This window comes from Dermacentor variabilis, chromosome 8 (assembly GCF_050947875.1).
Source record: "Dermacentor variabilis isolate Ectoservices chromosome 8, ASM5094787v1, whole genome shotgun sequence".
In the NCBI taxonomy this organism is placed as follows: Eukaryota; Metazoa; Arthropoda; class Arachnida; order Ixodida; family Ixodidae; genus Dermacentor; species Dermacentor variabilis.
This window is the reverse complement of record NC_134575.1, coordinates 90,662,059-90,723,743: the sequence shown is the minus strand read 5'-3', so window position 1 is coordinate 90,723,743 and position 61,685 is coordinate 90,662,059. Positions and strand designations below refer to the sequence as shown.

Here is a 61,685-nt window from a genome sequence, read left to right as displayed (position 1 = left end):
CATCTGCAGAGTGATCATTGATGCCACATTTCGCACATGTTAGTCTTCCTCGGTAGCTCTAGGAGCTACCGAGGGCGGCTAACACAACGTCGCGGGTTTGGGATGTACGGTCGTACTCTGATTTTGGTATATCCAGTTTCTAATGTCTCCGGTAACGTGCTAGAGCCAAAGGTAACTTTCAGGTGCTTAGTTGGCAGCTCCTTGTCACGTCTGACCTTTATTCTTTCTACACTTATTATGTTTTCATCTTTCTATCCTTCCAGGAGTTCTTCGGACAAGTCCACCAAGTCAACGTCAGAAATTACGCTTTGGCCGTATTCAAGGTTCGGTTTGCCGCTACACTGACAGGGATGTCTCCAAGTTGCACAAGGTTTGTTAGCTTGTCGTGTTGTGCTTTGTCTTTCAGGTCTAGTAATAGGTCCCCCCTAGCCAGCTTGGTGATTTTATAGTCTACTCCAATGGTCTCTTTAAGATACTTAGCCACAAGGAATGGTGAAATCGTTCTTGGTTTCTTGTCAGGTTTATCACTGTGGACAACGTGACATTTCGGGAAAGTCTGAGCGTCTTTTAGAAAAAAACTTAAAAGTAGCATCGGTGCGTCCGTTTTAGAGGGCTGATTGGTTGAGAAGGGGTTGGAAATTCCCATGAAATATGTGGAGTATTCAGCGATGATGCCAGTTACCCACCACCGAGCCCAACAAGGGGCAAGGCAGGGTATGCGGTGAAGCAAGCCCTACCATGCCAACTGTACATTGCCGCTATAACCACATATATTATAACCAAGGTACGTCATAGCACACCAGGTTAACCCTCGCCGCCAGGAATGTTGGAAGTTATCAGAAGAAAAAAGAAGACAGGAAAGACAAAAAAGTGAGAGGGAAAGACGAAGCTGTGCGAAGAGAGAGACAGGAAAAGGCGACTGCCGATTTCCCCCGGGTGGGTGAGTCCGCGGGTGCCGTCTACTTGAAGCCTAGGCCAAAGAGGTGTGTTGCCTCCGCCGAGGGGCCGTAAAGGTCCAAACACCCGGCATCGGCTCAACCCCCAGGATCCCCTTTTCCCCGGACACGGCTAAGCCGCGCATGGCTACACGCGGGAGGGTCCAACTCTCGTGTGCTCGGGTACGTGGTGTCGCAACACACCAAACGCCTGGTGACGCAGACGCCCCTGCGGGGCAAACGCCAGAAGAAGAATGAGCGTGTGCGCACGCGGCAGGCACCATGTCACCGGGCACCAAGGCCAGGGTAGCGGAATGAAAGACATCACATAGTCAGTCGAATGGGCACAGGCTTTCGCCGAACACACTTTGGAATTTACAAAGTGTCCTTCAATTTTTCTTATATAGTTGCTCGCGGATAACATTTAGACTAACGCGGAATGACATTCTTACATGACAGGGTGAGTCATACAAGGGATGACAAGGCAGCGATGGGGGAGCGTTTTTGCAGTTTAGGATGAATAAGTATTCAACTCGAACGCCTCGACATGACAGCCCGGGCAAACTAAGGGCAAGTTTCATGTGCTACCTCAATTCCTTTTTGTAAAAACAATTTTTGTCAATACGTCATGGCATCCTCCCTGGTGTGACAATCGTTGTCACTGTACATGTAGATGTAGAACCTTAGAAATAGTAATTGCAGTCAGTCGTGTCCTTGCCGTTGTTGCTGCTGTCCCTGTGCTGCCGTCATATTTCTTGTCGATGTAGGACAAGCTTAGAGATGTTGTAGGGGCATTTGAGGCTTTTCTATACCGTGTTATAAATTTCCTGTACATTTCTTTTGGTACATTTATGGCAGTCACAAAAAAAATTTCGCATTAGAAAGAGGAACGAAAGAAACCTTCGTCATCATTGTAATGGGTGCGAGCCATAACAGGGGATCATCATCAGCAGCAGCAGCATCATCATCATATTGCGTAATGATTAAATGGTAAGTGCGTTGTTTAAAAGGCTACAACAACGACAAGTATATCAAATATCCATCCAATGGGAGTTTCCTTTCGCTCTGCGCTTTAGGCAAAGGAATATTCTTGAAGCACGTTTAGATCTACTGAGCGCCACAGGAGAAAATAGGTCATCAGTTATCTACTTTCTTTTAATATTATTTTTCTTCAGAGAAATACTTCTTTTATTTTTATTACTCTAATCTGACCGTATTTGATTACCCTGTACTTCTCATATTTCAGTAATATTTACATTTCAACGTATATTTCAGAAATTTCTTTCTGTAGCTTGACTCTTTCTACAGCCCAATTTATGCCTTTCCTCCAGAATTGGATACGCTGTTACACTGAGGGATAACAAACAAAGAAATACGCTCCTTATCCAGTTCCTGGAAACCACTAATTGTAAACATTACGATTTCACCAATTTCACATGCGACTGTGCTGCAAATCATATGGTATTGTGGTTATGGTGACGCGTTGCTGTGTCACGGTAAACTCTTCATGCGGGCTACTTTTAGACCAATGTCTCACAAGTCAATGACTCCAATATTGAAGTGTGCTGGTTCCCCAGGAGCCAAGGAAAACATTGACAGTAGAGTAGCCTGGGAGGCCTTGCTCCAGAGTGAGGCTAAAGACGACCAGCGTCGAGAAATCCGCCTGGCCGTTGAGGCCGTGAAGACTCACCGTCCTGAACGCGCGGGGACTGCTTCGTCCTCCCCCCTACCTGCGTGTAGGTTAAGAGGCGGGCACTCTAGCTCGGTGGATTAATAAAGTTTTCAATCAATCAATCAATCAATCAATCAATCAATCAATCAATCAATCAATCAATCAATCGGCGCTGCGGTGTAATTTCGGCACTGCTTACGTGAAATTAGTATGTGCTTATTTGTTATTCAGCCGTAATTGATGCGCCAAAGTGACACAAGGGGTGTATAGCCTTAAACGTGTCCGCTCAGTGCGCCGACAATTCATAGATGGCCATTGCAACGAAAGTGCAGCTATAGTGCAGCAGGGATAGTGGCGATTGCTACGGAGTTTTGACTGAAATGCTTTTAGTACAACAATACATGGCATGCCGTGCTATCATTTGGCATAGACGTTGAGAGAGAGATTACCACTTCTTTTGTATGGTGATCTGCTCATAAGGGTTGTTGAGTCACGTGTTCCATAGGTACATGGAGCGGGTTACACAAAAAGCTATGGCTGACATTGACTACTATTTTTGATGGTTTCTGCAATAATGTTGCTTTATCCTGCCGCAAATTTGCACGGCTGATATTTTTTGTAAAGTTCCATTTCCTCCACTTGGTCTCTCACTAGTTTCGCCATCTGTTTTCTCCGTGTGGGCGTCTTCATTAGGATACAGTGAGAGATGTGACTTTTTGGGCAAACTTCATCTTTTCTAGAGACACAAGATGATTTCCTTATTAAATTTTCACAGTAACATCTTGGTTGTACTTTTGTGAATTCTAATTATTTTATCTCAAAGCCAAACATAAATTTCTGGTTATTTCTACTTTCTTTCTCACCTACTCTGTAATAAGCCAAGTTAGTTCTTGGTTACAAAAGTATTAAAAATGCCTGTAAACCCCCTGCTTCTTGGCCAACCTTCCGTAGTGGGTATGAGCCATTCTTTGGTAACAAGAAGAACAAACCCTCGGCGAAGCCTCGTTCTACGTAAAGAAGACCAAGAAGAAGGCAGTCGGAACTGCAACCATGGGGACAACCTTCAAGCCAGTGACACACGTCCTTTTTGACCTGGACGGCGTAATTTTAGGTGAGGCGCATCGTTCTTTGGTATTCAGCTTCGGCGCTTGGACTTAGCTTAAACCGTTTCCTTTGATAGAATTTGGGGGCTTTGCATCCTACATCAGTGGACGCTGTAGGGATAATCGACAATTCGACCATTTTCTTCTGTATTGAGAAGGGGCTAGCTTCCTTTGTGTGCCCAGCATGCGGAAGGGAGTTTCATATCTCCAAGCGGGCCCACAATGTTGGGGTAAAGTGGAAGTGTCCTGATACAAGGTTGTCTGACGGCTTTGTTTAGTATTGAAAAGGTCGAAACCAGGGCCAGATTAGCATGGCTGCAAGTACGCACGAACTGCGAGCAGTAACAGGCATGAGCCTTTTTATGGTGATCATAATGATGGTGCCACTGAAGCCGTTTGCTAAGAAAGAATCTTCTAGCAAGGATAATTATTATTCTCAAAGCTCTTTTCCCAGAAAAAGCCGCAGGCTCTACTTTTACTTGCGTGTTGTAAAAATATATTTCAATAAAAGCGAGTTTTCATTGGTAAAGAAGCCTCCCAATGAAATTACGAAGCAATAATTTTATACTTCTTACCTTCGCATTAAATTATTTGTCTTATTCGAAGGCATTGCGACGTGTCTTACTCTCTGCGCGCAGCTTCCAAGCAGAAGTCAGCTACGGCAGCAATGGCTTTAATCCAATCAAATGTCAATTTCCTTACTCGGCTGCTTTTGGAGAAATTAATATTGTAAGGAGTAGTATCGGGCAAATATTTTTCGGCTACACACCTAACAATAATGTTACCATTTCATTTAATATTACTGTTCAACTGTATACAGCACACACACACAACTAACTCGATGCCATGACTTACAAGCCGTCCATTTTGCAAACGCGCGTTCCAAGAAAAAATTGAAGGCCATTCCCTCCTGCGAAGGTGGATGACCGGCGGAGCTGTAAACATCGTCGTAAGAATTGTTCGCAATCACCGATAGGTCGTTTTCAAACTACACTCGATCACACACATGACAACTGAAGCCATCCCACTAAGTCTCGGCGGAATCGCCCATCCGCACCACTGTCAGCATCAGAAGGATGGCTAGCTGGTAATGCATTATAAGCAAAACATAGAAAAGAAACACACACCACACGCATTTACTACGTCCTGTGTGTTTTTCTTATAATGGAAGTATCAGCCTTTGGAGCGTAGTACCTGCGTCGTTGCACGGCATTAAACGTTTCGCGATTTGGAGGCCATTCCGCTCAATCCCGCCGCGTACGGGCAGCTTCCTCGGCACGCTCCACGCTGGTGTTCGGGCCGCCCACTGCTCTCACTCACGCTGACGTCTGCGGTCCCGAAGTTGGGCCTGGTGAGCAGCTTGTTCATCGGCAGTACGCAATCACTACACGCGGCCTCCACAAAGCAGCCTCCCCACACAACAGAATAACTGCCATGTCGGTTCCTTTCGCAGGCGCAGAAATGCACCGAATGGCTTGTTAGCGACCACTTGTCACACCAAATGGTCGATGCGCGACACGCCCGTTAGCGCTGCCTCAGCTGGCTAAATAAGGAGCTGGGGTGGTTCTCAAAATCGCATTACGTTGACGCTTCGAGACATCTCGAACGTTACCAATCACCACCAAGTCGTTCTCTAACCACAGTCTGTCTCACACATCGCACAACTGAATCCGAAATGTCGGCCCAGAAAGTCCTTCTGAAGTTCCGCATACGCACCCTTGTGCTCGTCCAATTTACTGTCGTGGTACCTGCGTCGCTTCGTCGCATATTATGCTCGGCGGCAGTCGTTTTCCTGTCGAGCCTGCCGCTGTGAAGATCACGCCAGCCTCTCTGGCGTGATCTTCGCTGCTATTCACCGTCCATTTCCTAGCTTTTCTCTTGCTAGGCAAGCAGTCACCGCATGCCTTACTGGTTTGCTCCGCCTCCTCATAGAGGGCGGCGTTGTGTATTCATGGGTGGTTTCTTAGCTTTCCTCTTGCTACGCCAGGTGTCAACACAACCCTTACTGGTTTGCTTTGCCTCCTCATAGAGGGTGCGGAAGTTTTGAGGCGCGGACATTAAAAAATAAATGGGAGGGCATACATATACAGCTCCGCTGTAATACTTTCGCTCACATAAGGCGCTACCACCAATCGCTCGAAACCTCACAAAACAAACGAAGGATGTTGTCCGTTAGTCTAGTCACTTTTTCATCATTCCACAACAGGGTATCGCCTTGATTAACTGTAGTCAATTAGAAGGAAAGCTAGTGATTTCGCCCATACCTTTATTGTTTCTAAGTTAAGGCAACTGAGGCGGGCGGCTTTTTATACCCGTTGCGCCAAAATACCGCTTGGCTTCACCTACACACTATGTCCCACTGTGTACAATACAAGAACTAGTTGCATATTTCCAACTCAATAATTCCGCTTTGTGCAAATTAGGTCGACTATAGAGCAAACGCCTCGCACAGACGTATCCATGCATGCTAACATTCATCGCTCGAAAACGCAACATTGAATTCTCTCATCTCAACGATATATAGCTAACTTATTGTGTCCCTCGATTGCGCTTCACGCAGGCGCACTAGCTGAAGATTGCTGTTTACTTGCTCGCAGCCAAATTTACATAACTTCGAGCGCAGTTCGCTAGTACGTGGTCGCGTTCTCTCTTTTTTTTTCGCGCTTTTTTTTATAACGCAGAGCAAATTATTACACAGTGTGTAGGGAGTAACGGGCTGCTGAATGGAATGGTTTGTAAAATTTTCCACACCATTCTCATTAAATGTTGTTCTGCATGTTAACACTGGCGGAGTTAATGGTGCACCTAAACTAAATGCAAGAAATTGTTTTATTTGTGTACGCAACGACATTCTTTCAGTCGCGCCTTGCATTGCGTGCACGCATTATGTAAGCATTTTTATAAGCCTTGGAAAATGTTTTACGGGACACGCCAGCCACAACGGAAGAGAACGAACTCGCCCAAATTGAGTGCCTTGCAAGTCATTTGCGTTTTTCATTCGGAGTCTGAGGACTCCCAACGAAAAGGGCACGGGCAACTTATTCCATGTTTTACTGTTTTTGGCGAAACCTCGTCGAAAAGACGCAGACCGGCTATACACAGCCGCAGCGGAAGCGGTGGCCGAGCGCTACGGCAAGAAGTACACCTGGGAACTGAAGATGCGAGTGATGGGAACACCGGACACCGACGCGGCCCGCGTTGTCATTGACACCCTGAAGCTGCCGCTCAGCGTGGATCAGTACCTGGCGCAGCTGGACCGTTTGTATGTAGCTTCGTTGCCCAAAGCACAGCTCATGCCCGGTGAGTTATCACTGATTAGACGGCACAGAAAAGAGGGGTTATATTCGCGGACAACCTTCTGTGGCTATGAAGGGAAAGCTTCGGGGGCGGAGCTTCCGCACATGTGTTACTGCGCCAAGTAGTCCGACAGCGTTTCACAGTGCTTTTCGTTGCTCGGGACAGACGGTGAATCCACGCACCTTTGACGTGCGATGGTTTCGCCTTTGCCCAGAGGCGGATGGGAAAAGCCGCAAAATCAATAAACTTTTACATTCAGTGGTATGTTCGGTCATATTTAGCTGTTGCTGATAAGGTGTTTGCGTTTCCTTTTCCTCAGCTTGAACCAACGTGGATGAAAACGCGGGACACTTTTCAAAAGTACTCCCACTTGCGCACACTTTGCCACCGTATATTTCCCTTCACAGCCACAGAAAGCTGTCCGCGAGTATAGAAGACCGTGCAAGATGGGAAGTAGCACACGGAGGCGTGATACCTTGTCGCGTCTTCTAGTGCCCTTTTTCTGTAATCATGGACGATTTATGAGCGCTCCAGCAAATTCGTGCTAGAATAGAATCATCAGTCATGTCATGTGAACCAGCCACATTAAAGGTAGGCCGCAATAAATTCTGTCATTCTTGTACATTGACAGGACACCAGCCCGGAACGCAGATTTCCAGGGCCCTTTGTTGATCAGAGGTATTCTTGAAGTGTACGTCTCGAGTGGGACATGTTAGTTGTTCGGCCCCATCTGTACCTCTTCACTTGCTTAGAACGCTATGCTATAGACGGCAGGATGCGTATGGCTACTAATATTTCGGTAAGAAATGCCGGCATAAGTAACATACAAGGTGTCCCTGTTATCGTGAATCAACTTTAAAGGGAAGCAAAGCCTGCTTTTGGAAATATACCAAACGTATGCTGCTAGGAGCAACCTGATGAAGCCTCCAGTGTTTTTATTGTGACCGAAATTATATGCGCACACTAAACAAATTTCAGCCGTCGTCGTCACCGTCGGAGTCACCGTGAGGTTCCCTATATATTTCGTTATGTGTATGCTGTATGCCATCTTATACTATAAGACATGCAACATATGTGGGTTATATTGACACATCATACCGGGTCTTACATTCCTGACACAATTATTCCTCAAAATTTTGAGAATAGCAGCCCACAAACAAATGCCATGAACCAAAGCGCCGACAGCGCATGCCTTTTATCTTAAATCTTCTCAGACCTAATATTTAAAGTGCGAAACAATAACAGACCTCAAACATGGAAATGATGTAATTTATTGGCGCACTAGTGTGTACCTCCTGGATCAGCCCCAGGAAAGAGGTTTGAAAGATACACGATACGGAAAAGTGGTGTTAACGTCGCTAAGAGTTACGCTGGCTTTAATTAATAAACATAAATGAAGCTGTTCATTTCAAACTTCTGTTCATACTGCCACTACGGCTACGAGTCTTACACTTCGTGTAACTAACAGGTTGCTGTAGCATTCACTGCTTCGCTCTTATAGCGAAGCTGTGATTAAGGTTTGTCTTGATCTCAAGCAAATCAGTTTGTCATCACTAATTGATTACCATTCTAATTATTCTGGTTACGACGGATATGTTCAAGCTACGTTTCAGAAGATAGTAGTAAATCTAAATTTCGGTTGTTTGCTACGGCCTATATATTTCTTGGCTATTTTTCCCCAGATTAGTACAATGCCTGCGGCATAAAAAAAATCGACCTAGCTTTTTGCTTGTGCGCGGCAGGAATTCTGCCCTCAAACACGTATCGAACGAACTGACTCCATGGTTTTAATGCGTTCCTAATTATGCAAATCGTACTTAATTCGATATGGTCGCTAAATTCATTCGGATATTTAGGTTGGCCTGCAGCGCTGAATGCGTGGTGGTGATTTTTCTGGGTGGTGTTTTTTGATGACTTCGCTCTTTGCTGTCTTTTGGCTGCTCTCGCGAGTTCGTTCCCGCCTTGTAGTCCCCTTGCCATTCTGAGCTCGAGGTTGCAGGTTCGCTTCCAACAGCAGCGGCCGCACTTCAATATAAGCTTAACGCAAAAACACTGGTCTACATTGAGTTGAGTGCCTGTTACAAAACCCCAGCAGATCAAAATTGATCCGGAGTCCCCCACTGAGGCGTGCCTGATAACGTTATCATGGTCTTGGCATGTAAATGTGAAGAGTTCAATTAAATGGTCTTGCGCTCAGACGCGAGCTTCAATCTTGCAGGAATTACATGACAATGCCAAGTTAACCGTATTAACAGATAGGTGAAAGCATTTTGTTAAGCCGACAGCGCCTTTAGTTAACATGCAGTTTATTCTAAAACACCACGGCTGAGGCTCGCAGGCACACAGCCGGATCGCGTTACTGTTCGTTTCTTTTTCACGTATTTTGTTTTAGGCGTAAAAGAAAGAGCAACGCAAAACCTTGTGCGCTTAAAGCAACTAAAATTGTTGTTTTCACACGTATTTGAAAACCTAAAGCGCTCACATCTGCCCTGTGTATACTTATTGAAAACTTATTATTCACATCTTCATAATTTAAACATACCTAAAATTCTGGAAGCTTGTTCATGTTACAACACGAAGGCTCTTTTTTTCTACCACGAGGCTCGTAAGTTTCGATTTATTATCCTTTTCTTTGTTTATTTTTCTCGTTCCTTCTTTTCTTTCATCTTTGGCTTAACAAGTACACTTTGTATGGTGCCTGGTACTTGACGCATTTGCGCAATGTGGTAACCAGCTGTAGAGCCGTCGACGTGCAAAGTGCAGGACGCTAAATTACAATGGACGCGGTTTGTAAGTTGTCTGCAATTCAAGGCTAGCCCAGGATGTATGACGAAGCGGACTTGTAAGATTGCATTTACTCAAGACAACGGTTAATGCAATGCGTGAGGAGAGGGTTAACAAAATTTACTAACACTACTGAGTATTTAAAGGTATATGATCACAGCCACATATTGTGGTAGTTACCCTACCTCTTTTTTTAATACGGAAGACTATATAAAATTATGAATGCCTTCTGTATCATGAACAAATTATATATAGGCCATCATCATCGTCAGCCTGTTTGAGGTCCACTGCAGGACGAAGGCCTCTCCCTGCGATCTCCAACTACCCCTGTCCTGCGCCAACCGATTCCAACTAGCGCCCGCGAACTTCCTCATTTAATCGCTCAACATAGTCTTTTGTCGTCCTCGATTGCGTTTTTGTTCTCTTGGCACCAACTCTGTAACCCTAATGGCCCAACGGTTATCTAACCGGCGCATTACATTACCTGCTCAGCTCCATTTTCCCCCCTTGATACCAATTAAAATATCGTCTATACCCGTTTGCTCGCTGATCCAAACCGCTGTCTTTCTGTTCCATAACGTTATGCCTAGCAGTGTTTGTTCCATCGCTCTTTGCGCGGTCCTTAACTTGTTCTCAAGCTTCTTTGTCAGTCTCCAAGTCTCTGTCCCATATGCCAGCACTGTTAAAATGCACTGATTGTACACCTTCCTTTTCAATGATAATGGTAAGCTTCCAGTCAGGAGCTGGCAATGTCTGCCGTATGCGATCTAACCCATTTTTATTCTTCTGTTTAATTTCCTTCTCACGATTAGGGTTCCCTGCGATTAATTGACCTAGGTAAAGGTACTCCTCCACAGACTCTAGAGGCCGACTGGCGATCCTAAACCCTTGTTCCTTTGCCCGGCTATTACACTCCACTCTTACACTCTCTTTGTTAAGGTCCTCAATCATTTGTTGTAACTCGTCTGCATTGTTTCTGATAGAATGAGGTCATCGGAAAATCGAAGGTTTCTGAGATATTCACCGTCGATCTTTACTCCTAAGCCTTGCCAATTTAATATCTTCAATACTAATTCTAAGCACGCAATGAGTAGCATTGGAGAGATTGTGTCTCCCTGTCTGACCCCTTTCTTTATAGCTGTCTTCCTGCTTTTCTTGTGTATAATGGAGGTTACTGTAGAACCTCTGTCGATATTTTCCAAGGTATATACGTAGGCGTTCTGTACGTAGTGTCTCTATGACTGCTGGTATCTCTACTGACTCAAATGCCTTTTCGTAATCTATGAAAGCCATATAGAGAGGCTTATTGTACTCTGCGGTTTTCTCGATAACCTGATTGATGGCACGGATGTGACGCATTGTAGAGTATCCCTTCCTTAAACCAGCCTGTTCCCTTGGTTGACTAATGTCCAGTGTTGCCCTTATTCTATTGGAGATTATTTTGGTAAATATTTTATATAATAGTGGGAGTGAGCTAATGAGCCAATTATATTTCAATTCTCTAACGTCTTTGTTTTTGTGGATTAATATAATATTTGCATTTTTCCAGTTTTCCGGGACCCTTGCAGTCGATAGACACTTCGCATAACAGAACCGCCAGTTTTTTAAGCATTATGTCTCCTCCACCTTTGATTAAATCGAATGCTATTCCACCTTCTCCTGCCGCTCTTCCTCGTTTCATGTCTTGCAAGGTCCTCCTTACCTTACCGCTAGTTATAGGAGGAGTTCCTGTATCCTCTTCATTACTGTTTGTAATTGAGGTACCCTGACTCCTCTGGGTACGGTACAGATCATTATAGAATTCTTCCGCTGCTTTGACTATGTCTTCGAGGTTGCTGATGATATTACCCTGCTTATATCTCAGCGCTTGGTTTGTCCTATGTAAAGTTTCTTTCTCACCGATTTCAGGCTGTGTCCATTTTTTACGGTTTCTTCAGTCTTTCTCACGTTATAGTTTCGAATATCCCTTATTTTCACCTTGTTGATCAGTTCTGACAGTTCCGCAAATTCTATCCTATCTCTTGAGTTGGACACTTTCATTTTTTCATTTCTTTCATGTTTTTATTTTCATACACGGACCGATGCGGTAGGTGGGTGAATGTTCTTCACGCTTCGGAGCTTAAACAGGTGTCACGCATTAATATCTTACACTGTAAGATATTTCGCCTTTCAGCACCAGTCCTCGAGATTTCTCTATATTACTTGTTTCCAGGTGCCGAGCGATTAGTGCGACACTTGGAGGGGCACGGCATTCCAATAGCACTGACCTCCAGCTCCAAGCCGGTCTCATTCGGCATGAAGATGACGTGCCACGGCAGTCTTCTGTCCCTGTTCCATCACGTGTTCATTTCGGGTGGGGACCCCGAGGTCAGACGTGGCAAGCCACACCCGGACATCTTCCGCCTTGCAGCATCCAAGTTCGATGAAGATCCAGCACCCGGCAAGGTAGAAGCGCACTGAACTCTAAATTCAAGTGAACAATAAACACTACCAAGTTCTTTTGATCAGCTTCCAAAACGCAGTATCATTTCTATGTCTTCCTTAATTTATTTAGAAAGCACGCAGACGCTGCAGTAACCTTTAAATTTTCCCGCCATGAACAGGTCTGCATTTTCTCGCTTACTGATCACAACATTATTATTTAGTTAATAATTTATCTCCTTGTGCGTGCACCGTCTTCCGCGACCAGGTTCTGGTGTTCGAGGATACGCCAGCAGGTGTGACGGCAGCCCTGGAAGCCGGCATGCAGGTTGTGATGGTTCCGGACCCTCACATGGACCAAGAGAACCGGAGTCGGGCCACCCTGTGTATCGACTCGCTGCTGGACTTCAAGCCCGAGCTGTTCGGACTGCCACCCTTCGAGGAAGTGCCGAAGAGGAGTAAGAACAACCTTTTCTACGATTTCGTTAAGCCATAATTGTCTGGTAACAGTCGAATGATTATTGCTCTTGTGACTCACTAAAAAAAAAACAATAAGCGCCGTGCCTAATAGGGGTTCCACCAAGCGCGGCGGCTCAAGTAAGCTTCTTGTCAGTTACTGCATAAGAGATCCTGCAATGTCTCATATGACTCGTGGAACAACCATATATTATGGACATTTAGCATGTACTCACCAAGGTGGAACTCCTACGTACACGAAAGAGACTCTAAAGGCAAATATTATGTCAACTTACACTGTTTGCATACCATTCCGGAAATCATGAAGTAGTTGTTTCGTTCCATGAAAACATGGAATTAAAAAGAGGCTCGTGTCTGAATGGCCCGCATTCCTCTAATGCAATGCTCAATCGCCCGATTACGAGCAAGCAGTTGGGACATTGCATATAAGACATTACCACCCCTTGCTAACGTAGGTGAGTAAAACGACGCCCGAAAGCCGGCAGTGCTTAAGCTCCGTTAATTTACCCTGAATAAAACTAACGGTAGCGACATCTTTCGATCTGGCCACCCAAGCCGGGCGGCATCGCGATCAGACCCGCGATCACCGCGATCCAGGGCAAAATGGGAGTGTAAGCTGCGATTGAACGGGTCGAGGTAACTAGGAGAAGGAAAGGCCAGGAAAAGAGGAATGTCGCTATGTTTAGTTCATCCAGGGGACTTAGACGCACTACTGTATCTTTATTTTATTTCTTTTCATGCGTGAAACGCACAAACACAGCCAGAAACCTAGCGCGGCAGGGCTGACAGCACGCAGCTACATTCATCATCATAGTCATCATCATCATTGGCCTATTTTATGTAAACTGCAGAACGAAGGCTTCGCCCTGCGATCTCCTATCAGCTCTGTCTTGCGCCAACCGATTCCAACAAGCGCCTGCGAATTTCCTAATTTTATCGCTCCACCTAGTCTTCTGCCGTCCTCGACTGCGTTTCCCTTCTCTTGGCACCCATTTTGTAACCATAATGGTCCATCGGTCATCTAGCCTGCGCATTACATGGCCTGCCCAGCTCCGTTTTTTTTTTCTCGTAATGTTAATTACAATATCGGGTTATACCCGTTTGCTCTCTGATCCAAACAGCTCTATTTCTGTCTCTTAACGCTATGCCTAGCATTCTTCGCTATTAGTAGCCACGAAATTACGAGGACGCAGAATATATTCGACTGCTTGCACAAAATTTTATTAGTCGCACGGAATGCCGGGCGGAGCGCACGGTGGCCAACCCCTTTTCACATGATTACCGGACATCAGAGACCAGTGCGCGCCCTTCGACACTTGGTCTTCTCAGTGACGCCAAGAAGTAAGTGGTAAAATCAGCCGTCGCTTCGTCTCACTTGACGGAGTACAAAGCATCCGAGGTAGCGCAAAGGCCACATTCTTGGATCGTGGTTAAAACGTACGCCTCGATGCCGCGCATATGTATATAGTTGTTCCGCTGCTAAACGCGAGCAGTAAGTCAGGGTCCGTCTATCGTGTACATTAAGAGTGTTCTGAATCAGGGTAGTTGGTTCACGTTGAAGGCGTTAAGAACAGCGCGAAGGATAGGAATAAAGCAGACACGATGTACGCAGTGCTAAACATGTCTTCTCTGTTTTCATCCTGTCCTTCACGCTGTTTTTAGCCCCTTCATCGCGTACATTATTGCCAACAAATCTACGCGCACATTGAGTCCCAAGTTGCTCTCCTCGCTTTACTCCTTCGCTAGCTGTGGGCGCCAAATTGGCGTGCCCTGCCGCGTTTAAGTCGAGAAACCAACGTGTCAATCACCTATCAAAATGAGAAGTGACCAGATGGCGAACTTTCGCTGTAGTCGTTGCTTGGAACGATATAACAGTGCGGCGCCTTTTAAATGCGTAAGCATTTGCATGCCTACCCAACGAGGGAAGCCACCCGTCCGTCCGTTCGCTATCTTGGAAGATAATCGCTTTCGAGATAGGGCCCGAAGCAGCGAGCGAATCGCATTTGCGCTGCCTGTCTCTCCAGCGCGAACTAAGCGACGAGAGCCCAGCGCACACGAAGCTATCAGCACTTGGAGCCTTCAAACCCATCGCAGATCGCTTCCAAGATAGGGCATGCGCGGCCGCGCCAAACGCAGCCGCCGCCGCCGCCGGAGTCTGGCTGATGACGGCGGTTGATAATGGTTCGCATCGAGAGTAGGCAGCGTCATCGACCACGTCTTGGCACGAGGTGTACCAAACGTGGCACTGTCCAATTATATCACGCATCGCCCAGTGCCCATCTTCCCCGATTCAGCGGCATCATCTAAACGCACCATGACATAAAATGAGTTAACATTGCTTCTATTCATCTTTTCTTCGTCGTCTCATGCTGATCTCAGTTAACATTGCGGCGTTGCAACCGCGCTTCTCCGTTACACGGTTTCGTCACGGTGTTGCTCGCACTTACAGCAAGCACAGCAGCACACGACGACGAAGGAGCACGTGATTAAGTAGCAAATGCGTACGCATCATTTACATAACTTCCACGGGAGATTCTGTGAGCAATTTGTTAGATTGTGAAGTCAAATTCAGCATCAAGTAATGGGATAGAACTAATAGACAGAAGGAGATAGAATAGAATTAGAATTCTTGCGCAACCACCTTTGATGTGCAAGTGCCTGTCCTTATTGCTTGGTATGTGCATGCGTTACAAGAGGATATGCATGTCCAATTCTATCCTTCCATTAAGCAGTTGTCAGTAGCGGTTGTCTGCGACCGCCTCTCTTCTCTCTGTGGTGATTGTTGCGCTAAGTTGCGCTAGTTCAGTTATGGGAAACCAACTAACCCAACAATCAATTCTTCGAGAAGCCATTGCATGTGGCTGCTCAGTATCAGAATTCGTGCGGCTCGTTGCGTCCCGGATTATGGCGGAAGATCCTTGCAATGGCAGCCCAGCCCAATGATACGAAAGGTCAAACTGGCGTTTAATCCCCGCAATGGCGGCCGCGTTTCTATGGGGGTGAAATGCAAAAAACACCCGTGTACTTAGATTTAGTTGCACGTTAGAGAACCCCAGTTGGTGTAAATTTTGCAGACTCGCCGAGTACGGTGTGCCTCATAATCAGATCGTGGTTGCGGCACGTAAAACCCCCTAATTTATTTTTTTTAATTGACGTTTACGAAATGACCTTTCCTGTGCGCTTCTCATTTGATATTCCTTGAGCCAATCAACAAGCTGATATGGCGGCTATCTAGTACCGTAGCCCCATATTTAGGAAATGGCAGGTGCATTGAACGGTTCTGCACGCTATCGCTCAAGTTATTTTTCAAGCACTAACATCACAATACAACTGTCGAGGACCAGAAAAAGGTATTTTTTTTTTCGAAACGCCTGCACCACCGCGTCGAGTTTTGTCATCTTGATGAAAACGCAAGATTGCATCTTGCAAAATTTCCGCTTCTCGGAACAAAGTTTAAAACACGTGACCTCTCGACAGCCAATAAGAAAGTCAACATGGCAGGTAATGGCAGCCGTGAAGCCGCCATGTGTGTCGAGAATGGAGCCCTAGCTTGAACGCCTGGTCAGGCGAGTAGGTACAGCCCTGTTTATCTTACGCCCGTAGCGCGCACATGACTAGTTTACGTTTTTCACATCTCGTAAGCTATAGCGCCGTCATGAGCTGCACGTGACTCGCCTAAAGAAATTTCTTTTTTCATTTTTTTATTTATTTACATAAAGGCGACAGCAGTGACGTTTCCTTAGCTAAGGAGCAAGTGGCGGGCAGCGGTGGCTGCGAGAAGCTGACCTTATCGTGTGGCTGAATATTCAAGCGCTTTCGAGGCCACTTCGGCAGTGATAAATGACGGCCCTGAAATACTACACCAGTACGTAAGATATCGCAGCATGCCACGCTTCCTTGCTACCGTAACTAGCTGTTGGAATCAGGAATGACGCAAGACTTGGCAAACGTTGTAGCTCCTGCACTCTAGTCCTGCTCCCGTCGCCACTTTTGCATTGTTGCAGTCAACGACGCCTTCGGGGCTTCAAGTGAGGGAACAATATGCCCAAGTCTGTCCTGCTTATCCTGTCGCACGGAGCAACCGAGGTTGCGTTCGCAAAGACATGTTATGAAAGAAGCACGCTATGTGTATGTCAGAACGCCGCAGCAAATAAATGAAACTTCTTGTGGTAGAGCCCGCACGTCCTAGTAACTTTCTAGGAATGTGTTGCGCTAGCCCGCACGTCTTCCTTTCACCAGGATGGAGGAAGCGCAATTTGCGCACATGGTTGTAGACATTACGCAAGATATCTCTTATAAGTTCCACGAGCTAGGAAAACAAGGGCAGCAGCAGGCAACATGGAAACTACCGAGACTTTCGAGGGTGAGCGGTCCGGAGGCGAGCCAAAACAACCTTTTGACTCCTTGCCGCGTCGTTGTCAAGTGTAAGGTCAGACTTTCTTTCCTCTAAAATTTGAATGGTAGTAGACAAGCAGCATATTCTTCAGTATTTTTTAAAGCAATGGCACCATATTTTTAGTACGAGTAGTGGAGTGCAATTGAGACAATTATAATGAGCAGTTGCTACGTCGACGGCCTATAGTACTAGGATGTCTCGGTGGAGCCTCAAATTGTGTATTACATTTACTCCAATTTAACGATTACTAAAGCTCTGTTTTTGGTCATATTGACGCGTTAGATGTTCTGAAGCATTATTCTATTACTTTAGCTTTAATATCTGCCTTTAGCGTCCTTTCATGTAACTGAACAAGGCACTTTCAAACAACAATTGAACACGGCTGCAGAAACTACCGAAAGGTGGCTTCCCGAGCTTTTAGGGGCCGCCCTAAAAGCATTCATTTTTAACTCACCGTTCTTTCATTTCTCTTAACCACAAGTCGCAGTGTACAACGTTCCGTGAATGTTGTCACGGTTCCCCAGAGTTCTGCGTTGTGTTGATTGTCGTTTCACAGCGCAAGTAGTTATCGCTGTGAACTGGGTTTCTGAATACGTTGCAAGAACAAAATTTGTCGCCTTTCGACTTCGTTAGCGTCATTGTTGTGAACACTAGAGACAATGGGAGCCTAATGTTACGCAGCTCCTTTGGGCAGCGGAAATCAGTTTAAGCCAAGTGTTTTTATTGGCGTGTTTGCAGCGAACGCCGGTCTTCTTTATCAATAATTCACAGCCGTAGAGCACACAACGAAGTTGGGCGCGTTATCACCGGGAAACGCCTCACTCACCATGACCTTGTCAAACTTCAATATAGTGGAATACTAACCCGTGTCTGTCGCGCAGACAGCGCACAGAACCGGGTTTGTCCTAAAGAAAAGTAGTAGTTCCACCCAAAAGCGAAGCATTCATGGCGATAGCAAATTAGTGGACATCTACTCTAAGTAAGCATAGCAGCTTTATCGGCCGTATAGATATGTAAACATAGGCATACTAACTAAATTAACAATCGTGGTGTTCTGCGTGCAGAAGCAAACATGAACACATCTCACTCGATGACCACGGAAACTCGCTGTCAGAACCCCGGGGTGAGTAAGCGCGGCAGCAGCAACGAGCGAACTGACCTTTGCGCTGCCGCTCGCATCATCGAGAACTATACGCCAAAACGCTGTGCGCGGCGGACTCAGTACACATCCCAGATTACTTTCAAAGCACAGCGGCCTGGGCAGGCGGGTGTGGGCGCACGGGCCGCCCGAAGCAGAACGCGCCCTCCCCCCCCTCCCCCTCTCCATACCCTTCCTCCGGGGTCTTGCGCGGGACGGAAGATGACTCGCTTCCTCCCTTTCGTGCGCGAGATTGAGCCGCCCGCGATCTCCGGCTCACCCTCGCAAGCTTCCACTCGCACATACAGCATACGGCGCGCGGCGCCGAATTTATCGCCCTTGCACTTTATACGGAACATCACGACGACGCCGACTGTAGAAATAAGCTTAGAGTGTCCACATAATCGCAACAAAAACATTTTAACGTACTTCTTTTGCAGTTGTAAAAGTCGCCATCTAATTACACTGCTCACTCACCATGCGTGCGCTGGTCTTGGAAGTCATTCTTCGCTGCCCATACATCGACGCGGCTTTTCTGCAAGCAAGCTATTGCGTTATACACCACGCTTCCTGAGGCATCGAAAACGTTCATGTGTGCTTAGTGCTTATACCAGTTTACGCAATCTCCCGGACCGCTCCATCCTGCGATGCAGTAGCGAGGACAGCGAAATTTGCAGGAGGCAGGAAGAAGGCTTCTTTTAAAGCATTTTCTTTAAAACTGAGATGACCTACATCAAGTCATTCCATCACCTTCCGTGCCCTGCGACATCTAGCGATTACACCCATTATCACTTCATCTTACATTACGGGACATACAGTAATACGCAAGCACATTTCTCTCATTCAAGCAGTCCTTTCTTACAGCACGTAGACTGGGATTTGCCACCGCATTTCTTAACTTTTTTTAACGTCGCAATGCGATCCAAGTAGGCAGTTAGCGTAAAATCGCTCCAAGGTACTCACGCACTGCAGTTCAACAATCTGCTCGTATACTCTTCGCTTAACTCGGCAGGCTATGGATCTTTTTTTTGAGGCGTACCTCCCAGAGTGTGCACGGTGGTCACAGCTACAGGTATATGCGTATTAAATGAACACCGCATAAAGCAATTATAGTTTGTCACTAAGTACGACTGGTCTTCCAGGCATCTAGTACACAGAGGCGCCACTGAAGTTTCACGCGAATGTGCCTCTTTCATTCTGCAAATGAATCGCTCAGAAGCCCCAATTTAAGTGTCGTTATTTTCAGCGACGTTACGTAGATGTTGATACAATCTACGCAATACAGTGCGACTATCGCAACAAAAAGCCATACTTTATTAATTGAATTGAATTTTATTTCTCGTTCATTCAAACGAGGGTAGACTGAGACTAAAGGCATAAAGCCTGAGAAAGGTGTCAGCCCCCACGAACGACACCTTTGACAGCAGGTCACACACATATGCACAATTTTGTGCGTTACAACAGCGTTGGTCACTGCGAAAATTCATGATAGCAATGTCCATGGTCATTCGATTCTTCAAATGTATAGTACAATGTACAGCAATGGCTAAGTGCAAGTAAGCATTTGAGATGCTAATGGCATGCTAAAATTGTACACTTATACACGAAATAAACGTCAGCTAATTTATGGAGCAATATAGAGCAACAACATGCGCAAGAAACATCTTAATTGTGTGCCAAAAGTAATAAAACACTGGGAACAGTACGCGGACGCAAACATATCTGTATTGCGACAACTTTCGTAACAGCGAACATGTTTCAATATTTTCACGAGGTGCACATCAAGCATGACGTATTTGCAATGTTCAAAACAACTCAATACTAAGTGAAAGCCCGAAACTAATGCCTTAGGGCCAAACATTACTACCGTTATGCTTCCTTGTGCTATTTGCATTGCATATGCGCCGCAGTATGCGGCGGCTGCGCGTTTGCAAAGCCAGCTTGTACAACTAAGAATTACAAAGTGGCGTGTGGCACCAGTTTCCAGGCTTTGTGAAATGTGTGAGACAGCTGTACCTCCACGGACAGCTACTACTCAAACATAGACAGCCGTGCTTTCACCTGATTTGCCCTCTCAAGTGAATGACTTTCATTGGCAATATCAGTGGGGCATTCTGCCTACAAGAGACAGGCTTGAACGCTGGCATAAGGTAGCGAATGATAAATGCATTCATTGCGCATAAACAGAGACCAACGCGCATGTAGCAAAGGAGCGTGTCCTAGCCCGCACCTTCTGGAAGCTAGTTGCGGGAATGTTTGGAATATCCATCGTGCGGCCACCACAGCACCGAGATCGGTTTGTGAGTCCCGTCTACTACAGCGCTAGCTTAGTTCTGTGGTGCTTCCACAACACTGCAGAATGATCTCGGCAGTCAAATAGAGCAATGTGCCCCAGAATGCGGAAACTACGGGTGATGGTACGGGGTCATCTTGAAGAGCAGTTGCTCAAACTCGGTGAAGCCGAGTTTCTTCGCCGCTGGTCTACGCGTTACCTAACAGTCTCCCGAGGCAAAATCTTTGTACAGCCAGAATAATGCACAGTTCTGTTTGCCTGAGTTGAGAGTTTGTACTGGTATATGCCCCAAGTGTCTTTCATAAATTCGAGGCTGACAATAATGGTTTTGCGTGGACGCTGTAATGATGTTTTGTTGTTGCTGTTCTGTGTGGCAAAGCCAGTGTCAAGCAGACACCATTTATTATTTCATTTACTAATCTGTTTTGTTTACATCAAGTATGATATATTACATGTGCTGTACCTTATATTGTACTTTACATTCATACCACAGTTGTAAGTGTGCCTACGGGTGAATAAATTTCCTTGTCAACTTCAATAAGCACCAACTTTAGCCAATACTTTTGCTATATTCGCACACAGTGCTATTCCAGACCGTTTGCACAATGTTAGCCAATTCAGTCAGCACAACTTATGTAATGCGCACGCGCATATTTTAGCTTGTGTCATTTTATTCCCAAATGTAGAGCTGAGCCGTTCGGCAAGCACCTTTGGGCTGAAGACGACAACGTCCACGGCATCTACGTTCAAGCCAGTGTCCCATGTAATTTTCGATTTGGACGGCCTCCTTTTAGGTAAGTCAGGATTAGCGAGGTGACGTAAACATAAAACCAACTAGGCAGTACGTACAAAACGCTGTAGAAGCTGATGCCGCAGTCTTTACTTGCATCTTTTGAAGATGCCATTATTCATGGCGGCCACAGCAGGACTTTAGCTGTCGGATAAAGAAGACATCCGACTTGCCAGAGAAAACTGTCACTGCAAAAAAAAAAAAAGAACTGTCCATGTTGTCGTGTTGTGACGACACAACGACACATTCCACTACAAGAAACGATAACTGCGTCAGAACGTCCTGTCTACGCTACAGTATGTGCAAAACTGCGGAAACATTTTTCATTGCCAGTCTTGTCATTCGGTAGAGTTTGTAATTATCACTTCGTACGCATATTTAAGGCCGCACTTTCTACCCTATTTTTGTTTCTTGAACCTTCGAATTCTTAGCGTTAAAGATATGACACAATCCAAGATTCCGCTGCATAGTAAAAGTAAGGAGCACATTTGGGAAGATTGCAGGCAGGGCAGAATTTCATGTGTGACTTGGTGTCTAAGTATTAGTAACCTGCGCCATTCTAAAGAAACAACGATTGATATTGATCACAAGTCGTTAATAAAAAAAGCGATTTCCCTGATGTCGATTGAACTGCAGACGTTAACAAACAACCTAAATCGCCAAGTTACAAGTGGTACTAGGAGAGTCGCAATACAGTATGCAACTGGCATAGTTCATTTGGAGTACCACGCCAGCTGCAAGTGTGATTTAACAGCAGCACGTGGTTGTGTTGTTGCGCACTTCATTGAAAATTACTGCGCATTGACTTGAAGTTAACTGCAGACTTCTGCGCGATGTGTAAAGTGCATGCGTGACCTTCCTCTCGATGAGCTCGGTGATTTCTTTGGCGTTGCTTTAACATGTCCGTGAGTCAAAATTCGGCAGTCATAAGGCTTGTGAGGGATGACCACTTTAATCCAAGATTACGTTGCTGTTTTCTTTTTGTATTTGCGCGCACCGCTCTCGGCACCTGAAGACACGGAGAAGTTGTACACGGGGGCTGCAGAGACCGTGGCCTCGCGGTACGGCAAAAAATTTACCTGGGAGCTGAAGAAGCGGGTGATGGGTACGCCTGATGCCGATGCGGCGCGCACGATTGTCGAGAGCCTCGGACTGCCCCTGACGCCCGACGAATACATGGCAGCTGTGGACCAGATATACGAAGAGACCTTCCCCGACGCGCAGCTCATGCCCGGTGAGTGCGGATGCGCGCACTTACGCAGCGACGTTGTACTCGCAAAGTTGTCACTATTATGGAGGTACGACAAGTGCGCGAGCCACTGCTGTTTACGGAACACCAGTGGTGCAGGTGGGATCAGGCCATAAGCAAAACCTAATCAATCATCGTAAATTGGTTCTGCCGTAATTTTATCAGCTCGGCAAATAGCAAACTTCGCCCTCCTCTTGTTAGCATCAGTGAGTCTGCGCCTCAGAATGCCCACAGTTTAATAAATGGGAAGTTGAGGCTTGCGCGGCGCGTACACGCTGCATCGAATTACTTTGTGGAGTGTGAATATGAATCGTGCGCAATCGCCGTGAGTTGTATAATTACTAACCGATTCTCTAAATTCGCCTTACCATATATTCAAGTTGTAACTCTCTATTTTCGTCAAATTAATTCGTGTGTATAGCTACAGGTTTGTCTTGTGCCTTGAATTAGCAATGTGAAGGTGGAGTGTCAGGAAACGATAAAATGGGACGAGAAGCGGCCCACAGAAGCAAAGCAGCCTTCTTTCCTCCTCTTAAACTGGCGCACACGTTTCTTATCCAAATATATTTATTGCAAGATACCAGGTATTATCTCCAGGTTCAAGTAGAGTGCTTTCAATGAAACACTCAAACACAAATGAAGAATAAATAGACGCACGCTACTCAGCAAAGTGATCACACGCATGGTTGTCAAAAATTAGGAATGTTTCACTTCGTCAAAGCAGGTTATTCGCAAGCGTACGGCCGCCGCGAACGCGTACAGCGAGCATCGCAAAGTTGAACCCGGGCGCGAACGCGGTCGCGGACGCTGCATTGATCTCGACGGTGCGACGCCTGTTGCGCCACAGTGAAAGCGCTAGTGCCAGACATGCAAAGATGCGCCACGTGCAGTACATGCGTACCGAACATACTAACGTCGAAGCGCAAACAGAAAGTGCGCGAACGCGTTCGCTACATTGACCTCGACGGTGCAGCGACTGGTGCGCTAGAGGGACGCGCCATTGATACGCAAGCAAAATAGAGACGCCCCGAACATGCAGAGCGAGCACCGAGGCGTTTGAGCAAAACGCCTTGTACGAAGGCGAGCTTTTTCGGGGAAACGCATCATCTCGCGCGGGGCGATCTTTTGGTATTGTTTCACGCTTTTAATATTTATTTCTGACAAGATTTCACTTAAAAGGTATGCGCTGTCGGTGTTTTGTTTCATGACATTTGCTCATGGGCTGTCAGTCTCAAAATTCCAAGGGGGAAATTTCAAAGAACATAAGTCAAGATATGAGCGCTGTAGTGCCGTATAGAATACTTCAAAGCCTCACACAAACTTAGCCGATATGAAGAGCTGGCAAGTGTTTCTTTAGCGTAAAATATTCTGATGGTGCTTGGTAACTTGAATATATAAATTCTGAATATATAAATTATTCAGCAAATCTCCAAGCACCGACTAATGCGTCTAGTTCACCGTTGTTGACATCGAGCAACTTTAGATCGTAAACGCTCATAATGTCCAGGAGGTCAAGTAATCTTTATTATCGTTCAATGCAGAAAGTAACTCAAGTGAAACGTCTTTCTGCGGAAAGTGATCATTTGCACACCATTTTTTACCAGAATTTTAAACAGTACATCAAACAGTAAGAATTTAAAATAAAAAACCGAAACGTCTTTTCTCTACAATGCTTCAATTGTTAGTTTGCGTATTCCTTTGCGGATATCTAAACTGTGCACTTGGATCTAAGTTTAAGATGGGTAACTAGTGTGAGGCTACTCAGGAGAAGCCAACAAACAAAGACACCAAGGACAACATAGGGGAATTTCCTTGTACTTAGTCATTGAATTAAAAAAATTATAAATAGTGGCAATGAAAGTGGGTGAAAAAACAACTTGCCGAAGTTGAGGAACGATCCCACGTTTTTGCATTACGCGTGCGATGCTCTAACTAGTTGAGCTACCACGGCGCCGTTTTACCATCAACTGTCTTGGGTATTTATGTGTTGCTGCTAGATCTCAAATATGCTGAACCATAAGCAGGGTAATATCATCAGCAATCTTGAAGATATAGTGAAAGAAGCGGAAGAATTTTATGCTGACCTGTACAACACCCAGAGGAGTCAGGATACCTCGATTCGAAACGGTAATGAATAAGATACAGAAACTCCTCTATAACTAGCGATGAGGTCAGGAGCGCCTTGCAAGACATGAAACGAGGAATAGCGGCAGGAGAGGTTAGAATAACACTCGATTTAATCAAAGATGGAGAAGAGATAATGCTTGGAAAACTGGCGGCTCTTCATACGAAGTGTCTATTGACTGCAAAGGTCCCAGAAAAGTGGAAGAGTGCAAACATTATACTAATCCACAAAAAAGGAGACGTTAAAGAATTGAAAAATTATAGGCCCATTAGCTTACACCCAGTATTATATAAAATGTATACTAAAATAATCTCCAACGAAATAAGGGCAACACTGGACTTTAGTGTACCAAGGGAACAGGCTGGTTTAAGAAAGGGGTGCCCTACGATGGATCACATTCATGTCATTAATCAGGTTATCGAGAAATCCGCAGAGTACAATAAGCCTCTCTATATGGCTTTCATAGACTACGAAAATGCATTTGATTCAGTAGAGATACCATCAGTCATAGAGGTATTACGTAATCAAGAAGTAGAGAACGCTTACATAAATACCTTGGAATATATCTACACTGGTTCCGCAGCTACCTTAATTCTACACAAGAAAAGCAGAAAGTTACCTATCAAGGAAGGGATCAGACAGGGAAACACAATCTCTCCAATGCCACTGCGTGCTTGGAAGAAGTATTCAAGCTGTTGAAATGGGAAGGCTTAGGAGTAAGGATCGACGGTGAATATCTCTGCAACCTTCGGTTTGCCGATGACAGTGTTCTGTTCAGCAACAATGCAGATGATTACAATAAATGATTGAGGACCTTAACAGAAAGAATGTAAGAGTGGGGTTGAAGATTGATATGGAGAAGACAAAGATAATAATGACTAGCCGGGGAAAATAACAAGAGTTCTGGACCACCAGTCAGACTCTAGAGTCTGTGAAAGAGTACTTTTGCCTAGGCCAATTATTCACAGGCAACCCGGATCATGAAAAGGCAATTCATAGAAGAATAAAATTTGTTGAGTCGCATAGCGCAGATATTTTCAGCTCCTGACAGGAAGCTTACCGTTATCATTGAAACTGAAGGTGTACAGTCAGTGCATTTTACCAGTGCTGACATATGGGGCAGAGACTTGAAGGCTGACAAAGAAGCTTAAAACCAGTTAAGGACCGCGCAAAGAGCGATGGAACGAAGATTGCTAGGTATAACGTTATGAGGCAGAAAGAGAGCGGTTTGGATCAGAGAGCAAACGGGCCTAGACTATATTCTGATTGACATAAAGAGAAAATGGATCTGAGCTAGTCATGTGATGCGCCGGTTGGATAACCGTTGGACCATTAGGGTTACATAATGGGTACAAAGAGAAGGGAAACGCAGTCAAGGACGGCAGACGACTAGGTGCAGCGATTATATTAGGAAATTCGCGGGTGCTAGTTGCGATCGGTTGGCAGAGGACTGGGGTAATTGGAGATCACTGTGAGAGGCCTTCGTCCTGCAGTGGACATAAAACAGGCTTATTATGATGATAATGATGACTAGAACTAACCATGGGAATGTTAGCCAGCGCCACCACTCACAAACCTTGGCGGCGGATGTGGAACATCATTACTGCCGCAGGCGTCACGAGTACGTTATCTTTCTGGAGGAAGGCGACTGGTCAATAAACCCAGACATGCTACCTGAAGGCATAATTGTTGCCGGATTCGAGACTCTCGTTATGTAAGAATGAGACGAAAGGGGGTTAACCGAGGGGTCCCACTATTATTAATCGTATCATGAGAAGCCAACAAACAGAGACACCAAGGATAACATAGGGGAAATTACCTGTACTTACTGATTGAGTTACAGAAATTATAAATTAATGGCAATGAAAGTGGAGGAAAAAACAACTTGCCTCAGGTGGGGAACGATCGCGTGTCTCCACATTATGCATGCGATGCATGCAACCATCTGCAACCACCTTGTGAGATGAATCCCCTCTATAATACTTTTGCGGTCTTGATGGTATAATACATGTATATTAAAGGAAATAGCCCATGCACGAGCGAGAGGTGGCTTCACTGCACAAATGTTAGATTACAACATGGCCGACCTGTGCCCAACTCTGGCTCCCCGCGGGAGCCATATACAGTAACTCTGGCATGGCATAGCTGGTAGCAATATCTAGTGACGCTCCGTGCAGCTGCAACGCATATGAGGTATTCTTGCTTTGCCTGAGTACTCTTGTCGTCGGAAATGAATAAAAGGACTGCACAGTAAAGACAATGTCGTTTCAATCGCTGTACACCTGTACTTAGGTAGACTATCACAGGTCAGTGCAGTATTAACATTGTGTTCTGTTTACTTCAACTATGCGTCACAACATGTCACTGCCAGCGATGTTTCTATAGTACGCTTCTATGGTAACCCTGCATTCCACTAAGGCTAGTACTCTTGCGGACAAGCTGAAAGTACCTATAAGATGGGCAAGGTAAATCTTTTCGATAGATAGAGAATTGGGAACCAATCATTATCTAATAGAGTGTCGCAAAGCGTTCACAGGTGTGAGCAAGTCAGTGTCGCACGAAGTGAGATTTCATTTCTATATTTCCAAAAAGCGTTCGTTAAGGTCCCCCATGGCCTCTTAATAAAGTTATCCCGTCTTAACATTTATCCGTGTCTTCTAAGCTGGGTTCGAGGGTTTTAACTAACCGTCAGCAGTTCGTGCACGCTAACTCACATTCTTCATTCTTGAGCTTTAGATTTATTTCCTCAAAGTACTTGTCTTCTTCAAGGGACATCAAGGATTTCAAGGCCTTGAAGAAGACAAGTCCACTTGTCGAAACGTTGGCTCCTGCATTCACCTTGTTCACGTGTTGCTCATCTTCTTGAATTTCCATCTCAAGCATTCCCCGTCTTTACTCCTCATTCTTAACACTCGTGTTTCAGGCGTAAGTCAAGGTACCGTACTTGGTCCCCCGCTTAATGTACACCAATGACGTACCTTGTAATATTTCTTATATACGACTATTCACAGATGATTATGTGGTTTGCCGAGCAATTACAAACCCCATCGACCATTTTGCATTTACAAAATGACCTATTGCGCATACAAAACTGGTGTAAGACTTGGCTCATGTCATTATATGTATATAAAACCGTGATGTCTATTCATCGTCGTCGTTATTACGATATGCCTAATAGCACAAATAACATGCAGATTGCAACAACTTATTCATTCAAATATCTTGGTGTGTACATCTCGCGTGACTTGCTTCTGTCATGTTAACCACATAATTAAATCTTGCTAATCGTACTTCAGGTTATGGACGCCTGTGACCTTTTCCTAGCTACTCTCTATATTAAACAATTTGCTTTTCTGACATGCGCATGTCAGAAATACCTGGAGTATGCGCATGCTATTTTTGACTCCCTCTAGTCGGTTCCGAACCGCACGACACGAGTTATCCTGTCAAATTATTCGTACAATTCAAAAATCTCAGCCCTACAAGCCCAAATAAGCTTACTATCTTTAGCTTCACGCCGTAGAATAGCACGTCTTAACCTTTTTAATAAATTTTTTCCTTGTTTGCCTTTTGACAACCCGTACATAAGAAGAGCATATCTCATTTCCCAGCACCAGTCACTCTAACGCAGTATATCCCCCACAAGCCCATACCGTGACTTTTCAGCAATCATTCTTTCTGCACGCAACACGAGACTGGAATTGCCTGCCCACTGAAGTTGCCGCTATAATCGATCCATTTTTATTCTAGCGGCTCATCGAAAATATCCCATTGTATCATTTTGTATCTTTGTTTGTCATTAACCACCCACTCCCTCATGTATTGTATCAACAAGAGACCTTTGATGAAATAAATAAATAAATAAATAAATAAATAAATAAATAAATAAATAAATAAATAAATAGTTAAGTTATTCACATTTTCTTCTGCGTGTGTTTACAGAACATGTACTTTCAGCAATGTTGTTCAAGCGGTGGTAGCGTTTATTCCTGAAAGTATTACAGTTTGTGAGATCATATTAAGCGGAACTTTAAAATATTATGAAGTCGTAAAATTTCACTGCTGACTAAGGCATTATGAGAATAGAGCAAATATAAGCACTGGTTTTGTTTTCCATTAAGTAGTTCCCGAGTTGTGTGGAGACCACGACGGTAAGTGCAACATGCTGACACAATGTCCTTAGTGGGGTAATCGTACAAGGATTCGAATAAAATCTTGATATTTCATTTACCTCCACGTTTCTACATATTTCTGAGTGAAATCAAACTTGCCTCATCATCAAAGGGGTTCGTCAGGAGTGAAACATGGATGATAGGAATAAATTGCACTCTTAAACGGCAAACACTCTGCGACTGCAGGGCAACCGTATAAAGAAGATGCAACTCGCTTTCATGCGCAGGAAACCGTTGCAATTTTTAAACGACAGAACCGATATGACCACGCACTAAGCGATATGTATCAGTGGAAAATTAGTACATTTCGTGTAACAAAGCTGATATAAGATTCACTAAAACGAACATCCGGTTTTGCTTTTGCCATTAATTAACATCGCCAGATCGGTTGCACGACAAAGCCTCTAGCAAAGCTTGACGTAGTTTTGTCACCTGACGTGAGGCAGAGTTTCCAAGAGGGAAAGCTTAAAGCCATTGAGGAACCAATAGTAAGAAAGAAAAGAGTCTGGCGCCACTTATGGCTTGGGACTGGAAGAGAAGAATCGGTAGAAGGGGGAGCTCCCCATCCGTCGGTGGGCCTGGTGACATGTGCGTGATCGTGGCACTTCATGGCGGCTGTTTGAAGTGCAGGAGTTAGGGTGTGCAGTGACACGCCGTTCCATCCGGCACCAGGTACTGCGACTCATATGGAAGAACTATCCCTTATGCACAACACAACCACGTGCTACATTCAAGTCCCCTCTGGTTTAGTAGTCCCCATTTTCAAGCTCCTTGACCTCATTCAATCACGCGTTTCCGCATGCAAAACACTGAGTGAGTTCTCTGGTACAGTTGGTCTCCAAGAATCTAAAGGTTAATGTGTGAAGCAGTTTACTTTTGCGTGTCGTAGCACTGCTGTTCGTGCTGCGCGTAAAGCAAGCGTGTGTAAGTTATGAACCTATAGCATTTCCTTGAAATATGAGTGGCATATTGCAGTTTGGCAACCTTGCAATGGTGTTTTAATTCTTGAAGGGGTATGGATGCCTTCGGGTGTCCCTGTACTTAGGTGAACAATAAAGTGCTTAGAACGACAGAAAGCTGAGCTAGTTGGTAAGGATTCATTATGCAAAAAAGAGGTGAGGCGTGCTGTCCTGTAATTTTCTCGTTCTTGTTGAAAGCTCGTTGCCAGGCTAACAAGAGAAAATTTGTCTTGTTATCAACGTAGCGATCTCTTACCGATTATTTTTAGGTGCTGACAGACTTGTGCGCCACCTCTACGCGCACGGCATCCCCATGGCCATCGCGACCAGCTCCAAGCCGGCCTCATTCGACCTGAAAATGATGCGGCACCGCGACTTTCTGGCGCTCTTCCACCACGTGGTCTGCTCGGGCGGGGACCCGGAAGTTACGCGGGGCAAGCCGCATCCAGACATATTCCTCGTCACCGCTTCCAAATTCGACAAAAAGCCAGCGTCGCAAAAGGTAGCAAAGACATGTGAATATAAGAAACAGAAATCTTCCGGGAGCAGTGACGGGCAGTATCGAAGATACATGTATCTTAGATACTATCTTTGATACTCTTTGGGTATTATGTGTCCCAGTCATGATACGTCGGGCAAGACGGGTGTTAGTGCCTGTATTTCGGATGCATGAAAGGATGTATTGTGTATTTTACTGGGGGGGGGGGGCTATCACAACATGTCCGTGCGAAGCTATAAAGGTTGGCTTCACTAGACTTCTCAACCTGATACTGCTGCCACTGAGCCACGCGATTACAACCAAAGGCGCCGACATTCATTTATCTTTCCCCGAGAGTCCTCCAGCAAGAGCACGCGGAAGAACTCCCAAAAGTAACACTCCACAAGTGGTATCTGCGATATCATGCAGAGCTTCCTTCTTGACGTTCTTGTAGTTAGATGGCAACCCGGTAGTTGGTCAGCAAGCAGAGTACTGACTCCCATCAATCAAAAAAGCGACGAGCAAAAGCCGCTGACAGGGCAGCGTATAAATAGCTTTCATCTTAAGCAGCTAAAGCAACCCTAGTAAATTGTTTCGGCATGAAAATATTATGCTTTTCAGAAAGAAAGGCAGGAATTTCGACATACTAACACAGATTTCATTTGAATGAAACAGTGTTGGTCGGTGCTACAAATTTCCAAGCAATAATTTTTCTGCTTACGCGTTTGCTGCTACATTATATGGATCTATAAAAAGAGATCTGCGAATGTATCGAAGTATCTTAAGATACAAATGGAAGGTATCGTATCGGATACAATATTTGCCTTAGTATCATGTATCTCAGTCTGAAATAGTTTTTGCCCGAGAATCTTGTATCCTATCATGATACAATTGCAAGGTATCTTCGCCAGGCCTGTGCGGGAGTAACATACTTCGCCTTACTTTATGAATCTCCGAAGGCATAGACATACTTGACCAGTGGACTGACTGATCGTAACATAGCGGTTCGTGCAAGAAAACGTCGGGTTGGATGAGTCTCATCCTACAGACAACGGAACGCCCCGAGGCACAACGATATCGAGTTTGACGCGTGCTGTGGCAAGAAGTTTCTTGTGGCGAAAGTTTTCCTCGAAGTGCACGTTAACTTCCTACTGTGGATAGCTATAGAAACATTGAGATTTCGGAAGCAGCTTGAAGCACAGAAATGACTGTTTTAGGAAATATATAAGCACTTCAGCGGTGGCTCTCAAGCCATAGTTTGTGTAGTCCGTTTTCAATTCTGCAACACAGCGTCTCTCCGAAGTCCTTAGGAATATATCTCATTTGTCAGTTTCTTTTTCTTAGACACTGCGGCAATATTCAGGGAAGAATTTGTAAAATTACTTCTTCCTTCGACAAGAGCAAACCGTACCGGCAATTGCAGATAACTTTCCGATAACGCAATCAATATTTGCAATATTTAGCAGCGTGGTAACCGTTGGGCGTACGTTTCCGACTTCGGAAACAAGTCGTCGTGTCATCGTGCCGCCTTGTCACTAAGAAATTTTGTAATTTTTCCGAGCATTACGTTCGAGCTCAATACCTCAGCTCTCTCGCGAAGTGTGGTAGAGAAAAGCGGAACCGAATAGAAATCTGGCCTTTTACATGCTAAAACGACATTATGATAATGCACGCCTCACATCCAGACTCGAGTCCAATTTTGACCTCTTGGCCTCTTTTACAAAGCCTCTATTTCTGTGTACACAAGTGTTTACTCTTTTTGATCCCCCCGAAATGCGGCAGCCACAGCCGCACTCGAACCGGTGAACTGGAACTTTGTCGCCCAACGCCATAACCACAAAACTACCGCGACGAGTTATCACAGAAAGACCTATACAACGCGATTATTCACTAAGCCATTCTGCAGCGATCCGTGGGACTGATACTGCAAGGGATGCAAGAGCGACTTGATTTATGATATGTGAACAATGTTAGGTGTGGCACCAAACCACTCACGACATTTCCAGACCTCATGAATTCACAGTAGGGTCACTCGTGTGTCACCATGCTAACGCTATTGTTCTATCGCACTGAGGTCAAGTGTTGATAGAGTGATCGACTGATCGGATGTCGGACTATTTCGTATAATCCAGTGATATTGTTCGCATGCATTTCTCGGCTATTCATATAACGATGCCAACAATAATTAAAAAAGGCTTGCGGACGGTTTGTGCATAGCTGTTTTCTTGATGTTGCCAGAATTCCATGCGTGGGAATATTCGCCATATCATTGCCGAGAGCGCAAGGAACGCTCTTTCTTCTTGCATTTCGATAACTAGTTTTTCAGTATGTGGATCATTTTTTGTGATAATGAGGATTTGCTTATATTAAACGTGCTTGGTCGGAACGGCTATGAGACATCTAATTTTGTAGCTTTACATGCGATGCTTACAGAGAGGTATACTTACCCTTAACTCTCCTCCACAAATAGGCTCCATGAACATGAACTTCCTCGTATATTTAAAAAGCTTTTTTTATTCATTTTGTTAGAGAACATATGTTACAGTAAATGCGATGTGATGCAAAAGTCGCGAAATAGAAAGGTGTAGTCATGATAGCCTGGACATCGTTGATCATTACAAACCTATAGGCCGATATCCTTAACTGGCGCTATTTGTAAAATATGTAGCATATAATGCACTCTCATGCAATAAATCATCACGGAGTCATTTGTAAGTATCAGCACATGAAAGTGTTACCTTCTTAGACGCCGGCTTACAAGCCAGTTAAACTTTTTCGAGACTTCGAAAGCTTTCGACCATGTTCCACACCATAAATTTATTTTAAAATTAATGAAAGGTAATACTTATGATGTAATTGCATGGTAAAGTACTTCGTTCTTTCTCAGGCACTATTCACATTCATTCCTAACCGTGATTGTTTTGTCGTCCACATAACTTAAGGTGTCTTTCAGGGCAGGTTATCAGTCCCTTATTATTTGTCCCCCATTTTCTATAAAAGACTTATCTTCTCGTATTTTTCCCTTATTAGATTGTTCGCTGATGACAGAGTGGTTTACCCTTACAATTGCCATGACGCTCACTGCATAGCGTTACAAAAAGACCTTGACCTACTGAATAATCAATGCTTTTAATTTTTTCATATGCCAAAACATTGTCTTCCGCTAAGCACATTTCGAGGTGAAAAGTACTGAAACATTACCAACTATTCAATTGAGCTAACTAACACATATAACTACCTTGAACTCGATATAACTAGCTTGAACTCGTTTTCCAGTGCAACTTATATCACTAACACGTGGATCATATACTTGCATCTGCCAACCGCTGATTAAAACAGCTCAAGCACCTCCTCGAGCCTTTTCCGGCCCACATTCGTAAACTTGCTTTCATTTTATGGATCCACCTAAAAGGAGAGTATGCATCTCTCATCTGGGACCTGGAGCATGCCAAGATTGTTACTAACATAGAATACTTGAAAAAAAACATGCTGTACAATTCATTTACTCTGACTACTCTTGTTCCACTGGCGTCAATGCTATTAAAGCACGCTTTGAATTGTCTCAGCTTTCGTGAGGGCGCACAGTTTCTCCCTTTTCACTCCTTCGCAAGCTTTATGACCATCCAACTCGACATGACGATTGCATCCAGAAACCCAAAGCCACGTTTACACTTTGTTAAGCGCAAAAAGACAGACTGTCTTTGTGTCTGTCTTTTTGCGCTTAACAAAGTATTCATGGATTCGCACCAACTAGCCCGCCAACGCATTGTGCTGAACTATCTTTCTTCCACGTTTACACGCCGAGCCCAAACCTATTAAAGCAAACGGCTGAGGTACAAAGTGTCTTTCATATGGTCATGTGATTTATTCCGCGCACTGTCATTGAATGGAATATTATGCCGCCACCTATCGCCGCTCAGCCTGACATCACACTAATTTGAGAACTTATACATACTTTGACCGAAAACTTGTAAATGTTTGTGATTGATCTTTAAGTTTAAATTGGTCATATCAACGCCTGTATAGTTGTGTACATGTGTGCAATAACTCCACTGCACGTGCCATTTATCCTGTAATAAGGCATGTTTTTTTTTTTCGAAGTTTTATGCCTCAATTTATGACACTCAGTGCTTTTCTATTCAATAGTTCTTAGTCAGTCATTCAGTAACTAGTGCTTTCTATTGTCTAGTACGCAAATCTGTCTCGCGAGTGTAATTAGATTCTTGGTTGTTAGTTATAAAGTATTCCGGATACCTTGCAATTTTGTTTCATTTGTGTGTTTTCCTTAAGTTACTGTACGTAATTTAATGCTACTAAATGGATCATTGTGCTTCTGAGTGCCCTTCTTATGCCCTTCTTCCCATGTAATGCCCTGCTCTCGGGGTCTTTAGAGGTGTTTCTGAATAAATAAATATATAAATAACCAAATATTACATAAATAATTAAAAAAATAAACTTTCAAAGGTTAGGCAGTAAAACACAATACAGGTTTCACAAAAGCGCGTACAAAGACATAAGATATGTTGAATAATAACACTTTGTGCCAAGGCACTTAGCTTTCTCACCGACAGGTGGCACTGTATCACTACTGTGCATAACTTATATTGTTCTTATTGAGACTCTTCCAATACCTAGAGAAGAAAGAAGACCGTTACATGCGGCTTTTTTAGACATTACTGAGGCGCATAACAACATGCACGCAACATTTTGTAGGACATACTTTTAGGGGAAGGAATAAGCATCGACTGTATACAGCGCTGAGGTACATTTACCAAGAAAATATAATTTTCTTGGATTGACAAGAAATGAGGAGCGAGGAGAAAGCTGATATGGCCAAGTAACTGAGACAGGTGCGGCCTCTATCCGCGCTGTTGTTTATGATGCACTGTACATCGTAAGGATGGAAAAGGCGCTAGAAGTTATGAATATCGGTTTAAGTCGATGTGCAAACAGGCGGTCATAAAAGTAGAGCTGCAGCTTACAAGTTTGTTTTATGCGGGCGACATTGTGTTGCTAGATAACAAGAAAGTGATATGCAACATCTGGCTAATATCTGCGGACACGAAGGCAAGGACATAGGACAAGAATTTAGCGTTAAAAAGCGCACTTTATGACATTAAAACAGTGATCAGCCCGTGTCGATAGAGAGCCAGGAATTACCTCGGGCAAAATATTACAAGTACCTTGGTGCATGGAGAAGTGAAGGCAATATACATATGGAAACACATGGATTGTTCTTCCCTCTGTCGCCGTCGGTGTGTGCTGTTAAGCCTTCAAGAGAAACATTAACCGAGAAGGGGAAGAGAAACGCGGTCATAATGAAACACAGAGCGCTATGGGGATACAATAGGCTCCGGGTTATGTGGAAAGGTGTAATGGTTCCGGGACTTTGGTTTGGAAATAAGGCTGTTTGCCTACAGTCAGGAGTACAATCAGTACTCGATGGCAAGAATAGTTCAGTGGACATCTCGCACCGTGCGCTCACGGGAAGACTACAAATGAAGCTGTGGAGGGTGATTTGGGCTGCACTACCTTTGGAGGGACGGAAGCGCAGAGCAAGATTGATTTTGAAGAAGGATTGACAAATAAGGAAAATTGAACGGGTTGTATCAGTGTTCAGGTCTTAGTGCAGGAAGCTCATTTACTCTCATTGGAAGAATGAATTTAGAAAGCTTAACAACAAGCATGCGACCGGTGTAGGAAACAACACGGGAACAAGGAACGTCAAACGCAAAGTCAGAGAGGCGTATACAATCTCATGGATGGCGGCAAAAGAAAAAAAAAAGAACTTGCTGAACAGTGAAGTCACGTGCGGCCGCCAGCGACAACGCCCGCACGTGACGTAACCGCCATAATCCTTTAAAACTAACATGCCGTGGATGACGAGGCCGCCTTTGACGAAGATAGGTCCTCTTATCGAATCGTTGGCCAGGCTTTCTGAGGCACATTATCCCTGTTTACTAACTTTATACCACAGTGTGCTACTCCATCTGTCAGCCCCTTTCTTGATTTTGGTATACCTAAAGGGAAAAGACGAAATCAGGAATGAAACAATTATTCATAACTCAAACGGAAGTTACTTAGTATCCGACGCGAGATTAGGATGCCTTAGAAAGCGTAGCTATCAAGTGAGGTACACCAAAGAAGAAAAACAATGTGCTTGCTGCGGTAAAGCTAAGTAAACACTGAAACATGTTTTATTTTTTTACCCAGCTGTCGGTTTAGCCTCCCCTGGCCTCGTTGGAGCTTCTCCGTTCAGGGATATCAAGGGGAAAGTAAACATGTCCGCAATAGAGATTAGTAAGAAGCGATTGGAAGATTGTTGGAAGAAAAGTAGGAAAGCCATAAACAACGAAGGTGTACAAAAACAAAGTTTCTAGTAGGGGCTAAGAAAGTGTTAAGCGGAAATTCTGTCTCTGTGAGCGTGTTGTCTGTGTATGTGTATGTATGTGTGTGTGTGTGTGTGTGCTTCTTTTTCAAAGGATAGGCAGGACATTAGGCAAAATAAGCTCAAGAGCTTCGTGGCGAAACACACCACTCCGTTTCAAAGGGGACGCTCATAGCATCCTCCATGCACGTAGACGTTATGCAGCAGGAGATAAGACAGACGCGGCCACAAATCGTACGATTGGAAAGAGGAAACCACGTAATTGGCAAAATGATAAAATAAAACAAGCTATAGAAGAGCATAAGATGGCGTCTGCGGATCGTCGAGAAGCCAAACAGTTGGGATTAGACGAAGAAGTGTTCCTTAGATGGAACACATACCAGAAGGAAAGACGTGGAGAGTGAGCTCCTGCGAGAAAGAAATAGATGCGTAGTGAACATTGCGCGGATGCCATTCTCATCAGAAGCAGAGGTACCCAATGAGATTCTGGAACCATATAAGAGCACTCGCTGCTCCAACTAAAATGCACAAAGGGCTATAAGGTTCAAAGACCGTAATATCTTCTATCAAGATGATGCGCTGTGGTACATCATAGCTCTTATTAAGGATAACTTGGGCACGAAAGAAAGCGTAGTTCAAGCTGAGCCAGATCTAGCAACAACAGAAAAGGCCGAGAGAACATAGTTTAGCACGTAAAACATTTACTGCGGAAAAGCAGTGGAAATGTCCTCAGCGGCAGCACAGCAGGACACGATAAAATACCAGTAAAGCTAGTCGAGAACCTCGGTCCAAAGAGCAAGGCCCTGCTAACTAATGCCACAGAGCAAGTAATTAGAACGTAGAAAATACCAGTTGTTTGGCGTGAAAGCAATATGAACCTCATATACAAAGGCAAAGGTGAAAGGCAAAAATCCCACTTGCTACTGGCCAGGATAATACCTTGTCGCATCTTAACGTTGTGCTGTGTGGACTCCTATTTTCTTGCATAGACACATGCTTTACCTTATTTTAAATGTTTTGTTCAATATTTTTATTTCCACAGGCCACCAGCTCACAATTCAAAAGTGGTAGGCCGTCCTTCTGCTAGCATACAAAATCTAAAAGTTTTAACCAATATTTTTGCGTGTCATCTTTGTAAAACTCCGCGGTCTTTTTTTTTTTCACCTTTTGTATGGTGCTTACCGTCTTGTTCGGTAAGTGGCAAATAAACTTTTTTTCTTAACAACACGTTCGCTACTCGTATTGCAATTATCGTGTGCATCTTGGCCTAAATTCGTGTCAACATACTTAACGAACAGGCTTCTGCGCACTCCTGCCACCCGTTTCTTGAACGGAATTTTCTATCTCTCTCAATTCTAAAAAAAAATAATTTCAGTCTGCGCTTTCCTTGCTACATAAGAAGCGGACACCTTACCCTGCCCTATCTTATTTGTGGCTTTGCCATGACGCCAATGCCAATCGATCCACCAACATTTGCTTAACTTTAAAGCCAAGAAAGCTCTCTAGATTCAGGCACAGAATGGCTTTTGTGAACGCTAGCGCTAGTACTACTGCTGCTTTCGAAGTTCCTCCTACTATCGTGTATTTACGGTGACCTCAAATTTCATCTATGTTTCATTGTAGCCATGTTCCGATTCTCCTTCATTCACAATTGTTCATATTTGTTTATGTAGAATGTTGCATAGTTTATATACCTGTACAAGTATTCCCACAGCTAGTGGGGCGAGCCTGTACAATTAAACTCTACCTGCAGCGCGAACCGAACGTGTCAACGGATCGTGTCGCCCTTCATTTGTGTGCACTTGGTTTTTCTCATGCTTGCGGTGCTTTTGTGCTGTAAGTAGGAATAAGACCACTCTAGAGCAAATATTCTTTCCTTACAAAAATCCGCGTTTCATTAAACGGCGCGGTGTTGTATTTTGTACGATTTCGAATATTCCATTTATAGTGTGTCTGCTACTTTTGGACTACCAAAGTGCCGTATTCTTGAGCGTCCGTACTGCACAAACACGTAGTGTTTTAATGATCTAGAAGAACCTGACACGTGTTATTTTGGAACCCAACTTGTGCGTGCAGGTACTCGTGTTCGAGGACTCCACCATGGGTGTCACGGCTGCCCTCGCTGCCGGCATGCAGGTCGTCATGGTACCTGACTCTCGCATGGATGAAGACAGCAAGCGTCGGGCAACCACTTGCATCAACACGTTGATGGACTTCAAGCCCGAGCTCTTCGGACTCCCGCCATTTGAGGACGGCCCCAGTGCAGGTCAGTACGGCCTGCACTGTGAATTACTTGAGCCAATCCACGTCAAGGGTAGTAATCCAGAAATACAAAGAGACATGCAAGCCTATTTCACATTGACACCCCGAAATCTTATATTACGCATTCCATCTTTTCACTTTGGATTGACAGCCAAGGACGGTTGCAGCAGGTTTTGTAAGGATATCACGTGGTACTTCTCAATGCTGCTGATTGAAGTGTTGATCTTTGATGCCCACGGTGCAGCGCATTTTTCGCTCTTTTCTCTATCACAAACTTGGTGAGCACTATCGTTTTCTGTACAACACGTACAATATAAATGGGCTTCTAACGATGAATACGTTTTGACGAACCCCTCGATAAACATGGCACGAGATACAAACACTGCTCAAGCGCAGTGTCGTGTTTCTTTCTGGCCCCTTGTTCATCGTTTTTCTTCGATAGTACGGAGTACCTACTCTCACAGCGTTCAATACTGCTATCGAACGTTTTTTTTCCGGAGGCGCAATAGAATGAAGTGGACCTAGAAAAGCACTAACGGGGAAACAAGAACTGATATATATTCATACTTTGTGCCACCTGAATGCAGATATAGGAGTGCAGTAAGTAGAAGCGTTAGGTAAGGGTAATTGTTAGTGATTACTGATTAGTTTCGTTCGAGATGGCTCTCAATTTGAAGTTAGAAAGAGCAAAGTGATTCAGTAGAAAACAGGCCAACCTAGGCGTAGTCGAGGTTAAAGCTGATGAAATTGGCATGTTGCTCGCAAATAAATAGGAAGATAAATGTATAAGATAAAGCTGATGAATGAACGCTTAACCTGACAGATGTCAGAAGGAGCAGTTGAAGTGGGAGGTACGGCACCAAGCAGAATGAAAGGAACCTCTGTAATTTACAATAGGGAAACCACAAAGTGTAAAAGTGTCTAACTCAAAAGATTAGATAAAGCATGCATAACTATGAAAAATGATAAACAAGAAGAAAGTAGTTCCTATCAAAGATTATAACATCGACAAAAAATTCGGATGCAGTAAAAAAGTGGGCACAGCACGAAACTTGGCATGGGAAATAGCAAAAAGAATCCAGTGAAAGAGGAACAGGACAATGTCTTCAGCAGTTTTGATGGTATAGTAAAGCTAGCAGATGACTTCTATACTAAATGTACAGCACACAGACCAGCCACCCAACCTTGATTAGAAGTAGTGACAAATAAGATAGAGAGGGCCCTCGTGTAACAAGAGATGACATGAAAGGCCTTTGCAAGACATGTCTCGCGAATTGGGTTGGGGATGAAGGAATAACAGGCAATTTAATGAAAGATGGTGGATATATTGTTTTTTATTTGTCTGGGTTGACATGCGACATAATTTTGAATTGCTTGCGCCCATTTATTTCCAATACCTCACGATGTCAAGTGTACCAGAGAAGATGAAGAATACCAACATTGGAATAATTCATTCGAACGAAGACGTCCGAAGTTTAAAGATCTATAGGCACATTAAGGAGATGGGGAGTCTTCTTGAAGTATTGTATGAAATATTCACCAAGGCAATTTCCAATAGAATCAAGATAACAATTGACTTCAATCAACCTAGAGAACAGAATGCCTTAACGACCTCAATCCTCAATGGATCACATCCCTTTGATCATTCAGGTAACTAAGAAATCTGCGGAGTGCAACAAATCGAAGGTAGTAGCCATGCCGCGCGCATTGCGTAATAAAGTAGTACAGGAAGTATGCTGTAATATCTTGGCGTATACACATAGGCTCGGTAGTTTAAGCCTCCACAACGGAAGTGAAAGAACACCTACGAAGAAAGATGTCACGGAAGGAGACACAGTCTATCCAATGTTATTCAAAGTATGCAAAGAAGAAATAGTCAAGCTACTAGATTGGGAAGGGTTAGGAGTTTGTGTCAGCCGCAGATGTCTCAACAACCATGGGTTAGCAGATGACGTTGTCCTGTTCTGGAATACCGGTCATGAATTGCAATAAATTATACAGGACATTTAACGTGAAAATGTAAGATTAGGGTTGACGAAGAATATGCAGAAGAGAAAAGAATACTGTTTGACAGTTTGCCACGGGAATAAGAGTTCGTGATTGTCACTCAGCCTCGAAAATCTGCGCGGGAGCACATTTATCTAAGTCCATTACTCACAGCAAATCGTGATCATTAAAAGCAATTTCACAGAAAAATAATAATGGGTTGGAGCGCATACGGCAGGCATTAGGCAATTGTGTCCAGTAGCTTACCGCTATCACTGAAAGGAAAAAGGTACAGTCATTGCATTCTTCTGGTACCGGCATAAGGGGCAGACGTTAGGTGGTCAACAAAGAAGCTTAAGAAGGAGCTAGGGAGCCTGGAAGGTTAGGCGTATGGTTAGGATACACAAAAAGATCAATGTGTTTCAGAGAGCAAAACGGAATAGCATGTATTATAGTTGATATAGAAAAAAGGTTAAGTTGAGTAAGTCATTGCAGTGCGTTGTGAAGATAAGCGCTAGTCCCTCAGACTTATAGAATGGGCGCCAAGGAATGGGAAGCGCAATGGAAGAACGTGAAAAATTAGCTGGCACAACTTGTAATCAGGTATAAGAAGGCGGGGGAAATTGGAGATCGCTCGGAGAGGCTTTAGTCCTGCATTGGACACAAAGATAGGCCGATGATGATAATCTTGATGCAAGTATACCAAGAAGGGTACTCTATGGTGCTGCTTCAGGACTTAGCGGACGAATAGAGTACTAACGGCTTCCATTTTTTTGCAAGCCATGTTCGTAAATCACCCATTCAGCATCTTTATTAAGAACGTTGTCTGCGCCCTTCAATGAATCGTGCCCAACACAGGTCCAAGCCATTCGGGAATCAAGCAAGCTCAAAGATTGGCCACGAGTCGGAAGGTCTCGGTAACGTCCTTTAAGCCAGTGTCTCACGTGATTTTCAATGTGGACGGCCTGCTTTTAGGTGAGTGGTAAACAACGCGATTTTCAAGAACACACTCCGCGTTTCGCTTTGTAGCAGTCTCACTGAAGTAAAGTAGTGTGAGTTTTCCTTCGCCGTGGCAGCAATGACGTCCTTAACACAATATGAACACGTTGCACAGGCGAGTGCCAACAATAACGGCAACCGAAGGGCTCGATTTTAGGTAGCCACAAACACAGGAAACCGAATATAAAGTGTGAGCATTAGAATGCTTTCTCCGGTTCAATTCTTTGTTACTTCGTATGAATATTACGCAGGCGCTATTTATTCCACTGAGCTGGCACATCTACATGAATGACGTTTCTATCGCTGGAAAAAGGTTGGCCGCAGGAAAGAGCTCAATCTTGCTAAACTTTTGACAGGGGAGCTTTCGTTACGTACGATGATAACTAATTTTCTACGCATATCATAATCCTTCTCGAAACTAAATGAGGTGTGTAGCCGTGTCATTATCATCCTCCGGCCCAACGTGCAATTTCGTGCAATGTTCATTTTCAAAGAGCTATTGAACCACTTTATATAGAAATCTAGAAATTCATTTGACGTTAAAATACATTATTTCAGAAATACTTCGCAGCAAGAAGCATTTCAATATGCGTTCCGCAGAAGAGGAATTATAGGCAGTCAAAGATCGCCTTTAATCCCCTTCACGGTGTTTCGAACCCTTCTTCAGTGCCTTGCACTGCAAAGGCTATTGCGGATCGGGGTGGTGACCGCAAGGCTCCGCCTTCCGGTCTTCACCGTGGTGCGATGTTCAAATTTTATTTGGTATGTTCACATAGACGCCACTACCCATTTTGGCGCCTATGATGCGCCAAACACAGAGGCTATTCCAGAGGTCATGGCGGAGTTTACGGCGTGTGATCCCTTTGTTTTGCTGCATTGTGCTCCATAACTATACTCGCGGACAGCTTTTTGTGGCTGTGATAGGAAAGCTACAAGGGCGGAGGTTCTGCACATGTGTTGCCGCGCCAATTAGTCCGCCAGCGTTTGACTGTGCTATTGGTCGCTCGGAACAGACGCTGAATCAACGCAGCTTGCACGTGCGACTGTTTCGCGTTTGCCCAGACGCGGAAGTTCAAAGCCGCAAATAAGTAAAATTTTACATTCAGTGGCGTGTTTTGTATCATTTAACTGTTTCTGATAAGGTGTTTGTGTCTTCTCGTCCGCCGCTTAAACTAACATGCATGAATATACGGGACCCTGTTTAGAAGCGCTTTTACAATTTGTCCGCGAGTATAGGCGTGGCTTTTCTCACAGCGAGTGACAAGAGTAGCACCAGCACATTTCGTTCCGCTTTAAGTCCTCGCCGACAACAAAGTTGCAGAGAGTTGTACATACTTAATCCTAATGTTTGTACCCGCAAGTAAGTCGGCAGCGTGCACATCGACTAAGCAATGGTTTCCAAATTATGGACTCGGTTTGAAAGGATTCATAACGTAACGAGCTTCGACCATGATGGCAACACACTTCGTGGGTGTGTAACTTGGTAAGCCTACACGAGCTGCTCGCCAGATGTTGGAGCTCGCGCCTCCAGTAAAGTCACCCACGAATGCCGATCAGAGCACGCTGCTTTTGCCTAGCTGCAGCGAGCTCAGCAAATAGGCTCAATATACCGCGATGGCGATGACATATATGCTACCCTGCGGACGCGTCGCTACAAGCAACTGTAGTGGATAACTACTAGATCCACGAAAGGGATGAAGTGCGGGCTCGCCTTCATGTCCTTCATACCATTCCGGCAACGTGGTGCGGACGAGCTTTGTCCTGCAACCAGCTTGGCCGGCGGATGGTAGCCAGATCTATATTGCGGCATTTTTACCTAATAACTCTAAATGAAATGAAATATGCAAGGAGTCTAGCGAGGAGCTGCCAGGAGTGACGGCGCGCTGGCAAACCTCCGTGTAGTCTGACCTTAAGTTTAGCACAGTTCGAGGCTAGCAGGGCGTTTGAAGCCTCAGTATTAGCTTTCTGTTTAGCTTATTGTTTAGCTTGAAGCATGAGTGTTACCTGAGTGTTTGAACTTATCGAGATGCGACGGATACGACACTTATAAGCAGCGTGGCCAATGTTTCATTCCTACCTGGACGGTCACGGCCGAGTGTTAGCAGACGACAGTAGGCCATAGTACGACTTACTTTTCCAAGTTGGTTTTTCCTATCCGAATCCGAAACGTAGGTTTTCATTACTTTAGCCTGTTTATTAAACTGCACCAGCGAATGTATACAGTAAAGGTAGAAAGAAGCGCACTGATCCAAGCACCCTTCTTCATTGATGTCAGCAGCAATGGCAGAAGCATACGCGAATTTGATACCTGACAGATTATGGCAGCCCCGGAAAGAATGAGGAGAACGCGTCCGCGTAAAAGAGAGCGTTTTAGAGAAAGGTGACACTGCGCTCTACTTGCGAGCTTCCCGCGTCGCACTCGAGTGCAAAATTTGGCTCACGTGTTCACAATAGCGTGTGGTTTGGATATTGTATATAACTCAAAGACGTGTGATGAGGTATACGAAGCATTTCTATCTTCACTTAAATAAGCATACAATAAATAATTTCCTGTAGTTTCAAGCAAAAGAGCAAACCGGTAACGAAAACCTTGGGTAACAAACCACTGCCTCAAAATGATAAAAAGGAAAGACAATCTTTTTAAAAAATTCTTGACCACAAGTAATCCTGTAGACTGGAAAAGAATTACACAACACAGGAATAAAACTGAATATCTGCTACTTAGTGCAAAGCGCAGTTATCTATTCAATTTCTTCCAGACTGGTCATAATAACAAAGCAGGTGTTGTATGGAGGACAATTAAGGAACTTCTAAGGTGGCCCTGTGCACATCAAACCATTACTGAAATAATTTTAAATGACAAACCTGTTTATGGCTACAACCTTGCAGAAGCCTTTAATAGCTTCCTTGTAAACATGGTCAATAGCTCTTACTACCTTGATACCGGAACATAAACAGTTTGTATCTCAAACTAATAAGTTAAGTAGAGGTCCGTGCAATATTTGCGTCACTAAGCAATACCACGTCATGCGCCATAGATGGTTTACAAATAGAACCTATTAACTATTCGCTTGACTTAATCTCAGCAGCACTTATTCTTGTCTTTATTTTGGCTCTTTCTACGAAAGACTTTCCAAAAGATATGCAAGTATCGAAAGTGATTATGGCTTTTAAAGGGGGCGACAAACACAACTTGTCGAACTACCGCCCAATTTCTATTTTGCCCGTATTTTCCAAAGGCTTGGAAAAAATAATGCGTGACGGAATTTCAAACTTCGCTGAAGAATTCAATCTTATAAACACCACTGTATACGGCTTTCGCGAAGGAAGGTTCACTGAACAAGCGCTTTTAGCTCAAAAAGAAATTATACTTAAAGCTTCTGAAGAAAAAGAGACCCGCCGTGGTTGCTCAGTGGCTATGGTGTTGGGCTGCTGAGCACGAGGTCGCGGGATCGAATCCCGGCCACGGCGGCCGCATTTCGATGGGGGCGAAATGCGAAAACACCCGTGTGCTTAGATTTAGGTGCACGTTAAAGAACCCCAGGTGGTCAAAATTTCCGGAGTCCTCCACTACGGCATGCCTCATAATCAGAAAGTGGTTTTGGCACGTAAAACCCCAAATATTATTCAGAAAAAGAGCTCGTAGCTAAGCTTGTACATCTATCTTTCAAATGCATTCGACCATCTAAACCACACAGCGTTGCTAAATAAACTTGAACTTTACAGAGTGCTAGGCTTGCCTTTAACACTTATAACTTCTTATCAGTCATACCGCGTGCAAAGTGTTGCTATAGGTGATACTTAAGGCGATAAGCACTGGGTTTCCCCAAGGGAGAATTCTTGGACCACTATTGTTCAATTTTAATGTCAATTATATTATTTGCACATACCAAAAACCAACATTTGTCATGTACGCAGATGACACAACACTTTTATTTCGTCATACTGATTGCAAATCGCTTCAACGTGACATAAATGAATGTCTTGAAGATATGAACGCACGGAGTACATTGAACTCACTAGAAATAACTGCTAATGAAACCAAAGTCATTCTTTTCATTCCAAGACAATCGCCCGCCACACCAACAGGAAATATTATTCTTAATAATTCTGATGTGGAGGTGGTTGACTCAATTAAAACACCTAGAGTATGCTTTCATAAAAATATGTCCTGGGTTACCCACGTCAATTAAGTAATTACTCGGATGTCGAAAAGCTGTCGGCATATTGGCAAATTTCCATTTCGATTCTACCATCTAGTATTAAACTCTCCATCTATTACGCACGGTCTGCCTCTCAATTGAATTACTACTTGCTTGTTTGGGGTAGAACAACCTTAACAAACACAAACCGTCAGCATATGCTTCAAAAAAGAAAAGAACAAAACACATCGACACATGGCTAGTGAACCTTTCCACGCCCATATTAAACCCATTTCCAAGTGTTTTAACCTTGTCTTTGTTCCCAGTCCTTACGCATGTACGCTGGCAATAAAATACGAACAAAATATTCTCGCCCCTGAAAAGATGCTAGATTCTATTGCTCATTTAACATTGAATACACGCATCTACCCTACACGTCGTACAACTATTTGAAGCGTGCCGTATTCCCGTACATGTTATGGCCAGCAGATGCTTCGACACAATCTCCCTCTTCTTCTGAATCATCTGCATGAAAACGAGCTTTAAATAGAAAATTAAAAAAAAAACTTTAAGCGCATTTTTTTATGCAACTGTAGGATACCTTGTATATATATTGTCTATATTTTGTATAATTCTCTCAAATTACACTGATTAACATTGTTATATGCTTTATATTCTCTTTTGCGTCCCGTTATGTTACTCATACCTGTTTTGTATCACACTTGTATAATAATTGCGACTGAATTGTATTAGTAATTGTATTTATTCCCTGCTCAACATGGCTTTCTTCCACGTGAAGCTTCGTGAAGTGAAAAAGATTTCTGCTTTTGTTCAGGCCTCCCTCCATTTCTTAATGAAACAAATAAATTTGATTTCATTTGGTTTTGATTTGTTTCATACAGTTATCCGCAGAAAGTGCGTGTCAACAAGCCCGAGGTGTGGTTCAAGACACCTTTAAGCACCGCATTTGACACATCTTTGATATCAGAAAGTTTTTGTTAGGCTATCGCACGCATTACATGGTTCCCAAGCGACGCCGAAATGTCCACTGTATTTTCTGTGGATGCACATTATGACAAGTACAAGCAGTGATGTCACGAGGTCACCGTGAGGTTGGTAAACTTTGACGAGGGACAAGGAATAGGAAGAGGTGCACGTCGACATAAGTGTGACGCGAAAGGCAGTGGTAAAGCCCAATATTAGTACACGGCTTCATGCAAGCGTCGGTAGCCAAAAGTCGCAGTTTCACACGGTAGCCAATAGTGGCAGCAAAATTAGTAGACAGTTATACGAAGTAAAGATAGCAGTTGTATAGACCGCATTACTTGTAAACATTCGCTTACTAACTGAATTAAAGAGAATGATGTCAGCGCGCAAAGCGAAACATGAACATATCACAATGGATGACTGCAAACACTCGCTGTCATAACGCCCGCGTGAGCAAGCGCGACCGGAGCCGCGATTGAAGTGACCTTCGTGCTGTCTGTCGCTCTAGCGCGAACTGAGCGGACAGAACACAGAACACACATGTGTATGAATGCCTGCAGATCGTTTTCAACATACGGCACGCGTGACAAGCCACCCCCGCTCAAAGTACGCAGTTGCTGGCGGAGTAGAAACCCCCCTACCCTCCCTCCCGTGCTGCCTTCCCACTTCCCTCCGTTTCGTGCGCGAGGCTGAGCTTCGATCTTCAGCTCTCCTTGGGCCCGGTCGTGAAATACGCAGTTACTGCCGGAGCCCAACGCATCCCTCTCTCCTGTCCATCCACGGCCTTTCGCCCAACGGAGACGGCATGTTTCCTCTCCGCCTGCTTCCCTCGCGCGTACCCGATTGAGCTGCGATCGTGGCTCCCCTAGCGTGCTTTCACTCAGCCATACAGCACACCGCACGCGGCGGCGGTGCTATCGCGCTTGGACTTGATACGGAACATCACGGCGACGGCAAAGATGTGCGTGGAGTGGCCATATAATTGCAACAGCAATAAGGCGAAACCGCTACTCGCGCGTGTGCTTTTGAGAGAAGCTCCGTTTTCGAGATGACAAATGATGGCATCATTCGGTAAAGTTAGTTTCTGTACCTATTGCATAAGAGCGCAATCTGCACAAATCGCACAAATCACAACAACAAATCGCATCAGAGGGAAGTAGCAAACGGTGCCTTGTTTCACGGGCCTCTCTGAGCTGATGGCGCTGTTTCCGATAGCTCCAATTGCTCTTGGACGGTAGCTGACCATCTGATTGGGTGTAGCAGATATATATTCCATAAGAGCGCTCCTTTGCGTTGATACGAGATAAGTGTCTGTTCGATTGTACCTTTAGACCAATTGCTACTTCGACACCGCTGTTCATGGCGAGTTCGAATGGCCGGAGGTATCTGTGACCCGTCAGGCATACCGAACGTGTGTTCTTTCACGTAGAATTGCAGTGTTCAAAACGCAAACATATTAATGATTGGCAGCCGTTGCTGGAACCCCTGGTAAACTTCAAAGGATATTGAAGTTAGGGCCTGACTGCGTTTACGGCTTTTGAATGCATAAGCATTCATATGCTTACCCAACGCGAAAACCGTCCGTGACGTAAGAAAAAAGTGTCGGCCAATCCCCGAGATAGTGCAATGCCCGTCCTACCCGCGGCAGAGATTAAGCAGGCTTCAAGCACTCAGCAAAGATAAGCGAAAATTGTGTACGCTCTTTAGAATTACGCATACGATATAGATACATCCCGCAGTAGCGAGCGGCTTTACTTTCGTGCTGCCTGTCACTTCCACGCGAACGAAGCGGCGAGAACACAGCGCTGACAGATCTCTCAGCACACGCCTCAAGGTTGTTTGACATGGCGCGATTTTCAGCCAGCGACCCAGCGAATTCCGTCCCTCAGCGACCGCCACCACGTCGTGGGCTCTCCGCGACTGGATTCCAACGAGTTGTTCGCGCCGTCGCTCAGTCGCAGCGATCGTCGCGATGTAGACGGGGCAATGCGTGTGACGAAACGAAGCGCCGTCGAAATAGGCGCACTCCTGTTTTATCGCACGTTGGTAACTCTGTGGAGCGACGTCGCGCGCCAGTTTTAGCTACGTTGTTATAGGGCGTACCCACCAGCGTTTGCCGCTTGGGAGCTTCATAAACGTTTTTCTGTTCTTCCGCTTACACAATTCATTTAAAAGGAGACGCTGCATGCTATCCAGGTCGGGAGAAGGATGCCGCTTACAAATGAGGCACGTACCCACTTGATCGCCACCGTCGTCAACCTCTTCATCGCTACAAACTGCGCCAGTGGCTTATACCTGCACACTCAATAGTAGCTTGTTGTTCTGTAAAAGCAAATACTCATCCAGAAAAAAAAATTCGTGTCTTCCGTAGTAACAACGAAACTAGAGTCTACTAAACGAACCCACACCACCGACGCCGCACAAGCTGCAGGCTCATACGTGCGGTGTTGTGCAGCACCTCACTCGCCGTATCTGGAAGTTATCGCAAAATGTCAAAGCTTTTAAACGTTAAAGGATGGTGCACCCATTCTATTATCGAATAACAATAGTAAAATTCGAATATTTAACTAGTCTCCATGTTGTTTTATTTAACGATGGAGGCATGGATACTTCAAGAGCAGGGGACAACCTTGGGCACCACTGCGACGGAAATCGCGCTGCCGCAAACGCATGTGAAAGTTGTAAAGGAAAGTAGCTCTGCGACGTGCGCGGCAGAACGATTTTTTCCGCCCCAAACACGCCATGTGAATCCGCCTTCACCCTATCCGTATCGCAGATCGCTTTCAAAATATGGTCCCATGCGTCTCTCTTCAACTCGAAGCTGCAATAACACAGGGAGCGAAGCTATCAGCCGTCGGCACACACTGTCGGCATCGCAGATCGCGTTCAAGATATGGTGCGCACGGCACATTATGGTGCGACGCGGATGGATAAGGCGCTAAAGAGGGATACCAGCTTGTAATGATCAGATCGTCATCAGCACTTGCAGTGGTTTGCCTGCCTCTTCAATTGACCTTGCGCCGCCGTCTGCAGCAGTTCGTGTCGCCGTAGCGCTGTCGTTTATACCGGCCATATCCAAGTTTCATAACACTGATAATGGCACCGTCCTGCGTGGAGATGAGCAAGTGGTACAATATTTACGCATACTTAGACAGCTACCTGAGGAGTTTCCTCGTGGCTTTCTTCTTCTAGCGCTTTCTTTCTTCTTGATTCTTTTACTCCCATGAGGCAATACAAGTTACACAGGAGCGCATTTGCTTTTGCATCGGGCAAGTAATAGCATTAGTCGCTCCGCCTTGAGCAAGAGGCGGCGCTGTGGGCAAGTTGTTGTTTTTTTCTTTGGAAACCGAAACCTTTCTTTGCTCGTTTTTTTTACTTTATTATCGGCATCGTAATTGTGCGTTACACACGCCAGTTTCATTCAGCGCATTGACAGAAGTGTAGGTTGGTCTTTCAGCTTTGCAATTAGTCAAAACTAAATATGTTGTTAGAACATGCATGCTTTCACCGAAAACGAGCCTAATGAAAATGTCGCATAGATGCCAATAACAGCTCAACTAACAAGTGTTACACTAACGCTTACTGAGAGAAACATTTTCTGCTTGCTTTTTTATCTGTGAACGCACCTGTGAGTTCACAACACATATCAAAGTGAAGCTGGCCAAGCACAGACACGCTATTGCGTACTGCGGGTGGCGAGTGTTTCGGTATAGACCATAAACAGCATTCGCAGTAACAGACAATGAACGCAAGCGCGCAAAACCCCCGCCAGTGTGAGCATCGTGTGCGACGCCTTTTGTTTTGACAACTACCCGAGTGTTATCTCCCTTCGCTACATTGAAAAGTTAGGTGAAGCTGTGCGCAGCATTCGTCACCGACTATGCAGCTCAATGCGACTACGCTATGCTACCACTCATCTTATACACTGAAGCCAAAACTTTTTCTACACAGAAAAATAAAACAAACTAAACGGTGAAACGAGATAGCATTTCACTGAAGAAAGGCTTGTCTAGCGAGTGCCTCCACCGCAGCCGTGGCCTAGTGCATAGGGCATCGGCTGCGGCAGGTGCGTGGTTCGATAATGCAAAAAAGAAGTGAGGCGTGCAGACACGGCACCATAATAGAGAAGTGAACAACACCAACAGTTGATAGTCGGCGTTCGTGTCCTGTCTGCACGCCTCAATTCATTTTTGCATTATGAATCCTTACCAACTCGCTCAGCTTTCTGTCATTCTAAGGGTGGTTCGAAACCCACTGCCGGACACCCACCGGTGGCTAAAAGGGTACAGGCGCTCCCCCTACGCGGCGCCCAGTAGCGTGCGGGATGTATCGACGTATGGGGCAGGCTAACCGAAGCTGCGGACCACCCTGCGAGGCACACAATTCCGAACGGTAGCCCGAAAAACGTGGTGTGTTTCAAAAAGTCGTGGTGCGCATGGCTGCTAGGGTGGTGTCTGCGCTGTGCTGCACGCGATTTGTTCTATACCCAGTGATAGCCCTGTGACGCGCACAAATTAATAACTGACACAGCCCGGTTGCGAGTACAACCCAGTGACACATAAAGCCCGGTGACCAAGTTACGAGTAATACCCAATCACACATACAGCCCCGTGACACATACAGCCCAGTGTCACCTCGCGGGTTGTGTTAGCCCCTTTTTTCAATTTTTTTTTCTGCAGTAATTTATCCGAGATGCTGACAATTCTAAAGCGATACATAACTAAAAAGAAAACAATAACCGTGCAGATACGACGCATATTTCGCATCAATGTGAAGGAAAGCTATTGTGAAACGGGAAATAAATGTTCTATCTTCTGTCCGTCTTCTACAAGTTATGTTGCGGCATAACAGTTACGTCCCAGCCTGGGAAATCAGCAAGGGTCCTTGCCCGTATGAGTGTTGTCCTATATCTGTGAGCTATAAGGAACGACAATCTGGCAGCCACACATAGAGTTGGCCATTTTCGGGAGGGTTCGGTCAAATGGCTTCTCTTTAAAACGTGCGATGTATGCGATAGCACACCCGGATTGTGATAATTGCGGCACTTCGAAAGCTGCAAATACGTGCGTGAGCAGCAGCCTTGTACAGTCTCAATCATCAAAGAGACGTTCCTATACATCGTATCCTTTAAAACGTGTGATAACGTACACACTGTGACGAAGTCGCGTGCACTCTGCATATCTCGAGTTTCAAGCGTCACACCTCGAATAAATGGGTCAACTCTGCCTCTAATGCGCTAAAAAAATTGGTGACCCGTAGTTGGGTGGAATCTCCGTCTTCCAGCAGAGCAGCCCAGTGCTGTAACAACTATGAGCTACGTACGCACGGATGATTCTGCCATGCCAAACGCACTCTATCAAACGACTGGCGCCTCGGTGAAGTGCCAGTTTTTCGCGTTCTTCTATAGTGACAGCTAGCGCTTTGAGGAGCTGCATTAGACTGCAATGCGTGCATTTGACGTTCGTCTACAACGCTATCGCCTTTAAATATTGTAGTCTAATGGTGCTGGCTTAAGGAACTTTTTCTGTGCCGTGGAGAGTTCAAAACACTATCTTGTACGGATTTCTTACATTACCTGAATAAGCTATTTGCCAAGACGCCAAAGGCAGCCACTAGCAGTCGTGCCTTTTGGGGGGATTCATCACAAAGCTTCAGTATTTTACAATCATCACTTTCCTTATTGATAAGGATATTGTCACCTATGTTTTGTCTGGCTTCTCTTTTGTCTTCCCATTGTCCTTCCCATTCTCATGAAGAAGCAGGCGTAAGGATTTTCTGGTAACTTGAAGGAAAAGCACGTGTTGTTGTGCCTACATGGCTGTGCACACGGTTACACGTGCATTACGTCTTGGTCTGCACAAGCTGCTCACACATCATATGTTACCAGATAAGAAATTACTGCTACATTTGGAGACCGTTGCAGTTTAGCTGAGCAGCCCCATCATGCTGTGCTTCTGTTACCCTCTGCTATTTGTTTCACGAGCTCTCTTTCCTCCGTCAAAGACACCGAAAGGCTGTACACCGGAGCTGCGGAGAGAGTGGCCTCCCAATATGGCAAGCAGTTGACGTCAGAGCTTAAACTGTGGGTGCTAGGCACGCCAGACATCGACACGGCGCGCAGGATCGTCGAGTGCCTCGGTCTCCCAATCACTCCAGACGCATTCATGGAAGCGATGGAACCAATATGCGAGGAAGTTCTCCCCACCGCCGAACTCATGCCCGGTGAGAGCGCACCTCTGGGAACCACTTTACTTCACTGATGTTGTAACTACATCACTCCATGCCTAATATTTTGACCACCGGGAAAACGGAGGCGTTCTTGATTTTCCTTGCAACCAATTTTAGTTTCGCTAATGAAGTACTTCATGTGTATCAACGACGTTAGTGCCATATCTGCTCTTGTGTTTGTGCTGATGCCAGAATGCGAAATTCCAGGTTTCGAAGGCTACGAAAAAGAAAAGCCTGTCTCAGCTGACTATATAATAACGTAATCACTGGGAACAGAGGCCACTACCAGCGTGCTCATGGATTTGCTTAGCTACTCTTACTACAGCGCAATGCTGAGTAACAACTGACATTTCTCGCAGCCAGTGATAGTAACGAATTTGAAAAACTTGAAAAGAATCATTTTGGAAGCATAATTTATGACGTAGTTCTCAACGGATATGACATATTCGTAGCGAGAGAATAGCTTCGTAATTTTCCTTTCCTTTGTGGTAGTGATATATTCGGAACAACATGTGTGTTCCCCTCATCGCGCATCGTCAAAACGTGCTTTTCTCACAGTTTCACAGCATAGATGCTATTTGTGAATAAACCGCGCCGAAACATGGCGAAGCTTGTGCATCTATGCTCACATTTCGCAATATCTTATTTTTCCGTAATCCGCTCTCTACAAACACAGATTAGGAGAGACTTGCGGTAGTCACGCGCGCATCAATATCTCTGTAAGAGAGCGAGTTTCAATATCTTCTCAGCACGTGTGTTAATCTCAAATAGAGCCTTTGTTCTTTGGCTTTGGCTTCCCTACCTCTTGATATATTAAACTGATAGCCTTTAGACCTTGTCATGTTCGTATGCTTCGGTATTTGCAATCACTTAATGTGGACAGTTTCCATAAAGATTTAGTTGACGGTACGGTTAGCGCTTGTACTGTCTTCTTCTAGTCTGTGTGTGTCACTTCGCGCTACAATACAAGAATATACGCTACAAGCTCGTCACGTGATGCCAACCTTGTGTTGCCCCCACTGTGTTCGATCTGTAACTATTGCGGTCGCCTCTTTCGATCAAGTTTGGTAACACTCTTTAAGTATACTCAAAGCACTCGACGGCCTTCAAGCAAAGTTCTCCCTGACATACGTGTATGCAGGCGCTGACCGCCTCGTGCGCCACCTACACGCTCACGGCATCCCCATGGCCGTCATGACCATCTCGAAACGCGCTTCATTTGACCTCAAGATGACACGGCATCAGGATCTTCTGACACTCTTTCACCACGTGGTCTGCTCGGGCGGAGATCCGGAAGTAAATCGCCGCAAGCCACAACCAGATATATTCCTCGTTGCCGCATCCAGGTTCGATGAGAAGGCACTTCCCGAAAAGGTAGCGTGTAAATAATTTCGTTAAGATAATCTATATATGTTCTTTTTGTTCAACCGCAGTGCCGTGATTCGGGTTTTCAACAGGCATTGTTTGTTTGACCCTACGCAGGTGCTACCTTTTCAAATATTTCACTCCGAAGCTTCTTCGATGCATGTTCGATACATCTCATACCTAGATGTACCGAGGCATCTTCTTCGATGCATCTTCGATACATCTCATACCACACACGCATTATATAAACCAGTAGTAAGACTTAGCTTACGGACTAAACAGGCTTAGTTGCAACCTGTTCTAAAATTTGCTTTTGATAACCTAACATATCCTGATATTTGAGACCGCAGGGAGAGGCCTTCGTCTTGAATTGGACATAAAAATAGCCCAGGAATGATCAGGATGATGATGATGGTGATGATGATGATGATGGTGATGATGATGACATAAGAAAAGGAATTGCAATTCCTCGCACATCTTTACCACAGGTGCTGGTGTTCGAAAACTCTCCCATGGGTGTTGAAGGTGCCTTAGCCGCCGGCATGCAAGTTGTCATGGTTGCTGAACCTCGCGTCGACGAAGAGAACCCGCGCCACGCCACCGTGAACCTCACCTCGCTACTGGAATTCAAGCCAGAGCTGTTTGGTCTCCCTTCTTTTCCCGATTCTCCGAAGAAGAACTGAAGCACTGGAATAAAGATTCGCAGTCGAAGAAATCACCTGTAGCCTATCTGATGCAATAGTTGTGTCCACTCAGTGCACGTTGCTTAAAACACATCTCTTCATTTTAAGGTTTGGTTATCTATCTGAGCCCACACAACTTACTAAACGCCATCTGATAAATGCGAGCTGGAAAAAATAATTTGTCTCGTTCAAACTTCGACATAGCAGACAATGGCCCGGTCGTCGGCAAAAAATTCAGAGTAACAAGCACTGACGAAAAACAACAAAGTTAAACATGTGCCATACAATGGGGCACGGCGGCCACCTGGACTTGTGCAAAGTGGTATCCATGCCACGTCGCACCTTTTTTGCTTGCTTGAAGCGTAGGAGAGGTGACTAGGACTTACGAGGGCGAGTGGCCGATCAACAGCCTACATGATGTTTGCTCAGTGAGTTGCCATACGCTCGAATTTCACGAACTGTATGTGCCTTAATAATGAAAACGTCATCTGGTTTCAACGTATTTTCTTTAAATTTGCAACCATCTCTTCCTGGTAAGAAGTCGATCCTCATAGAGACACGGTGCGATGGTGGTACTTGCACGTGGTGGAATTGCAAAAAATACGTCGCACATATGCGTTGTGCCACAAAGATACAAAGCGAGCTTATATGTTGGGTTTTACTGGCTAATTAGGCTATCACAATGTACTTTAATGTTTCTTTTAAGGCAAATAATTTCTTGGGTAGTTACCATCACTTTTCTGTTTCCGGTATGATTGTATGGGTGGCGGAGCGAGGACCTAGCGGCCGTGGCCACGGTTAGTTTAGGCTGGCCTGCCATGAACCGCGGGATCTGGAGAGCCGCTGATACCGCTCAGGTCGGGAGCGTTAGCCTGTTCTGTTGTTGTTGTTGTAGCCTGTGGCACGTGTGGCTCCTACCCACGATGGGGGATGGGCCAAGAAATGGGTGCATTATTCCAAAACAATATAGAGCATAAACTTCCTAATATCTATGGGAATAGCATTGAATAGGGTTGAATTACCGGTTAAAATAAGATCAGAAAGGTGCTGTTGAATGAGTAATAATTAATTATTTCTCGTGTACTACGCACGTGTGCCTCCCTCTTCTTCAGCGGTTTTGGAGGCGATAGTCGTGTCGATGCAAAATGTTTCTAATCTGATACTTCTAACCTGTACTTAGCCTCTGCCGAGGGGCCGAAAGAGGCTAGGAACAAGCTGTGGAGAAGTCTAAATATAGGTGCCACTTGTGCCACATGGCTTTCTCGTTATATAGTAGCGGGTAAATGCCCAACGGGAGTCAACAAATATGTGGTGATCCTGGGTAGGTGTCGCTGGTATGTGCTCGGTGATTTAACTGGGCACGAGCCACGGAGTATGTGAAACTGGAGCCACTGTGTAAGTACTGTAATGATGATGACTGTGATTATAGTGCTAATGATGATTATGATGATGATAATAACGGCAATGATGATGATTGTGATAGTCACGATGATATTTACGACAATGACGATCATGAGTGTGATGTTAATCCATAAAAAATTGGTAAGCAGATTGAACCTATAATTTACGTCGATCATAAATCATGTGCTTCATAGAGCCATTTCTGACCCCCAAATCGCCAAGACCACATTGCTTTTCCTCAACTGCAGCTAGCCCATTCAAACTTTCTCGGTCAGTGGCATAACCGTTTTCCTTCCTTGTGTGTGAAATGACTTTGCCGTTTTTTGTAACACGCGGGCAAACTCGTGAACACCGTCCCAGATTTACAGGCTCCATGACTGGTGTCTATGTGCTTTAACTTCACCCCAGATAAATATAAACAAATTACACCGTAGCCCAATGCAAATATAACGATGCGTGTTAGCGTTTTCGGGTGAAATTTCACAGGTGCATTTCCAGGGTAGCTATGCGATGTCATACACAATTTATTAACACAAAGAAAAAGCCGGCATATTCCGTAATTGCTGCTATAGCTTTAATTATTTTAAAGTCTGCCGACCATAACACCTAATGAATTTCCCATGTTAGTGGGCAATCATTCTAAAATTTGCATCTCATGCTTCTAGAAAAGGAAAGAAACTAATATTAGAAATGTGCTTATCCTCCCAGAAACACAGAAATTTTAGAATTTGCCTGCAAAACAACATGGTCCTAATTTCTTGTAAGTAATATTGTGAGCAACCCACACTCTTTGAGAAATTATGATGAGCGAAGCATTTCGCAAGTGCCTGACTATAACGGGGTATTTGCAGTTCCACAAAGCACTTGAAGGAAAATGTTGTTCGAAGGCGAGCAGTTGTGTGTGTAAGCTGAGCATAGTTGACAACAGCAAAAGGACCACAACTGCGTTGGCAACAACTGTATGACGGATGACAACGCCAGCATTTGTACTCCGATCGTTGGGACTCGAGTCTACGACATGCCGATTGTTAGGTTCTATATAAGTATAGAACATGTATGCGCATTATATACATATTGTGGTGTCATACACGGCTAACTGTGTCATGTGCTCTGTGATAAAACGACGATGGCGCTATTACCACGTTGAAGGAACATTAAAAACCTGCTAGACCTAAACCAATTGGGAAGCCGGTACAAGTTCGCATGATTTCTACGTAGTGTTAGCTGCTCCTGAAACAGGACAGTGAAATTTGGGCCTACCCCAAACTATATGCAGTCGATCATGGTCTCTCAGAGCCCAGAGCTAGCCCAAGGGAAGAACACGGGAAACTGGCATGGTACGCACCGGAAACACGTCTCAAACAGCTGGCTGATATGCTTGAGCTCGTGGCCTAACCAGCAGGCCCTGATGGCAGTTAAGGCCGCACAAGACCCGCAATCGTCCACGCAATGACATCAGTGCTTGACTCTAATTATGCTTTGAAGACGCGTTGTGAAATTCTCCAGCTCGATTTCGAGCAAGCATATCACTCAGTTGTTTGTCAGTTTATTTGCAATCTTAGAGTGCGTGATTACTGGTTCCATAATCACTGAAAGCCTGGCCTGGTCATAATGATGCTGCATTCACAGGTTATTTAATTAGCAACTTGTCACGAACCTCGAATAATATTCGCGTACCATGCAGAAGTTCGACGCTTTCAGCCCGCTTTTGTTTACTTATTTCGCCGAAGCTCTGAATTTCTAAATCATCGGAAAACGTAATCGCGGCTTTCAGTTGCAATTGTCGGAGGTTTAAATCTCAGCATACGACCACCATGTCGCGGTGCCTGCGACAAGAAGGAACGCGTTTTGGAAAATCTACACGAGGTTAAAACATTTGTGCAGAGGACGGATTGTGGAGGCAACCGGCACATTAATGGCATCTGACACGGTGAGTATCCATTGACTCCTGCCACTCTCGTTAACGGGAAATGGCGCAACACACCTGCAAAGCATTTATCGCTACCGTAAACATTGACGAGCAGCGCAAAAACACCTGGACAAAGCAAGGAACAAGTACGCAGGACGGGCTCAAACAAAAGCTTTATTTTAGCGTAACGGTGCCGTTCAACGTGTATACATAAAGCGACCGCTACTTCCGAAAGCAAATAAAATGCGTGCGAGAAGCAGATGGAAGAAAAGCGAGTCCCTTGTCCATATCAGCTATAGGGTCAGCTTGTCTAATTTATTTTTCGTTTGCGAAACGATGGAATATAATTAAAGTATTCACTCCAATAGGATAAATGCACAGATATGCAAAATATTTTTGCAGTTTTTCTCTGTGGGTCAGGTTTGAACACGTGCAATCGCAACAACTTGTTTGGGCGACTAAAGGAAGGTAGATTAGGACGCGCAATTGTGTGCGAGATAATGAAGAAATACCTCCTGTTCTCTAGCAACAATAATGAACCTTTGTCGCAGAAAGCTTGTCAAGTAAGCATTTGACCACTGTTTATTTCTTTCTTTATTTATTTATCAGGGTACACACAGCGCCAGTTTGGCATTCCAGTCGGGGTGGAGAGGTACATAAGTCATTGACAGAAAAAGCAGTTAATATAGAATACATAAAGAGAAAAAGATTGCAGTTGAGGGCAAATCGCCAACGCAACAAAAAAAAAAGAAATAAAGATAAGCAGAGCATAACCGTACATGCGCGAAACGGTTCTGGTGACGCACGCACTAAGTACAGAACAAAAATTCCAAGTCACACGGCGGTACCAAAGGGATTACTTCAAGATGGCGATACAACATCACTAGGCAACCTGGTCCACTCAGTGGCCATCTTAGGAAAAAAGACATCATAACAAGCTCCGTTCTACATCATCATTATGAGCCTGGTTACGCCCACTGCAGGGTAAAGGCCTCTCACATACTTCTCCAACAACCCCGATCATGTACTAATTGTGGCCATGTCGCCCCTGCAAACTTCTTAATCTCATCCGCCCACCTAACTTTCTGCTGCCACCTGCTACGCTTCCCTTCCCTTGGAATCCAGTCCTTAACCCTTAACGACCATCGGTTAACTTTTCCTCATTACATGTTCTGCCCATGCCCATTTCTTTTTCTTGATTTCGACTAAGATGTCATTAACCCGCGTTTGTTACCTCACTCAATCTGCTCTTTTCTTATGCCTTAACGTTACACCCATCATTCTTCTTTCTATAGCTCGTTGCGTCGTCCTCAATTTAAGTACAACCCTTTTCGTAAGCCTCCAGGTTTCTGCCCCGTAGGTGACTGCTGGTAAGACACAGCTATTATGCACTTTTCTCTTGAGGCAAAATGGCAAGCTGCTGTTCGCCATCTGGGAATGCCTCCCAAATGCACCCAAGCCCATTCTTATTCTTCTGATTATTTCTTTCTCATGGTCCATATCGGCGGTCATTACCTGCCCTAAGTAGATGTATTCCCTTACCACTTCCAGTGTCTCGCTACCTGCCGTAAATTACTGTTCTCTTCCTAGACTCTTATACATTACTTTAGTCGTCTGCAGATAAATTTTTGACCCGCCCTTATACTTCGCCTGACCAGGTCAGTGACCATGCATTACAATTGGTCCCCCGAGTTACTAAGCAAGGCAATATCATCAGCGAAACGCAGGTTAAGAAGGTATTATCCATTAATTCTTATCCCCAATTCTTCCCAATCCAGGTCTCTGAATACCTCCTGTAAACACACTGTGAATAGGATTGGAGAGATCGTATCTCCCTGCCTGACGCCTTTCTTTATCGGGATTTCGTTGCTTTCTTCATGTAGGACAATGGTGGCTGTGGAGCTGCTATAGATATCTTTCAGTATTTTTACATACTGCTCTTCTACACCATGATTCCGTAATGCCTCCATGACTGCGGAGGTTCCGACTCAATCAAACACTTTCTCGTAATCCGTGAAAGCTATATATAAGGGTAGGTTACATTCCGCAGATTTTTCTACCGCCTGGTTGACAGTGTGGATATTGTCATGTGGTAGAACACAGTAGCAATAATGTAAAAGAAAAACTAACTTTTATTGGGCGAACCTCTGCCCACAAAAATAGGCTACACTTACAGCACAACGATAGCGGCGAACACGGTCGGCGATCGTCGAAAATGTGATCAGCGGGTCAAGCGCGTCGGCTTTTATACAGCCGTCGTCGAATGTTCCAGAGTAATCGTTCGCACCCGCGTGCCTTCCACAAAGTTCTACACCATTTGCGTCACGTGATGAAATAAGATAACACAAGGTTAGGCGACAACAGAGAGCCGGGTAGAAGCATCGATAACTTTCCAGAAACTTGGGATACATGCAGGCGCGTCCCGCGCTGTGAGATTACATTTGTTAGGCGGCGAAACGTGGTCGCCCGATAAAGATGTGTACACGTGTCAATACCACCCCCCCTTAAAAAGCATCGACCCGATGCTGCATACAAACGAAATCAACAAAGAAAAAAGACCCGTAGCAAAGAAAACAACAAAATAAGGAAGTTCGTCAGCGTCCGTAAAAGGGTTTCAGACGCAGCACGTGGACGACTTCAGATCCTGCGCGGCGCCGCTGTGAATGCGATATTCCGTCTGGCACGACCTCATATTCCAGTGCGCCAATACGTCGAATGACCTTGTAGGGTCCGAAATAGCGGCACAATAGTTTCTCACTCAGTCCTCGTCATCGTATCGGTGTCCAATCCCAAACACGCTCGCCGGGCTTGTACTCGACGAAGCGTCGTCGGAGGTTGTAGTGTCGGCTGTCGGTCCTCTGTTGGTTCTTGATCCGTAGGCGGGCGAGCTGTCGTGCTTCTTCGGTGCGCTGGAGATTGCTAAGGACGTCAACATTCTCTTCGTCAGTGACGTGGGGCAGCATGGCGTCGAGCGTCGTCGTCGGGTTCCGGCCGTAAACCAGCTTAAACGGCGTGATATGTGTTGTTTCTTGCACCGCCGTGTTGT

At 44.8% G+C, this 61,685-nt stretch overlaps 1 protein-coding gene across 1 annotated transcript; it reads left to right on the top strand.

The window, feature by feature from the left end:
* The first annotated feature begins 3,609 nt into the window (after positions 1–3,609).
* On the top strand, positions 3,610–55,359 carry LOC142591168 (uncharacterized). Its single transcript, XM_075703533.1, has 12 exons — positions 3,610–3,718; positions 6,792–7,010; positions 12,004–12,236; positions 12,481–12,670; positions 21,203–21,310; positions 22,322–22,540; positions 30,081–30,313; positions 38,754–38,943; positions 41,784–41,900; positions 53,057–53,275; positions 54,423–54,655; positions 55,135–55,359. Exons 1-12 carry the CDS (start codon positions 3,658–3,660, stop codon positions 55,327–55,329), a joined length of 2,217 nt encoding a protein of 738 aa, XP_075559648.1. The 5' UTR covers positions 3,610–3,657; the 3' UTR covers positions 55,330–55,359.
* Positions 55,360–61,685: the final 6,326 nt, after the last annotated feature.

Coding starts and splice junctions, on each gene's coding strand:
- LOC142591168 (XM_075703533.1), top strand. CDS start 3,658: ATGGGGACAACCTTCAAGCCAGTGACACACGTCCTTTTTGACCTGGAC. Junction 12,671..21,202: donor CGAGGAAGTGCCGAAGAGGA/GTAAGAACAACC, acceptor TCCCAAATGTAG/AGCTGAGCCGTTCGGCAAGC. Junction 21,311..22,321: donor TTTGGACGGCCTCCTTTTAG/GTAAGTCAGGAT, acceptor CGGCACCTGAAG/ACACGGAGAAGTTGTACACG.